This window comes from Oncorhynchus clarkii, chromosome 33 (genome assembly GCF_045791955.1).
Source record: "Oncorhynchus clarkii lewisi isolate Uvic-CL-2024 chromosome 33, UVic_Ocla_1.0, whole genome shotgun sequence".
NCBI classification, from domain to species: Eukaryota; Metazoa; Chordata; class Actinopteri; order Salmoniformes; family Salmonidae; genus Oncorhynchus; species Oncorhynchus clarkii.
Window position 1 is genome coordinate 21,589,457 of NC_092179.1, and position 72,089 is coordinate 21,661,545.

The following is a 72,089-nucleotide window of genomic DNA, read 5'->3' on the forward strand; positions in this document are numbered from 1 at the left end:
AAAGGGTTGTGGAAGAGATGACAGAGGTTTAGTGGAGGATTGTGATCACACATCAAAGATATATCCCCTTTAGATCTCACTCTGTGATGAAACACAAAACAAATGAGGCGCGGGCTGAGAGGTGAGGAGAAGATAGGCGGGACTGCAGCTATGGAAGTGTGTACTATCTGTGCCCAACTAAAAGGACTGAAGAGTGAATAAACAGAGCACACTCTGCTCCAAAACACTAATAGGCCAGAGATGCATGCATAGTGTACACACAGTGTATATCTAAAGTTAGAATCATTTCGATCTCTGACAGTATCCACAAGTGTTAGAACCTGTTTTTTGTGAGACCTTGGTTTGACCAAGTGTGGAATTGAACTCAAGTCTTTACAAAACATTACAGAAGCTAAAACCTCAGGGAGAGGTCAGAGAGGTCAGAGGGAGTTTTATGTAGTATTTATGGCATATAATGTGGCACATGCTACATCATTGTCCCTAGCCTTTCCAATAAGACTTCCTAGGGCCAAACCTTATTCCATTGCAGACATATTGCAGCACAAGCATATAGAAATGGAACGAGGGAGAAATGCAATAGGAGAGCACCATCTAGCCTTGTTAGTGAGGAGAACCTTTACCCTAGGGCAGAAAGCTTCTCTCAGCGAAGTTGCTGTGATGGCCAAGAAAAATACTTATTAACCAAGGAATGGAAAAACACACGGAGACACACACACACACACACACACACACACACACACACACACACCACACTCACGTAACACACTGAATGCGTTATGCTTTACTGCAGGAGGTCCTACATTAGAACTAACACATTTAGTAATCAATACATTACATATTAATAAAACACAACAATTCCTAAGTGCTTGTAAGTCAACAATTGGAGGTATGAACAAAACATACAGAACCCACCGACTGAAATGTTACCATAAAGTCTCTGACTTTAATTTGCTGCACAGAAAGATACACAGATAGATGAGACAGTCGCACAGTATGAGCATTATATAGACAGATAATGAGACAAACAGTTCAGGGGTTGCTTTTGAAGTTGCTCCCTGGGCACTAATGAATCAGTCATCTGGGGTCAGTTCAGTTGGTGTGTTTTTCATTACACTTTCAACAGGCGATAATGAGCCGTGAGGGCTTTGGACACTGGAGCGCTCTGATCCAACATCAGCCTTTGGAGTGATTCAAGAGGACCTGACCACATTCTCACTATATCAGAGGGCTAGCACTCAGCATCCTCTCTGTCTGTCTGTCTGTCTGTCTGTCTGTCTGTCTCTCTCTCTTTCTTTCTCTCTTTCTCTCTTTCTCTCTTTCTCTCTTTCTCTTTTTGTCTCTCTGTCTCTCGTTCTCTTTCTCTTTTTGTCTCTCTGTCTCTCATTCTGTCTCTTTCTGTCTCTCTGTCTCTCATTCAGTCTCTTTCTCACTCTCTCTCACACACACAAACACATACACATGCACACACAAACACACAAACACACACTCTTATTCTCTCTCTCTCCTGTCAGAAGACTCAGAACGCTGAGCGAGCCACCTGGACTCTTCCTCCATTACCATATAAATGAGGTGCTTCACGCTAACCTCTGTTCTCTCTGCTTCCTGCTCCTCGCGCAAACAATGGCGGTGGCCAAGAACCGGAGACAGCGATCGACAGAGAGAGAGAGAGAGAGAGAGAGAGAGAGTGCTACGGTATATCAATTCAATTACATTCTGGAGGGGTTTTCATGTTGATGGAAAGAGAAATTCTTTGGCTGCTCCAATTTAGCCCTCTGAGGAAACAACCATGCACCAGCTCACTGCTAAGATAAAAGCCCTGAGGATACAACCATGCTACAGTTATTCCAACTGAGCCTGAAGGGAAATAGATAGCCTTTAATGAGTCTTGCTGAGCCATCGCCTTTGGGAGACCTACTGCTATGGTCAGATCTGTGTGTAGGGTGTCTACTAAGTTAAATCCTCATGCAACACAAATGTACAGTAGCTACAGTGGGGAGAACAAGTATTTGATACACTGCTGATGTTGCAGGTTTTCCTATTTACAAAGCATGTAGAGGTCTGTAATTTTTATCATAGATACACTTCAACTGTGAGAGACAGAAAACAAAATCCAGAAAATCACATTGTATGATTTTTAAGTAATTAATTTGCATTTTATTGCATGACATAAGTATTTGATACATCAGAAAAGCAGAACTTAATATTTGGTACAGAAACCTTTGTTTGCAATTACAGAGATCATAGTTCTCCTGTAGTTCTTGACCAGGTTTGCACACACTGCAGCGGGGATTTTGGCCCACTCCTCCATACAGACCTTCTCCAGATCCTTCAGGTTTCGGGGCTGTCGCTGGGCACTACGGACTTTCAGCTCCCTCCAAAGATTTTCTATTGGGTTCAGGTCTGGAGACTGGCTAGGCCACTCCAGGACCTTGAGATGCTTCTTACGGAGCCACTCCTTAGTTGCCCTGGCTGTGTGTTTCAGGTCGTTGTCAGGCTGGCAGACCCAGCCACGACCCATCTTCAATGCTCTTACTGAGGGAAGGAGGTTGTTGGCCAAGATCTCGCGATACATGGCCCCATCCATCCTCCCCTCAATACGGTGCAGTCGTCCTGTCCCTAACAGGTCTGTGAGAGCCGGAATTCTTACTGATTGGTAGGTGATCAAATACTTATGTAATGCAATAAAATGCTAATTAATTACTTAAAAATCATACAAAGTGATTTTCTGGATTTTTGTTTTAGATTCCGTCTCTCACAGTTGAAGTGTACCTATGATAAAAATTATACCTCTACATGCTTTGTAAATAAGAAAACCTGCAAAATCGGCAGTGTATCAAATACTTGTTCTCCCCACTATATTTTTATTCCTGACAAACCCAAACTTTAGAGTATAGCTGTGTCTTTGACAATTTTACTTGAATGTTCAACTTGTCCTCAGGGCTATACACAAGGTTGTCCTAAACAACAGTTAACATTTGACTTTACTGTAATGAAAATTTATATTGTATGACATTGTACGACAATGTTTGTCACATCTCCCACATAAACCTGCTAGACGCTTTGGAACCGTGTCTAAACTCTATAGAAATGGTCTGGCTGTACCATAGCACTTCATTAAACTCTCCACCCCATTACTTCCCTGTTCTCATTAAACTGCACAGACCAATCAATAGACCCATGTCCCCTGACTGTAGGCTCGTCTCAGTCATTTTGTCTGCAACAGACCAGTGTTTGAAGGCTTTAATGTTTCAGAGGACCCTAGTCAACCTGTTTTCATTTATCTATCCCAACACCAGGGAATAGAGACTATCCCAACACCATGATTTAGAGACCATCCCAACACTAGGGATTAGAGACAATCCCAACACCAGGGATTAGAGACAATTCCAACACCAGGGTTTAGGGACCATCCCAACACCAGGGATTAGAGACAATCCCAACACCAGGGATTAGAGACAATCCCAACACCAGGAATTAGAGACTATCCCAACACCAGGGATTAGAGACTATCCCAACACCAGGGATTGGAGAATATGCCAACACCAGGGTTTAGAGACTATCCCAACACCAGGAGTTAGGGACCATCCCAACACCAGGAATTAGAGACTATCCCAACACCAGGGATTAGAGACTATCCCAACACCAGGGTTTAGGGACCATCCCAACACCAGGAATTAGTGACTATCCCAACACCAGGTATTAGAGACTATCCCAACACCAGGGTTTAGAGACTATCCCAACACCAGGAATTCGAGACTATCCCAACACCAGGGATTAGAGACTATCCCAACACCAGGGTTTAGGGACCATCCCAACACCAGGAATTGAAGACTATGAAAACACCAGGCATTAGAGAATATCCCAACACCAGGGGTTAGAGACAATCCCGACACCATGGATTAGAGACTATCCCAACACCATGGATTAGTGACCATCCCAACACCAGGGATTAGAGACTATCCCAACACCAGAGATAAAAGACAATTCCAACACCAGGGAATAGAGACAATCCCAACACCATGATTTAGAGACCATCCCAATACCAGGGATTAGAGACAATCCCAACACCATGATTTAGAGACCATCCCAATACCAGGGATTAGAGACAATCCCAACACCAGGTATTAGAGACTATCCCAGCACCAGGGTTTAGGGACCATCCCAACACCAGGGATTAGAGACTATCCCAACACCAGGTGTTAGAGACTATCCCAACACCAGAGTTTGGAGATGTGACAATGTGTTCCTGTTTGGGGACTATTAACTTCAGGTAGAGAAAGTCCACCTTGAAGTAAAAATTGTGGTACAGTATATGTGTATGGTGTTGGGATAGTAAATTGTGTGTGCCTATGCTGGGCCTGCCACCTAGAGGATGAACTAGGTAGGACCAGAAATCTGGATCTCATCCAGCTCCCTATGAGGCAATATTCTCACAAAATGGGTTGACTGGGTTTGTGGGGTATGATAGCATTCCTGTTGTACTGCAGAGTGCATGTTTGTATTCATGTCATCACTTAAACCATGTCTATTGACTCTAAATATACTAACTTGTCACAGTATGACAGTGCTCACTTCCCTTCCTAGAATAATGCCCAAATACCAATCCTGTATTGTTAAAACAAATAACATAAGATCTATTTTCTATTGGTATATTTTCACTTTCACTCTTTTTGTGTTAAGAAGTGTTGTCAGTTCTTCACTGTCACAGGATTCTTACTTAAAGCCGAAACTCATTTTGTGACTAAAACTCCCAGCCTATAGTGCCTAATGCTATTTCCAGCTATGCATGGTACTACTAAATGCACAGTATATCATCTCTCCAATCAAGTAGTGAGATGAAGATAACAGCCAGGCTGTTGTTCCACTCTGTTCCCCTGAGGTGTGCGGGATCATTAGATTGAGACCTCTATTGGAGAAGCAGTATACTCATTAGATGGAAAGGAAGACTGCCATCATATATAAATTCCCTATCTCTTTCACAAGCAATTACACATGCAGCTCACACACATATACATGCCCACACACACACACACACACGCACACACGCACGCACGCACGCACACACACACACACACACACACACACACACTTGCAAACTCAGTTTCTCTTTCACACAAAAAGCACATTCCCACCTAGACACGCAAGCACCAAATAATCCCATTCTAATGTAATGTGTTCACAGGTACAGTTCTGTCAATGTAAAAAATAAATAATAATATCTAAAACACACACAAACACTTTCTCACAAGCTCTCTCTCCCTCATACACACACCCACCCACCCACTCACAGAAATCTCATTATAACTTGGCAGGGGATTGGCTTGACGTCCGCATCTCCAGTTGATTAATTTGCCTATTATTAAAGATCCTTTAATAAAACACTCACTCTAAAGAAAGATGACCGGCAGCTCCTCCCCCACCCCCCAACTGTGGACAAAACTTCAAACACTTAGAAGGAAAACTTCCTCCAGTGTGAACAGTGTGCTACAAGGATAGTTAATATTTTATTCCCATTTATTCCCACACTTTTTCCAACTCTGGCCGTTTAGCCTATCCATCCAGATTTACAATGGCTTTGGAAGTTGTCAAGGCCACAGACAGTCCCTGAGCAAAGTGAAGAGTTCACTTGAGGAGATCTACTCAGCAGGCTTGAGGAAGAGGACTGTGTCAGGTTATCTGTAGTCCAGTGAGATGGACACCTTGGACCGCATTTTCTATTAGAAAGTCGTTTCACATCCAATTGTCACGCCGACGGCCATTCAACTCTCCTGAGGAAACAATTTCTTCGGCGAGAGGGTAGCCCTGTAACCATGGTTACCGGCGTGTCCCATTCAAAAGAACTGGGCAGGATCGATAACATTTTATTTAAGAGATCCCCTCAACTCCAGGGAACCAGACACTATTATCCTACCTGCCTCCTGTCCTCTGCAAATTGCAATCCGGGAAACATGATTTAACTTTGCGAACTGCAAACCGCCAAGATTTGAAAAAAAAAGATGCAGTGACAAGCTGTCAATTAGGACCTCTCTATCTCCATCTCCATCTCTCGCCCTCTTTCTGTTTTTCTATCCGTCCCTCTTCCCCTGTCTTTCTGTCTCTCTGTGTGATTCATCAGCAAGCAGTTTTCACTCTCAGAACAAATATAGAAACCTTTAATAACGGAATAGTTGACCAAAGCTCCACTCTGCTCCACAGTTGAATCCAAACAGGTGACCTATGGTATGGAGGAAGTGGTTGGGGGGTCAAAACATGGCAGACAGATTTTTAATTGATAGACCAAGATTTATTTTTTAACTCCCGACTTTCTTTATGGGGTTTCCAAGAAAATACAAATTAAGTAATAGTTTGAATTCATGGAGATCAAAATGTTTTATTGTGGGAAAGGCCTGCTGACTCAAACACGTCTGTGGAGGATAAAAATACATGTACTTTAGTAATCAGATTTAACCAGTAGCTGGATACCAGTTTTTATTGACTAAGGCCTTGACGTTGTCGTCACACCAAACTTTCTAATCGTTGATTAGAATATGCAGAGATACTGTATGGGTTATGGGCACTTCAATGAGCAGAGGAATACTTTGATATTCAAATGTCCAGATGTCTTGCCAGAGGCTGTCCTTCTTGGTGTTGACAACTCACACACCCTTTTCATAGAGTCTGAAATGTATTTCACTGTACTGAGTTCTGAGGCATGTTTTGAATAAAGCCCCAAAATATCAATACCCAAGAAAAATAACTTGAAATATATCAACTGCAGCGGGGAAGCTTGTAAAGCAGCAGTCAGAAGAGGACAATACCAACCATACTCATGTCTATATGTGTAAACACTGGCAGCTTTTGATCCTCAGTTCCGTCCAATAATGCATGTTTGATTGAATACTAGCCTTAGATTTCCATTAAGTTGTTAATACTTACAGTACGACATTTACATTAAGACAGAGTTAAGAGACAGAGTTAAGAGGTCTGCTGCGGTACCCTAAAAATGCTGGAGCTGTGGCCAAATCTAGCAGAGACTTTACCGGGGGATCAGTGTGATCCGTAGTTTTCCATCTATCTCCTGCAATTGTGTGTGTGTGTGTGTGTGTGTGTGTGTGTGGGGGGGGGGGGGGGGGGGGGGTTGGCTGGGGGCTCAGTTGATGAGTTTTTGGCTTCCCTGTAGGGACTTGATTAAAGTCACTGCCCTTTGAAAGGAAGGGGGTTGATTTCACTGAGATTCATTCTAAACCCAATTTTTTCATTAGATGATCAATATATCCTGACAGCAGATGGTGGTGGTAGCAGCTGCACTGGTCCTAAACTGCCAATCAGAGACCAGGCCAGCAGCAACCAGCTTCCCTTCTGCTAAACCCGATGACCACCTGGACATGGTTCCATAGGTCTGTCATAGCTCTCAGTCGAAAACTGTATTAGGCAGGTCAAAATGGAAAGATGGAGCCATTGATTTAGTAGGTTAAAGGAAAATAATAAGGAAAACCACAAGTTGCAGAGAGGAAAGACCTGGATGACTTACACAGGCTTGAGTTTGGATTGAACATGGTTTTGTTTGGTAGACCCTCCACACACATAAAATCTCTAATTCTCTCTCTCTCTCTCTCTCTCTCTCTCTCTCTCTCTCTCTCTCTCTCTCTCTCTCTCTCTCTCTCTCTCTCTTTCTCACACTCACACACACACGCATGCAAACGTGAACACATACACACACACGTGCACGCAAGCGCAAGTGCAAACACATACACACACACCCATCCCCTCCTCCTCTCTGAGACTCACAGGGTCCCTCCCCACTCCAACAGAAGAGGCTATAGGGATGGTGGGCTGCCAGTCCAGCTGTCTCCATCTGGCCAGCTCACTTGGCAGCATGTGACACCACACAACTCCTGCCAAACTGTGTCCCAGCAGCTGGAGGGCCACAGCAAAAACCAATCAACCAACGGAACAGCATCGGTCTCACTGTTGCTGGGCCAGCTCCTATACGCTCTGAGAAAATGTTCACTCTACAGTATACTGTAGGCCTATCCTACCAAAGCTAAAGTCCCTGTTCCATTCAATTATTTCCCTATCCACTACAGCGATGCTCCCAAGTAGCAGACATTGGCTGGGACATTATGTGCTATTTATCAGTGTTGATTACAGCACATACCTGGGCTTGGGTGTGCAGGGAAGAGCACATCTATGGTGGCTTGTTGCCTCAATAGAACCATTAGCGTGTATCATTCATTTAGATAATAATACATTGCTTGTATGCCTAGCTAGGTTATTGAATGTTTCCATTGTGGCAAGTTACAACATACTATTGCTCGGAAGTTGCATACCCACTCACTGTTCATTATTCATTTGCGTATCAGACTGCTGCATGATCATTCTCCATTTGCCAAGAGACTGCATATCTAAATGTCATTGAGAACATTAATCAGCTGCTGAAATATGAGGGACCCTGTTTTCTCTCGGCTTGAGGGTATAATAGGCAGATGTCGCCGCAGGTCAGACATTATCATCCCTATTAATTAATGTTGATGGTTGAGAGACAGCTCCCCTATTGTGTCCCCAAAAAACTGCAGATGACTTTGACCTCCGTCTGACAAGGTAAGCAGGTTGGACAAGCCTATAGCACAATGATGAGCGCTCTAACTGCAACGATTCTCGTCCTCGTCTGATGAGAAATATGACAGCTCGGACCAAAATGCAGCCTGGTACGTGTCCATGTTAACTTTATTCATCTGAACACAAAATAACAAAGGTGAAACAACGAAAAAACAAAACAGTCCTATCAGGTGACAAAACACAAAACAGGAAACAACTACCCACAAACACAGGTGGGAACAGACTACCTAAATATGGTTCTCAATCAGAGACAACGATAGACAGCTGCCTCTGATTGGGTACCATACCAGGCCAAACACAGAAATACAAAACATAGAACAAGAAAATAGAATGCCCACCCCAACTCACGCCCTGAACAAACCAAAAATAGAGACATAAAAAAGGAACTAAGGTCAGGATGTGACAGTACCCCCCCAAAGGTGCGGACTCCGGCTGCAAAACCTGAACCTGTAGGGGAGGGTCTGGGTGGGCATTTCACCACGGTGGCTGCTCTGGTGCGGGATGTAGACCCCACTCCACCTTAATCTTGGCCCACTTATGTGGCGCCTCTCCGCCCACCTCGGACTGAGGACCCTCACCGCGGGCCCCGAACAGGTGGGAGACTCTGGCAGCGCTGGACAGGCGGGATACTCTGGCGGCGCCGGACAGGCGGGAGACTTTGGTGGCTCTGGAGTGACTCTGGCGGCTCCGGACTGACTGGCGGCTCTGGCGGCTCTGAACTGACGGGCGGCTGGCTGGCTGGATGCCCACTCTCGCATGGCACTTGCGGGGGACTGGCCTATTGCGCTCCGGGCTATGAGCGCGCACTGGCAACACCGTGCGCTTCACCGCATAACACGGTGCCTGACCAGTACTACGCTTCTTCCGGTAAGCACGGGGAGTTGGCGCAGGTCTATCGCCTGACTCCGCCAATCTCCCCCTGCCCCCCCCCCCCCCCCCCCCCCCCCCCCCCAAAGAAATTGGCTGCCTCTCGTGCCTGTTGCGCTGCCTTACCTCATATCGCCACCGCTCAGCATTTGTTGCCTCCAGTTCTTCTTTGGTGCAGCGATATTCCCCCCAGCCTGTTCCCAGGGTCCCTTGCCGTCCAATATCTCCTCCCAAGTCCAGGAGTCCTAAGCTGCTTGGTCCGTTTGTGGTGGGTAGTTCTGTAACGATTCTCGTCCTCGTCTGATGAGGAATATGAAGGATCGGACCAAAATGCAGCGCGGTACGTGTCCATGTTAACTTTATTAATCTGAACACAAAATAACAAAGGTGAAACAACGAAAAAACGAAACAGGAAACAACTACCCACAAACACAGGTGGGAACAGGCTACCTAACCATACCAGGCCACAGAAATACAAAACATAAAACAAAAACCTGCCCACCCCAACTCACGCCCTGACCAAACCAAAAATAGAGACATAAAAAAGGAACTAAAGTCAGGACGTGACACTAACTTTCTTAGTAAGATGTCAGGATGAGAGTAATGGTACTTTTGTTGACATTTGAAATATTAACATTAATAATATTTAATTTGTTATAATTATTTTTGAACTACTGAAGTAGAGCTGTCCAACAGTTAGGAAATTACTACTTGTCTGTTACATTTCTTATGTCTGTAATGTGGCATTTTTTGTTGTGATTTTAGTGGGCAATATTATAAGACCTCAATTAAACTAAATTATATATTGTAATGACTAGATACAAAAAGATTCATATTTGAGGTTCGCATCTTTCTCTTTATTGTGAAGAAATTACTTTTTTCCTTTATCCGTAACGGAATTGACCTTTTTTGTATATTTATTTGACCCCCGTCCAATTGGTGGCTTCAATACAACATCAGTTGTGGTAGGCCATAAAAGCGTCTGACACATTTCAGTGTATCCTCACTTATTTCCACGTCAACCTCTGCAGTTACATGCTAGTTGTCATAGAGCTTACGATTTCCTCATCCAATAAACCACTACCATACCTTTCTGTCTCTAAGTGGTAGTATTCATTACCAATATCTTGGGTGTCTGAGATTTGATTGAGCTGCACCACTGACACTTCCTCATATGAACTCTTGGCTGCATCAGGATGAAAATTAGAACCATGCTCTTTATCCTCAAAAGTATGTCTGAGGGTCTTTGCTGAGCAGTTGATATTCCCTCGTTTAAACTCTCCCGAGGCCAGAGGTTTTGAACCTGAGCCTCATTTACATTCTCTGTTTATACCATTTTGTTTAATTTCACCTTGTTGTCACTAGCAATACAATGTATAAACGTGTCAGTCATACAGGTATGACACTCCATCGTTGTTGCAGTTGGCTTCTTAACTAATCATCTGCTAATAATTGGTATTTGGAAAATCCATTAGCACAAAGCAAGAGTGCATGAAAGTCGTGTATGGAATCATTTTATTTCACACCAGGGTAAGCAAAAACAAATTGTTGAGGTGTTTTGTTTTTCCAACTGATATTCAACACAATACCAGTGAATTCATGTCTTGCTTTGGAATTAATATAGCATGCAGCATTACATGTAGGCATTACAAGAAAGACTGAGAAATAACCAGCAGGCTGTTTGACCCCCCTGAAAAACGGAACATATTTGGTTAGTAGAAACCGGACTGAGAATTTTCCACCCCAGTTTATTTGACACCAGTAGTAACGTTTTTCCTTTACCAGTGTGTGGTCTTGCACTGACTAAAATATTAAATTATATTCATATGCTTTTGGGACACATTTTTGCCACATGTTTGGCGCTAGACTGACAATGACAACATAGCAGTCTAAAAGGGTAGCTATCCATGATGCTGATATGTGTATCACTACTCAAATATCAACATAAAGCTTCCTATGACCTAGCTTTTTGTTCAAACTCACCTGTTTTGTATTCTAGGGACTCTAGTGAGTAGACTGTACCCTGGTTGTACAGACACACAATAAATAATTTTTCCTGTACAGTGCTATATTTGTACAATATATATTGTCCAGGCAACCCACTTTAAGCTGTTTGACCAAAATAAAAGGCCAGCAACATATATTATTCAGAGCCTCATGAAATACACTATACACTATACTATACTATACTGAGTATTCCCCACAATACTTTTACTGAGGCACCCAGAATAGTTTTTGCTTTATAAGCCAATATGTATTCCATATATAGTGATTCACATTGTGGACATTTATTTGAACTTGGAATATGTTTTAAAACCCACATTTAATCCAAATGTCACTTAATTATGATTTTTTTAAAAATCATTGTTCATGTTTAGACAATTATTTTTCATATATCATTAATAATCACAGGTTATTGACGCATTTCTACTATTATGTAACGTGAGGGACTTTTCTTTGGACGATTTTCGAAATCCATGACCTGGAAGTACTTTTTTAGTGTTGCTGATGAGACGCTGGATCTAGCAACCTCTTTAAAAAACTGTTTTATTTAACTTAGCTGATTCGGGTATTGTTAGCTTGAATACATATATCAACCTTTTTAGTTAGGTTGCAAGCGCTTTAATATATTATGTGTATTCTAGGCTTGGTCGCACTATCTAACGTTAACATCGAAATCTGTAGCTATTTTGTTTCAGGTGTCTTTTTGCTTTGCAAACTAGCTATGGATTACATTATTGATCCAGCATCAGAACAAGGTTAGTTGGCTGTTTTGTCATGCATTGCTTATCACATAGCAGTAGCTAAATGTAGAAAAATTATATGGCATGACTCATTTTGTTTTTAAATGGATCATTCAAATATGTCCTATAGTTTACCTACACATAGCTTGTAATATTACTAACTAGCTGAGTTATGGGATTAGTCGATTTTGCATTTATTATTTGTTTATCTGTTTAATTGTTAATTGCTCTCTTCAGTTTGGTGACAGGTCTCCCTCTGTTCTCCTTGCGTCTCCTGGTTCCACCTCTACGCCTGATGTGGCTTTCATGTGGCAAGTGACACAACGGCGTAATGTGATGCAGTATGGGAAGCTGGAGGAGTTTGTGACTTTGGTGACAGAGATGGTTCCAGAGCTGCTGAGCTCCAGGCAGAGGACACAAATCATTCTGGGACTGAGAGCAAGGGAGAGAGAGGTGGAAATGTTGAGGGTTGGTATGGGAAGAGTCTTATGATGGAACAAACTATGGGCAGCTACTAGCTGCAATTACTGTACGTCTGTCCCTAGTCCAGATTTTCACATATCCACCTCTGTTCCAGATGGTTTTAGAGTTGTGTTGCAGTGCGGGCACAGCTGACCTCCTGACTATCCAGGCCCACTTGAACATAATCCACACTTTGACAGAAAAATCCTTACACAAAGAGGTAGGTTAAATAGACAACACTTTAAGAATGAGACACTGGAGAACATTATTTCCGAGGGATACACTCCTGTACCTTTGTCTGATGTTTTGTTTGCTTGCACCTAATGACAGAGTCATGGTGATTAATTGGAGGCTTCAGATTCTAACTGTGGAGCTTTTTTTTCTCCACCTTTATTTAACCAGGTAGGCTAGTTGAGAACAAGTTCTCATTTAGTCCAAATCCTGCTGGAAGCCCCATCTGAGAGGGAGCATTTCTTCCATGTCAGGAACTTTCTCTCTAGACTTCTTTATGATAATTTTGCTTGAATATATTTCTTAAATAGGCTACTAGTTGAAAATCATCTACGTAGATTTAAAGGTTATAAGTATCCTTCGTCTACATTCAGAATACCCTAAAGATCTTGTTAAAGTGGCACTCCAGTCTCCTTTTCACATAATTTATCACCAAATTTACTTAACAAAAGGCACATCTCAACAGGTGGTCCAGGTATAACATAGTACAAGTGGGTCAGGGCCTTTTTATTTGATGTTTTTGCTCCTCCATTGTTCCCACAAGCAAGGGAGGAGGTTGACGACATAACATCAGACCATCTCAACTGCTCGAATGGCCTCCATAAAGTTTGTAGTTGTCTAAAAAGCACTATTTTGCTCAAAAGGTGTTTTTTTTTACCCTTAAATGTGTATACATTACTGTACTTATACTTGGGATATTGTTTCTCAACAGGAGAAGTTCCAAAAAAGAGTTCATTTTTAATGGAAACATTTGGCACTAGATCCATTTCATACTAAATTGTCTATTTCACAGGAGGTGTTCCCAGTCCACTATGGCCCTCGGTATGACACAGCGCTGCAGACACTGGTGTGGGAGTTCCTCTCCAGACTGGAGGAGCTGCTGCCTGTACCAGGCCTCACGCAGGTACTGAGGAAAACATCTCCGTTCTAAAAGATTGACGGAACATGGCATAACGTGGCTCTACAGATGAATTTAATGGTGTATCTGGTCATTTCAAAATGTGTCTAAAACCTCAAGTGGCTGATACAATGTATTTGAACTCTTTATTATGCTGTATTCCCCTTGCCCTGCTCCTCTTAGACAACAGCATGGCTCAGTGCTGCCCCCTCTGTCCTGGAGGAATGTGGACAGACTGTCTTTGACCCTGAACAACTGAAGACAGTGCTGCAGCACCATCAGCGTAATGGAAACATGAACAAGAGTAAGTCTCCTTCCAGATAATGGCTATGAAGTAAATAGTCCAATTGGACACCTCTTGTATTTTTTACTTGGCAATATAGGTGAGTATAACTGATCTCTCCTACCCAGGTCATGTCTCTAAATACACTGCAGATACCATCCTGTCCACACTGTCCCTCCCTCCAAAAATGAGAGTTGTTATTAACTATGAGCCAGACAACTCTGACAATGGGAGGCAATACTCAGATGAATGCATAGATAATGGGGTCTGTGAAAATGAAGACCACAATGAAATCCTGGATGAAAGCACTGATAGATGTTGGGAGGATCTAGGACTGTCAACATCAGAGCAACAGGAGGGTCTGCCACCTGCAGAGACCTCAGTGTTGGTTACTCCAGTACTCTGTGATGGTAAGGAAAATAAAAAAGGTCAAACACTCATCCATTGTTTGACTAATATAGCATCTAAATTCGAATTTATATACTGGACAAAAATATTAACGCAACATGCAATAATTTCAACGATTTTACTGAGTTACAGTTCATATAAGGAAATCAGTCAATTGAAATAAATAAATTAGGCTAATCTATGGACTTCACATGACTGGGCATGGGCGCAACCATGCCTGGGAAGCGGTCCCATGGGAGCCAGGCCCAGCCATTCAGAATGAGTTTTTCCCCACAAACAGGATTCATTACAGACAGAAATACTCTTCAGTTTCATCAGCTGTCTGGGTGGCTGGTCTCAGACGACCCCGCAGGTGAAGAAGCCGGATGTGGAGGTTCTGGGCTGGCGTGGTTAGTTGGACATACTGGCAAATTCTCTAAAATGATGTTCGAGAGGCGGCTTATGGTAGAGAAATTAACATTAAATTCTCTGGCAATAGCTCTGGTGGACATTCCTGCAGTCAACATGCCAATTTCACGCTCCCTCAATATGAGACATCTTTGGCATTATGGTGTGTGACAAAACTGCACATTTTAGAGTGGCATTTTATTTTCCTCGGCATAAGGTGCACCTGTGTAATGATCATGCTGTTTAATCAGCTTCTTGATATGCCACACCTTTCAGGTGGATGGATGATCTTGGCAAAGGATAAATGCTCACTAACAGGGATGTAAACAAATGTGTGCACGAAATTTGAGAGGAATAAGCTTTTTGTGTATATGGAACATTTCTGGGATCTTTTATTTCAGCTCATGAAACATGGGACCAACACTTTACATGTTGTGTTTATATTTTTGTTAAGCATATATATACAGTGGGGAGAACAAGTATTTGATACACTGCCGATTTTGCAGGTTTTCCTACTTACAAAGCATGTAGAGGTCTGTAATTTTTTATCATAGGTACACTTCAACTGCGAGAGACGGAATCTAAAACAAAAATCCAGAAAATCACATTGTATGATTTTTAAGTAATTAATTTGCATTTTATTGCATGACATAAGTATTTGATCACCTACCAACCAGTAAGAATTCCGGCTCTCACAGACCTGTTAGTTTTTCTTTAAGAAGCCCTCCTGTTCTCCACTCATTACCTGTATTAACTGCACCTGCTTGAACTCGTTACCTGTATAAAAGATACCTGTCCACACACTCAATCAAACAGACTCCAACCTCTCTACAATGGCCAAGAACAGAGAGCTGTGTAAGGACATCAGGGTTAAATTGTAGACCTGCACAAGGCTGGGATGGGCTACAGGACAATAGGCAAGCAACTTGGTGAGAAGGCAACAACTGTTGGCAATTATTAGAAAATGGAAGTTCAAGATGACGGTCAATCACCCTCGGTCTGGGGCTCCATACAAGATCTCACCTCGTGGGGCATCAATGATCATGAGGAAGGTGAGGGATCAGCCCAGAACTACACGGCAGGACCTGGTCAATGACCTGAAGAGAGCTGGGACCACAGTCTAAAAGAAAACTATTCGTAACACACTACGCCGCCATGGATTAAAATCCTGCAGCTTGCGCAAGGTCCCCCTGCTCAAGCCCGCGCATGTCCAGGCCCGTCTGAAGTTTGCCAATGACCATCTGGATGATCCAGAGGAGGACTGGGAGAAGGTCATGTGGTCTGATGAGACAAAAATAGAGCTTTTTGGTCTGAACTCCACTCGCCGTGTTTGGAGGAAGAAGAAGGATGAGTACAACCCCAAGAACACCATCCCAACCGTGAAGCATGGAGGTGGAAACATCATTCTTTGGGGATGCTTTTCTGCAAAGGGGACAGGACGACTGCACCGTATTGAGGGGAGGATGGATGGGGCCATGTATCGCGAGATCTTGGCCAACAACCTCCTTCCCTCAGAAAGAGCATTGAAGATGGGTTGTGGCTGGGTCTTCCAGCATGACAATGACCCGAAACACACAGCCAGGGCAACTAAGAAGTGGCTCCGTAAGAAGCATCTCAAGGTCCTGGAGTGGCCTAGCCAGTCTCCAGACCTGAACCCAATAGAAAATCTTTGGAGGGAGCTGAAAGTCCGTATTTCCCAGCGACAGCCCCGAAACCTGAAGGATCTGGAGAAGGTCTGTATGGAGGAGTGGGCCAAAATCCCTGCTGCAGTGTGTGCAAACCTGGTCAAGAACTACAGGAAACGTATGATCTCTATAATTGCAGAAAAAGGTTTCTGTACCAAATATTAAGTTCTGCTTTTCTGATGTATCAAATACTTATGTCATGCAATAAAATGCAAATTAATTACTTAAATGTGATTTTCTGGATTTTTGTTTTAGATTCCGTCTCTCACAGTTGAAGTGTACCTATGATAAAAATTACAGACCTCTACATGCTTTGTAAGTTGGAAAACCTGCAAAATCGGCAGTGTATCAAATACTTGTTCTCCCCACTGTATGCACAGTCGTGAAGAGGGCATGGCAGCGCCTCTTCTCCTTCAGGAAGCTGGAAAGATGTGGCATAGGCCCTTGGATCCTCAAAAAGTTATACAGCTGCACCATCAAAGCATCTTGACTGGCTGCATCACCGCTTGGTATTGCAAATGCACCGCCCTTGACTGCAAAGTAATATAGAGGGTGGTCCGGACAACCCAGTACATCACTGGGGTCGAGCTCCCTGCCATCCAGGACCTCTATATCAGGCGAGGCCAGAGGAAGGCTGGAAAATTCCCAAAGACTCCAGGCCACCCAAGCCACAGACTGTTCAGTCCGACAAATGGTACCGGAGCATCGGCTTTCGGACCAACAGGCTCCGAAACAGCTTCTACCCCCTTGCGATAAGACTGTTAATTAGCCAGACTGCTAAATAGTCCATTAAGTGTACCCAAACTATCTGCACTAACTCTGTCTTGCACTGACTCTATGTACACTCACTAGACTATACAGTGCCTTCGGGAAGTATTCAGACCCCTTGACTTTTTCCACATTTTGTTACGTTACAGCCTTATTCTGAAATATTTTTTTTTATTTTAATTCTCAGCAATCTACACACAATAGCCCATAACGACAAAGTGAAAACAGGTTTAGACATTTTTGCAAATGTATGAAAAATAGAAAACAGATACCTTATTTACATAAGTATTCAGACCCTTTGCTACGAGACTTTAAATTGAACTCGGGTGCATCCTATTGTAAGGGATTTCCTCCTCTTCTTCCGAAGAGGAGAGGCAAGAAGGATCGGAGGACCAATATGCGGCGTGGTTATTTAAATAAGAAATACTACACATGAACACGACTGAAATACAAAAACAATAAACGTGGAACGAACGAAACCCAAAACAGTACCGTGTGGTGAAAAAACACAGACACGGAAACAAACACCCACAAACAAACAGTGAAACCCAGGCTACCTAAGTATGATTCTCAATCAGAGACAACTAATGACACCTGCCTCTGATTGAGAACCATACTAGGCCGAAACATAGAAATGCCCAAATCATAGAAAAACAAACATAGACTGCGCACCCCAACTCACACCCTGACCATACTAAATAAATACAAAACAAAGGAAATAAAGGTCAGAACGTGACACCTATTTCTATTAATCATTCTTGAGATATTTCTACAACTTGATTGGAGTCCACCTGTGGTAAATTCAATTGATTGGACATGATTTGGAAAGGCACACACCTGTCTATATCAGGTCCCACAGTTAGCGGTGCATGTCATAGCAAAAAACAAGCCATGAGCTTGAAGAAATTGTCCCTAGAGCTCCGAGAGAGGATTGTGTCAAGGCACATATCTGGTGAAGGGTACCAAATATGTCTGCAGCATTGAAGGTCCCCAAGAACACAATGGCCCCCAACATTCTTAAATGGAAACTGAAATGGTCCACTCACACAGACAGTGTGGTGAAGAAGGCGCAACAGCGCCTCTTCAACCTCAGGAGGCTGAAGAAATTTGGCTTGTCACCCAAAACCCTACCAAACTTTTACAGATGCACAATCGAGAGCATCCTGTCGGGCTGTATCACAGCCTGGTATGGCAACTGCACCGCCCTCAACCGCAAGGCTCTCCAGAGGGTGGTGCGGTCTGCATAACGCATCACCGGGAGCAAACTACCAGCCCTCCATGACACCTACAGCACCCAATGTCACAGGAAGCCAAAAAGATCATCAAGAACATCAACCACCCGAGCCACTGCCTGTTCACACCGCTACCATCCAGAAGGCGAGGTCAGTATAGATGCATCAAAGCTGGGACCGAGAGACTGAAAAACAGCTTCTATCTCATGGCCATCAGACTGCTAAACAGCAATCATTAACTCAGAGAGGCTGCTGCCTACATTGAGACCCAATCACTGGCCACTTTAATAAATGGATCACTAGTCACTTTACATTGCAATGCATTCTAAATAATGCCACATTAATAATGTTTACATATCTTACATTTCTCATATCACATGTATATTCCATATTTTATACCATCTATTGCACCTTGCCTTTGTGGCTTTTCTTATTTTTCTCACATGTACATATTCTCATTCACCCCTTTAGATTTGTGGGTATTAGGTAGTTGTTGGAGAATTGTTAGATTACTTGTTAGATATTACTGCACTGTCGGAAATGGAAGCACAAGCATTTCGCTACACTCGCATTAATATCTGCTAACCGGTGTAAGTGACAAATAAAAATTGATTTGATTTGAAGAAATTTGAAACCCCCAAGACTCTTCCCGGAGCTAGCCGCCCGGCCAGACTGCGCAATCCGGGGAGAATGGCCTTAGTTAGGGAGGTGACTAAGAACCCAATGGTCACTCTGGCAGAGCTATAGAGTTCCTCTGTGGATATGGGAGAACCTTCCAGAAGGACAACCATCTCTGCAGCACTCCACCAATCAGGCCTTTATGGTAGAGTGGCCAGACGGAAGCCACTCCTCAGTAAAAGGCACATGACAGCCCACTTGGAGTTTGCCAAAGGGCACCTAAAGACTCTCAGACCATGAGAAGCAACATTCTCTGGTCTGATGAAACTAAGATTGAACTCTTTGGCCTGAATGGCAAGCATGACGTTTGGAGGAAAACTGGCACCATCCCGACGGTGAAGCATCATGCTGTGGGGATGGTTTTTCAGCGGCAGGGACTGGGAGACTTGTCAGGATCGAAGGAAAGATGAACGAGCAAAGTACAGAGAGATCCTTGATGAAAACCTGCCCCAGAGCTCTCAGGACCTCAGACTGGGGAGAAGGTTCACCTTCCAACAGGACAACGACTTTAAGCACACAGCCAACAAAATGCAGGAGTGACTTCTGGACAAGTCTCTGAATGTCCTTGAGTGGCTAGCCAGAGCCCGGACTTGAATCTGATTGAATATCTTTAGAGAAACCTGAAAATAGCTGTGCAGCAACGCGCCCATCCAACGTGACAGAGCTTGAGAGGATCTGCAGAGAAGAATGGTAGAAACTCCCCAAATACAGATGTGCCAAGCTTGTAGCGTCATACCCAAGAAGACTCAAAGCTGTAATCGCTACCGAAGTTGCTTCAACAAAGTACTGAGTTAAGGGTCTGAATACTTACGTAAATGTGATATTTCCTTTATTTATTTTTTTATAAATTAGCAAAAATTTCTACAAACCTCTTTTTGCTTTGTCATTATGGGATGTGTGTAGATTGATGAGGGAAAAAAACTATTCAATAAATTTTTTGAATAAAGCTGTAACCTAACAAAATGTTGAAAAAGTCAAGGGGTCTGAATACTTTCCGAAGGCACTGTATGTACAAACCATATACACACTCACTCACACCACTGCATTGACACTCCCACATACATTCACATTCATTAAACATGCACACACACACACACACACACAGACCGACACAACGCAAACACACATACATACATACACATTGCACACACATGCACATTCACACACACTTTTACACTCATCATTTGCTGCTGCTCTGTTATTTATTTTACTCGTGTTATTATCTATCCTGATACCCAGTCCTTGTTTTCTTATCTTGTATTGGGTTATTGAGATACACGATGACTCAACAAATCTGCCAATGCTCAAGTGGCATAGTACAGTAGGATTGTTCAAGATACAAAATGATGTGTGGACAGACAAGATTGTAGCTTAATCTGATCCTGTCAGTTCATAATTTCTTTACATTAGGTAATATCATTAATTGAATGAGTCAGCTATGTCTTAATATTATTGCTGCAGGTCAACAAAATGACTTCTTGCAGTCCAAAAGTTCAAATATTGTCTTTTCAAATATTGTCTTTTCATATTTTATTTTTTTCTACAACAGAGACAAACACAAGAAAGGACAAACTTTCAACACTGGACTAAATGTATTAGTTAAGCATTTCATGTAATAACATCAGCTTATTACAATGATGCCATAGACATGGAAAAGCAATTTCTCTCAGATGTTTGTGGGGAAAATTAAGTAGATCATGTCATTCTCATTCACGACAGCTCCGTCCGACATAGAGAGCAACAGTAATGGTGCCTTTTTGTAGGCACTAACTCCGCCATGGTTCGTTGGACAAAGCCTATGGGGAAATTAGTGGAGTTTTTGGAGGGGTTTTGGATAAATGCCAAAAATGAGTTATGTGGTAAACACAGGCTTAGAAGATCTTATATGTTTTGTTCTATGAGATCATCTTCATCAGCTAACTTTACTTTTTGTGAATTTGGAAGTAATTATGTAATCAGAAAAAGCACTAAGCACATAAAGGCTTCATAACTCATAAAGGTCATGTTAATTGACTGATATTATCTCAAAGAACAAAACGTTCAAGATCTCCTAAGCCTGTGTTAACCTCTGACCTTATTTCTGGCATTTATTCCAAAACCCTATTTTTTCCCTATCCATTTTCCCCATGGGAATGGTTGAACATATGAGAGGTACAGTTGAAGTCGGAAGTTTACACACACCGTAGCCAAATACATTTAAACTCGGTTTTTCACAATTCCTGACATTTAATCCATGTAAAAATTCCCTGTTTTGGGTCATTGAGGATCACCACTTTATTTTACAAATGTGAAATGTCAGAATAATAGTAGAGATAATTATTTATTTCAGCTTTTATTTCTTTCATCACATTCCCAGTGGGTCAAAAGTTTATATACCCTCAATTAGTATTTGGTAGCATTGCCTTTAAATTGTTTAACTTGGGTCAAACGTTTCGGGTAGCCTTCTACAAGCTTCCCACAATAAGTTGGGTGAATTTTGTCCCATTCCTCCTGACAGAGCTGGTGTAACTGAGTCGGGTTTGTAGGTCTCCTTGATGGCACACACTTTTTCAGTTCTGCCCACAAATTTTCTATAGGATTGAGATCAGGGCTTTGTGATGGCCACTCCAATACCTTGACTTTGTTGTCCTTAAGCCATTTTGCCACAACTTTGGAAGTATGCTTGGGATCATTGTCCATTTGGAAGACCCATTTGCGACCAAGCTTTAACTTCCTGACTGATGTCTTGAGATGTTGCTTCAATATATCCACATAGTTTTCCTGCCTCATGATGCCATCTATTTTGTGAAGTGCACCACTCCCTCCTGCAGTAAAGCACCCCCACAACATGATGCTGCCACCCCCGTGCCTCATGGTTGGGATGGTATTCTTCGGCTTGCAAGTCTCCCCCCTTTTTCATCCTAACATAATGATGGTCATTATAGCCAAACATATCTATTTTTGTTTCATCAGACCAGAGGAAATTTCTTTGCAAACCGTAGTCTGGCCTTTTTATGGCGGTTTTGGAACAGTGGCGTCTTCCTGGCTGAGAGGGCTTTTAGGTTATGTCGTTATAGGACTTGTTTTACTGTGGATATAGATACTTTTGTACCTGTTTCCTCCAGCATCTTCCCAGGTTCCTTTGCTGTTGTTCTGGGATTGATTTGCACTTTTCACACCAAAGTACATTCATCTCTAGGACACAGAATGCGTCTCCTTCCTGAGCAGTATGACAGCTACGTGGTCCCATGGTGTTTATACTTGCGTACTATTGTTTGTACAGATGAACATGGTACCTTCAGGTGTTTGTAAATTGCTCTCAAGGATGAACCAGACTTGTGGAGGTCTACAATTTGTTTTCTGAGGTCATGGCTGATTTATTTTGATTTTCCCATGATGTCAAGCAAAGAGGCACTGAGTTGGAAGGTAGGCCTTGAAATACATCCACGGGTACACCTCCAATTGACTCAAATGATGTCAATTAGCCTATCATAAGCTTCTAAAGCCATGACATAATTTTCTGGAATTTTACAAGCTATTTAAAGGCACAGTCAACTTAGTGTATGTAAACTTCTGACCCACTGGAATTGCGATACCGTGAATTATAAGTGAAATAATCTGTCTGCAAACGTTTGTTGGAAAAAATGACTTGTGTCATGTACAAAGTAGATGTCCTAACCGACTTGCCAAAACTATTGTTTGTTAACAAGAAATGTGTGGAGTGGTTGAAAAACAAGTTTTAATGACTCCAACCTAAGTGTATGTAAACTTTCATCTTGAACTGTAACGAATTTCCGTCTTTTAGGACTACAAGCTGGCGAGCTCTATTATCATCCATATTAATTAATGTTGATGGATAAGAGGCAGTTCCCCAGAAAACTGCAGATGACTTTGACATCTGTCTGACAAGGTAAGCAAGCTGGACAAGCCTTTTCCACAATGATGAGCTGTCTAATTTTCTTGGTAAGACGGCAGGAGGACAGTAACAGTAATTTGGTTGACATTTGAAACAAAAATATATACCATTAATAATATTTCGTTATAATACATTTTAATTACGGAAGTGGAGCTGTCTCTCAGTCAGGGTTTGGACTAGGTGGTATACAGTAACAGTTTTGTAGCAGGTTGGGAGAACTTACGCAGCAGGTTAGGAGAATTAGGCTATTTTAGTGGGCAATATTATAAACCCTCAATTAAACTAAATTATATATTGCAATGACTAAATACAAAGATAATAATATTTGTGGTATGCATCTTTCTTTTTTAAATGAGGACCTTTATTCTGAAGGATTGTTTTTAAACATCACCCGGAAGTACAGTACTTCGTCGTTGTCAATTATTTGTTTGTTGTCAGTAAAATCACCGATAGATGAGTAGAATATCTTTGGTAAAAGTAATTGCATGTGCAAATGTTGGCTATCTATAGAAAACGGGTTTAGTTTGCTAGCTAACTAGTATAGTAGCTAGCTTGCATGCAGATATCAACCTTTTTAGCCACGTTGTAAGCGCTTAGTGTATATTCTAGGCTTGGTCACTATCTAACCTTAGCATCAAACTCTTTAGCTAGCTAACAGTAGCTTGTTCCAGTGGCTATTTTTCTTTGCAAACTAGCTATGGATAACATTATTGATCCAGCATCAGAACAAGGTTAGTTTGTGTTAAATGTAGCCAAGTAGCTAAATGTAGAAAAATGATGTCATGACTCATTACATTTTTGTTTTGTTTTTACATGGACCATTCATATATGTCCTATAGCCTACACATCGCTTGTAATATTAACTAGCTGAGTTATGGAATTTATTTGTTTATCTGTTAATTGCTCTTCTCTTCGGTGACAGATCTCCCTTCTTTCTCCTTGCGTCTCCTGGTTCCACCTCTACGCCTGATGTCTGCTTTCATGTGGCAAGTGGCTCAACAACGTAATGTGATGCAATATGGAAAGCTGGAGGAGTTTGTGACTTTTGTGACAGAGATGGTTCCAGAGCTGCTGAGCTCCAGGCAGAGGACCCAACTCATTCTAGGACTGAGAGCAAGGGTGAGAGAGGTGGAAATGTTGAGGGTTGGGATGGGAAGAGTCTTATGATGGAACAAACTATGGGCAGCTACTAGCTGCAATTACTGTACGTCTGCCCTGCTCTGATTAATCAGGCTGTAATACACAATTCATTGATACATACACCCTGCAACGAATGCCTGCAAAATCATGCAAATGTTCATTACAAGCCAGAATGTTGAATAAAATTCTCTGGGGAATTGTCCTTCTGCTATTGCACCAAACATTTCCACAGGAAATCATTGTTTACCCAACCTTTTAGAGATATGGTTCAGCACCTTGGTAAAATTTGTTTTACATTGGATATTTGTCATTCTCTCGTCAATAGCTATAGAACCAACCGTTCCATGACAATGGGAAAATGTATATTCTGAATCAGGGGAGGATGGAGAACAATCCACACCTTTTTGTGTGAATATTTTCATTATTTCTTTCCCCTACAATTCCACACAAAACAAATTCTCCATCCTCCTGATTCAGAATATACAATTTTCATTATCATTGCAAGATTGGAGAGAGAAAAAATCCAATGTACAGTTAACTTTACTTAGTAAGGCCCTAGACAATACTTCCCTGTGGATATTTTATCTAAAATTTCAAGCATCTGAAGGACAAACAACACAGACAACTGGTAGAGTAAGTTTACATTTAACTTTATTTAACATTCTGGCTTGTAAGGAACACTTACAAAATTTTGCAGGCATTCATTTCAGGCTGTATGTACCAATAAATGGTGTATTACAGCCTGATTAATCAGACTACCCTGGCCCTAGTCCTGCTTTTCACATATCCACCTCTGTTCCAGATGGTTTTAGAGTTGTGTTGCAGTGCGGGCACAGCTGACCTCCTGACTATCCAGGCCCACTTGAACATAATCCACACTTTGACAGAAAAATCCTTACACAAAGAGGTAGGTTAAATAGACAACACTTTATGAATGAGACACTGGAGAACATTATTTCTGAGGGATACACTCCTGTACCTTTGTCAGATGTTTTGTTTGCTTGCACCTAATGACAGAGTCATGGTGATGAATTGGAGGCTTCAGATTCTAACTTTGTGGAGCTAGTCCAAACCCTGCTGGGAGACCCTTCTGAGAGGGAGCATTTCTTCCAGGTGAGGAACTTTCTCTCTAGACTTCTTTATGATCCTTTTGCTTGAATATATTTCTGAAGTAGGCTACCAGTTGAACATCTACTTAGATCAACTGCTCCTCCATTGTTCCCACAATTAAGGGAGGAGGCTGATGACATCAGACCAACTCCTTGAATGGCCTACGCTTGAAGTTTGCACTATTGTGCTTAATGTTTTGAATGTACACACCCTTACATGTGTGTACATTACTCTACTTATACTTGGGATATTGTTTCTCAACAGGTATGCAAGTTCCCAAATAGCTGGAGTGCATCTTTAATGGACCCATTTCATGCTAAATTGTCTATTTTACAGGAGGTGTTCCCAGTCCACTATGGCCCTCGGTATGACACAGCGCTGCAGACACTGGTGTGGGAGTTCCTCTCCAGACTGGAGGAGCTGCTGCCTGTACCAGGCCTCACGCAGGTACTGAGGAAAACATCTCTGTTCTAAAAGATTGACGGAACATGGCATAATGTGGCTCTACAGATGAATTTAATGGTGTATCTGGTCATTTCAAAATGTGTCTAAAACCTCAAGTGGCTGGTACAATGTATTTGAACTTTTTATTATGCTGTATTCCCCTTGCCCTGCTCCTCTTAGACAACAGCATGGCTCAGTGCTGCCCCCTCTGTCCTGGAGGAATGTGGACAGACTGTCTTTGACCCTGAACAACTGAAGACAGTGCTGCAGCACCATCAGCGTCATGGAAACATGAACAAGAGTAAGTCTCCTTCCAGATAATGGCTATGAAGTAAATAGTCCAATTGGACACCTCTTGTATTTTTTACTTGGCAATATAGGTGAGTATAACTGATCTCTCCTACCCAGGTCATGTCTCTAAATACACTGCAGATACCATCCTGTCCACACTGTCCCTCCCTCCAAAAATGAGAGTTGTTATTAACTATGAGCCAGACAACTCTGACAATGGGAGGCAATACTCAGATGAATGCATAGATAATGGGGTCTGTGAAAATGAAGCCCACAATGAAATCCTGGATGAAAGCACTGATAGATGTTTGGAGGATCTAGGACTGTCAACATCAGAGCAACAGGAGGGTCTGCCACCTGCAGAGACCTCAGTGTTGGTTACTCCAGTACCCTGTGATGGTAAGGAAAATAAAAAAAGTCACTCATCCATTGTTTGACTTGTAAAGTATATGAATTACAATGTAACTGCCAAAATAATATAAACACTTCAGTAAATAAGGGATACGAAGTATATTGAAAGCAGGTGCTTCCACACAGGTGTGGTTATTGATTTAATTAAACAATTAAAGTCACATCATGCTTAGGGTCATGTATAAAAATGCTGGGCAGGCCATTATGGCTATTATGGCCTTCCATGGCTATGCTCCCATCCACAATGCACGAATGGTAACTGAATGGTTTGAGCATGAAAACGATGTTAACTGTGCCATGGCCGTCGGTCACAGATCTCAACCCAATTGAACACTTATGGAAGATTATGGAGAGGTGCCATAGACAGCATTTTCCACCACCATCAACAAAGGACAAAACTATGAAATCTCTTGTGGAAGAATGGTGTCGCATCCCTCCAATAGAGTTCCAGATACTTGTAGAATCTATGCCAAGGTGCCCAACTCGTGGTGGCCCAAAGCCCTTTGAAAACATTTTATATTGGTGTTTCCTTTAGTTTGTCAGTTACCTGTGTAAAGTAAATATTTATATATATATATATATATATATATATAGTGGTTATGTAATCTTATCTCCTGTATTTTCTCCTTACAGAATTGAACTTGGATCATTCTCTCAACGTAATGGTGAATGCTGACGAGCCATGCCAGGTTCTTAACTGCACTCTACCTCCATTCAATCACAGTGAAATGGCCAACCTCTGCAAGGACAATACCGACCAAGTAGAAAAGGACAGCAAGCAGGTTGACAAGAAAGAAGAAGTGGTCAGAAAGGGGGACAAAAATAATGAGATCAAACAGGTTGACAAGAAAGAAGAAGTGGTCAGAAAGGGGGACAAAAAGAATGAGATCAAACAGGTTGACAAGAAAGAAGAAGTGGTCAGAAAGGGGGACAAAAAGAATGAGATCAAACAGGTTGACAAGAAAGAAGAAGTGGTCAGAAAGGGGGACAAAAATAATGAGATCAAACAGGTTGACAAGAAAGGAGAAGTGGTCAGAAAGGGGGACAAAAAGAATGAGATCAAACAGGTTGACAAGAAAACAAAGGTGGTCAGAAAGGGGGACAAAAAGGTTGACAAGAAAAAAGAGGGATCCCCTGTACCCCAAAACAGGACTCATACATGTGAGTGTGGGAAGGTTTTCAAAAAACCATCACTGCTGACGCTACATATGGGAGTTCACACGATGCCATATCATTGTGACCAGTGTCCCAAACGATATGCTACTCCTGGGGCTCTGAAAAAACACCAGTTACTTCACACAGAAGAAAGACCATTTGCATGTGAACACTGTGACCGGAGGTACAGGAGTGCATATGATCTCAAAGTGCACGTACGCATTCACTCTGGGGAGCGCCGTCACATGTGTACCATCTGTGGTAAGAGGTTTACCCAGCAGTGTGCACTAGTGAGACACATGCGAATGCATGCTGGGGAGAAGAATTATTTATGTAGCATATGTGGTAAGGCATTCCTTACCTTAGGAGAACTGCGTCTGCATACACGAACGCACACAGGAGAAAACCCCCACACCTGTAAACATTGTGGAAAGGGTTTCAAAGCATCTTGCCATCTTATGGTTCATCTGCGATCTCATACAGGCGAGCGTCCTTACACCTGCACCCAATGCCCCAAGTCTTTCACTACTTCAGACGCTCTTAGAAAGCACGTATATACTCACACTGGGGAGAAACCTCACCAGTGCTCAGAGTGTGGGAAAACATTTTCTCAAAGGGGTAATATGGTAAATCATATGAGAAGAGTTCATAAACCGGTTAAGATTCTCCAAAAGCAGTCCAACAGAAAGACAGACAAAGTCTCATAAAAAGATCGAAGAGATCGAAAGGAACCATGTAGGAGTTCATTCCAATGTAAATACTAGTACTATACACATGATTTTACAGCTCTTTTGTATATCAGATTATCATACCAAAACATGTTTTTCAATACATTTCTTCAGATTTGTCATGTCTACACATGATATTCGAGACTACAAATAATGATAATGATTTTAGAAGCGGGATTATGATTGACCCAATTTAAACGGTTTAAAAACTTCTTAGGGCTGAGATCCTGTTAATGGGATCGATATGACAACAGCCAGTGAAAGTGCAGGGCGCCAAATTCAAACAGAAATCTCATAATTTAAATTCCTCAAACATACAAGTATCTTATACCATTTTAAAGGTAATCTTCTTGTTAATCCCACCACAGTGTCCGATTTCAAATAGGCTTTACAGCGAAAGCACCACAAACGATTATGTTAGGTCAGAATCAAGTCACAGAAAAACAGCCATTTTTCCAGCCAAAGAGTGGAGTCACAAAAATCAGAAAGAGAGAATTAATCACTAACCTTTGATGATCTTCATCAGATGACACTCATAGGACTTCATGTTACACAATACATGTATGTTTTGTTTGATAAAGTTCATATTTATATTAAAAAAATCTCAGTATACATTGGTATACTCAGTAGTTCCAAAAACATCCAATGATTTTGCAGAGAGCCACATCAATTTACAGAAATACTCATTATAAATGTTGATGAAAATACAAGTGTTATACATGGAACTTTAGATAAACTTCTCCTTAATGCAACCACTGTGTCAGATTTCAAAAAAGCTTTACAGTTTTAGAAACTTCAGAGTGTTTTCTATCCAAATATACTAATAATATGCATATATTAGCAACTGGGACTGAGTAGCAGGCACTTTACTCTGGACATCTTATTCATCCAAGCTACTCAATACTGCACCCAGCCATAAGAAGTTAAACCTCCAGATTCCTTTACACTTGTAAAATATGGAGAAACAATGCATCCCCAACTACCTCCAGAGGTTTTCAGGAAGATTTGATCGCATTCGGTTCATGATGTCTTTTTAATTGCCTACACTTCAAAAAATGTGGGCACAATCAGATTGTTGAAGATCAGAACGTATGTTAGAGCAAGGTATAAACGGGCTTGATTCAATCTGTATTGCAGAATGATCACAGAAGATTCGCATTATAGCTCGATTAAAATTTAAAGGCAAAGTTCCTGTGTTTGCGGAGACTGCTTTCACGGAAAATGCTGCATATGTCGACTCAATCGGAAATAACCTTTAAATTTGAGCACAGATCTTCTGTGATACAGATTGAATCCAGCCAGTCTATACATTTCTCTCCCAGATTTGCAAAACCAGTGGTGCAAAGTTTGAGGTCCAGGGTTCAAATCCATCTTTTCTTGTTTGTTGGGTTATTGAGATATACAATATGACTCAACAAATCTACCAATCCAAGTGGTGCATTAGGATTGTTCCAAGACACAAAATCATGTTTGGACAGACAAAAATTGTAGCTTCTAATCCTCTGTTCCTTATTTCTTTACATTAGGTAATATCATTCATTGAATGAGTCAGCTGTGCCATAATATTAGTGCTGCAGGACAACAAAACAATTTCTTGCAGTCAAAGTTCAAATATTGTCTTTTCATTTGAGTTGAAATCCGCTACAACAGAAAACAACACAAGGACAAACTTTCAACACTGGTTTAAATGTATTAAGCATTTCATATTACAATGACGTCATTTCTCTCAGATGTTTGTGGGGAAAAGTAGAACATGACATTCTCATACATGACAGCTCCGTCTGACATGTTGGCAAAGTTTCCTCCCAATCATTTACTCTTTGGGCTGGTTTCCCGGACTCTTCGTCAGCCTAGTCCTAGACTAAAAACTGTGTTCACGGGAGATTCTCCATTGAACGTTCTTCTCAATCCAAAACTAGGTTTAAGGCTGGATTTAATCCGTATCGCTGAAGAGCTGCGCCACAGTTTCTAAACCCAGAGACGTCCGGGAAAGCTTGTGAAACAGACCATGCAAACCAGGCTGGGGTTTGAGAAGTCAATGAGAGAAGTGAAATTATGAATTAGTTGTTCTCCATTTAAAGGCACAACATAGCTTCGAGACAATATCTTAAGTAGTTGAACATGTTATTACTCCAACATCGTGAAAGTGACAAACTAACACGTTTACATTTTTGTGCCTTTGATTTGAGGCCTGCACATGCGCAGTACGGTGCGAGACGACCGTTAGACCTGATGACGTGTTTCTGCAATGAGCATAGCTAGCCAATGTCGCCATGACATCGCCAACAAGTATAGTCAGGGATTTCTTTTGGAGAAGCAGTTTGCACCTACGTTACTGTCTTTGGCTGCACAATAGAGATGTAAAGGCAATGTTCCCGCGTTTGTGGAGACCGCATTCATGGTAAACGCTGCATATGTCGGCCCAATCAGAAATGATAAACATTTAAACCGCACTAGAGCGCTACAGATTGAATCCAGCCCTTAATCTGCGTCTGAAAAACCGTTGATTTTAGACATGTTTACAAAGATGGGCCCTTAAAAGACTTCTAAGAAAACCATACGCTGTTGGTGCAACATTTAAGACCTGTCCTAATAGATGCGTAGATTAGATTTATTTTTACCCCAAGAGATTTCAGTGCAGAGTCATTCTAGCGAGCAATGACACCCACCATCGCAGATTGTTCAGAAATAGTTTTTTTAGAAACAGTTAAGATTGGCATTCCTGAAACATTATTTTGTTGAAATGTAATTTTATCTCTGAAAAATTAAGCTAATTGATTACACCCAAATTGGCCATTTAAATGTATAGGATTCCGATAAAATTCAATAAACAAAGTACCCAACATCCAATTTGGACCAAAAATATTAATTGGTAGGAAGAAGTTTGGTCCAGACGTTGGGTACTTTGTTTATTGAATATTATCTGAATCTTATGAATTAAAATGGACAATTGGAGTAATTATCTTAATTTCTCAGATTAAATAATGTTTCAGGAATGCTAATCGTATCAGTTACTCACTACTGAAACGATTTCAGAAAAATCTGGAGATTGGTGTCAATCCTCTTGCGCTTTTTGATGTGGAACGACCCTGCATCTTTGGGCATTTAGTGGTAAGTTGTGTCTAATAACCACCAAAAGATGGGGCACTTTTTAGGGTTTAAAAACCCTATTTGTTTACGGTTTGCATTTCGATGTCCTCTGACCTATTCTGACATATGTGTGAATGCACTGGTCTGGGACCAAGACATGCCAGTGTAGAAGACAGAGCCATGCAGTCAGTAACATACACTGTGATAAACATTATACTTCCAGACTTATAACTCCACTATCATCGTAAGCCTCTGGTCATTTCAACAATACAAAAACATCAATGAAACCAAGCCATCAGTGCATGCACCAAGCTGTCCACAGAGTAGCAGGATAAAACCAAAGTTAATTCATTTTACGTACAACTATTGTCTTTGTCAGCATTATGCATTCTTTTAAATATTGTAAAAATATTCCAATACTATGTAGTGATTATTTACAATTCAGTAAGGCATGCTAATCTCCGCTGTGTAAGTTAAGAGCCATTGTTCTTGTGTTAGTGGTTTACATTTCGGTGACACAACTCAACCCTTCTTCATGATCCAAACTAGGACATCAATAATACTGAATGGAACGAGCTTTAGGTCAGCCTGTTGACCTTGACGTGCGTCCCCCGGCTTTGCTGTTGGTGGGTTTCCCTGGTATCAACTAGTCCACAACCAAATAACAACCTTTTATCTCACACAGTCCTCTCTCCACAAGGCTGAAGAGCCACAGAGTGGAGTTCGATCTATTGACAGATACAGTCCAATAACAATTCTCACCATTACAAATGCATCACTTTTAAAGTGGAGGCAGATACAGTGGCCCCTGTAAAGGTATTTACAGAGCATGTTCTGTTTTAACAAATTAAGTACATTCAGGTTGACCACTACCAATCACATTGTCTAACTTGCTTTGGTTCATCATTTTCTTTTTAACTTCATAAAAATGATTAGCCATGTAAGACAATCGACAAACCCACAATTCTTCAAGAGGTTACAAATGAGAAAAGAAAACCACTCAACACAAACAAGACATTATCTATAAAAACTGTAAGTGGTAAGTACAAATTCTACAGGCCCTTCCAAAGTAAAAGTGCAACGGTAAACGTACAGCATACTAAAATACACCAATGATGAAAGTGAGTAACCACATAAATTGCATAATGTAACATTTTTGCATGTATAATCAATATGAAATGACCAACATTAAGACCCTAGCTAAATGTTTTGTGAGATGTATTCTGCCACCCAGTGGCAGACCAGATTCTACAGCTATTGACATCAGTCACACAAAAAACATAATCACAAAACTGATCAACAATTAGTCACTAGACTGCTGTGTTGACCATAAATGGTGCATCAGATCTCTGGAGCATAGCTGCCATGTCTATAAGTCTGTTATAACAGCCTTTACTGTTCTTAAAGTCTTTAAAACAGAAAAATAGTTCTAATAAGGCAGTCAGATATGGCTCTGCTACACACCACAGGTCTCACACAAGGTGGCCTATCTGTGTAAAATGTGGTTTTCTGACCCATCTGTTTCTGTAACAAATGGCCATTAGACTTTTGAGACCTCTGTCTTTGTAAATCATGGTTGTCTGAATATATTTTAATTTCCTCTATATCGCCTGATCTCCAAGGGACTTTCTTCAGTCTCAACCCCTACAAACATCTGGATTTCCTCATGGTTGTCCAGGGGCAGCAGTTGACTCTTTAGTTAAGTCATCACATGACTGTGATCGTGCACTTTGACACATGACTGTGATTGTGCACCATTAGCTTGCTATATGATGGTAACAGGGTGCTAGGTGGTATTAATACCATATTTCTCACATCTACTCAGTCGTGGTACTCAATCTTCGAGAGGAGATGGAGAAGTGCACAGACGTGAGGCTAAAACGTTCTGTTTGAAATTGGGCCTTCTGTACCTCAAAAGATGCTATGCTTTTCAAACAGTCATGCAAGGACATGGTCGAGCTTTCCACCAGTGGCAGAACAGCCAAAACGAGGCAAACATTCTAAATCCTGTAGTCTTGACAAAACTGTTGGGGGTCTCTTTTCTTGTGGAAGATGGAGAAAACTCAGCAGAGAGAAGGAAGGATGGCATTGTGGGAGGACAGGGTGGAGATCAGAGGAGGCTAGTGGGATGAGCTGCCGGCGCAAGTGCTCATTGTAATGGTTGGTACCATTCCATTCCAGCCATTACATTGAGCCCGTCCTCCTATAGCTCCTCCCACCAGCCTCCTCTGGTGGAGCTCCAATGGAGATAAGAGATGGATCCTCCAGGGGAGAAGCTGACTCAACTCCAGCAGAGGGTCACTGATAGTAGCCAGCAGAAGGTAAAGGTCAGGGGTCAGACGTAGATGCCTTCAGGGTTGAGGCCTGAAGACACTGGACTCTGTAAAGTCCGGAGGTCACTGGGGAGGAGGCGGGAGGAGCCCAGCCGTTTCAGCGAGCCTGATTGGAGGTCTGGAGAGAGGCGAGGAGGAAGTCATCAAAGTCTACTTTAAGTAGTATTTTTTATTTTAAATTATACTTCTTTACTTTCAGGTTGAGCAGTTAAGTGTGTAGATTGGACTGTGGCGTGACAAAACGTAACATTACTAGCCAAATAAAGAGCTTTACAAAAACCTGACATGGTGTACTAACTTCCACTAGGGGGTAGTGTTGGATAATACAATAATGTTTGAAATGTCTGAGCCAAGATTGGGCAAAAACATTCTGACTAGGATGCTTTGTAATGCTTGTGTGTACCGGTCTTATTCTTCTGGTCATTGGGCTGGGCTGGTAGAACGGTGACCTTGGTGCCCGTCTGATGGATGAACTGCTGAAGGTTCACCTGTCTCAGCTCCCTGGTCAACTGCTCCAACTCATGCTCCTTCTCCTGCAACAAACAACCACTCAACTAGTCATTTACTTGCCCTGCAGTTTCTAATGTCAGTTCCACTTCCCTGTATACTTGGTTTGGCCACTGATGGGGGCCCGCCTGGCCACTCACGCCTAACAAGCAACTTTATAGATTCATACGATGTTTAAAATATTATATTTTTCTCTTGTGGAATGTTATTCCTTTACATTTAAGGCTATTTGCAGGTGGAACTGTTGCATTGAGAAGAACATTTAAAATCAGACAGTTTACCGTTACATACGTGTTGCAGGTTGTTAAACCCACTAATAAAGGAGCAGTTTTCTAGGGCCCAGAAAGGAAGAGTTGGTTCAAGGGAAAGAGTCATGTAAGTCTGGTGGAGTAGATCTGCAGTTCTTTTCAGGCCTCAACATCACCAGTTGTATATAAAACTCACCACCCGATTCTTCAAAAAAACATTTTTTACCTCACGCCCACACTATGGTTGCATTTAGACAGGCAGCCAATTCTGAGATTTTTTCAGGGTGGAGTACACCATATAGGCTGCGTTTAGACAGGCAGCCAATACTGATCTTATTTTCACTAATTGGTCTTTTGACCAATCAGATCAGCCATGATAAAGAGCTGATGTGAAAAGATCAGTTTTAATTGGTCAAAAGACCAATAAGTGAAAATAAGATCAGTATTGGCTGCCTGTCAAAACACAGCCTATATGGTGTACTCCACCCTGTAAGTAAACATTACATCATGAGGACTAATAAGAGGCCTCCAAAATTTTCCTACTAAAAACACAGGGCCCTTTTCAATCAAACACAGTAACTTCAAAAACATTTGTCCCAAGCAGTGAGAAACGATGCTTGAATTAATAAAACAGTTCTGTTTCATTGTAAACATGGTTTTGTCAAGTCGGAAGTTTACATACACTTGGGTTGGAGTCATTATATCTCGTTTTTCAACCACTCCACAAATTTCTTGTTAAGAAACTATAGTTTTGGCAAATTGGTTAGGACATCTACTTTGTGCATGACAGAAGTAATTTTTCCAACAGTTGATTACAGACAGATTATTTCACTATCACAATTCCAGTGGGTCAGAAGTTTACATACACTAAGTTGACTGTGCCTTTAAACAGCTTGGAAAATTCCAGAAAATGTCATGGCTTTAGAAGCTTCTGTTAGGCTAATTGACATCATTTGAGTCAATTGGAGGTGTACCTGTGGATGTATTTCAAGGCCTACCTTCAAACTCAGTGCCTCTGCTTGACATCATGGGAAAATCAAAAGAAATCAGCCAAGACCTCAGACGGAGACCTCCACAAGTCTGGTTCATCCTTGGGAGCAATTTCCAAACGCCTGAAGGTACCATGTTCATCTGTACAAACAATAGTACGCAAGTATAAACACCATGGGACCACACAGCCATCATACCACTCAGGAAGGAGACGCGTTCTGTCTCCTAGAGACAAATGTACTTTGGTACACTGCAAATCAATCCCAGAACAACAGCAAAGGACCTTGTGAAGATGCTGGAGGAAACAGGTACAAAAGTATCTATATCCACAGTAAAATGAGTCCTATAAATCGACATAACCTGAAAGGCCGCTCAGCGTGGAAGAAGCCGCTGCTCAAAAACCACTATAAAAAAGCCAGACTACGGTTTGCAGCTGTACATGGGGACAAAGATCGTACTTTTGGAGAAATGTCCTCTGGTCTGATGAAACAAAAATAGAACTGTTTGGCCATAATGATCATCATTATGTTTGGAGGAAAAAGGGGGAGGCTTGCAAGCCGAAGAACACCATCCCAACCGTGAAGCAAGGGGGTGGCAGCATCATGTTGTGGGGGTGCTTTGCTGCAGGAGGGAGTGGTGCACTTCACAAAATAGATGGCATCATGAGGCAGGAAAATTATGTGGATATATTGAAGCAACATCTCAAGACATAAGTCAGGAAATTAAAGCTTGGTCACAATTGGGTCTTCCAAATGGACAATGACCCCAAGCATACTTCCAAAGTTGTGGCAAAATGGCTTAAGGACAACAAAGTCAAGGTATTGGAGTGGCCAACACAAGGCCCTGACCTCAATCCCATAGAAAATGTGTGGGCAGAACTGAAAAGGAGTGTGCGAGCAAGGAGGCCAACAAACCTGACTCAGTTACACCAGCTCTGTCAGGAGGAATGGTCCAAAATTCACCCAACTTATTTTGGGAAGCTTGTGGAAGGCTACCTGAAACGTTTGACCAAAGTTAAACAATTTAAAGGCAAAGCTACCAAATACTAATTGAGTGTATGTAAACTTCTGACCCACTGGGAACGTGATGAAATAAATAAAATCTGAAATAAATCATTCTCTCTACTATTATTCTGACATTTCACATCCTTAAAATAAAGTGGCGATCCTAACTGGCCAGGAATTGTTAAACTGAGTATAAATGTATTTGGCTAAGGTGTATGAAAACGCGTGACTTCAACTGTGTGTACACTGCTCAAAAAAATAAAGGGAACACTTAAACAACACATGTAACTCCAAGTCAATCACACTTCTGTGAAATCAAACTGTCCACTTAGGAAGCAACACTGACTGACAATAAATTGCACATGCTGTTGTGCAAATGGAATAGACAACAGGTGGAAATTATAGGCAATTAGCAAGACACCCCCAATAAAGGAGTGGTTCTGCAGGTGGGGACCACAGACCACTTCTCAGTTCCTATGCTTCCTGGCTGATGTTTTGGTCACTTTTGAATGCTGGCGGTGCTTTCACTCTAGTGGTAGCATGAGACGGAGTCTACAACCCACACAAGTGGCTCAGGTAGTGCAGCTCATCCAGGATGACACATTAATGCGAGCTGTGGCAAGAAGGTTTGCTGTGTCTGTCAGCGTAGTGTCCAGAGCATGGAGGCGCTACCAGGAGACAGGCCAGTACATCAGGAGACGTGGAGGAGGCCGGAAGAGGGCAACAACCCAGCAGCAGGACCGCTACCTCCGCCTTTTTCATTTGCCAGAGAACACCAAGATTGGCAAATTCGCCACTGGCGCCCTGTGCTCTTCACAGATGAAAGCATGTTCACACTGAGCACATGTGACAGACGTGACAGTCTGGAGAAGCCGTGGAGAACGTTCTGCTGCCTGCAACATCCTCCAGCATGACCGGTTTGGCGGTGGGTCAGTCATGGTGTGGGGTGGCATTTCTTTGGGGGGCTGCACAGCCCTCCATGTGCTCGCCAGAGGTAGCCTGACTGCCATTAGGTACCGAGATGAGATCCTCAGACCCCTTGTGAGACCATATGCTGGTGCGGTTGGCCCTGGGTTCCTCCTAATGCAAGACAATGCTAGACTTCATGTGGCTGGAGTGTGTCAGCAGTTCCTGCAAGAGGAAGGCATTGATGCTATGGACTGGCCCGCCCATTCCCCAGACCTGAATCCAATTGAGCACATCTGGGACATCATGTCTCGCTCCATCCACCAACGCCACGTTTTACCACAGACTGTCCAGGAGTTGGCGGATGCTTTAGTCCAGGTCTGGGAGGAGATCCCTCAGGAGACCATCCGCCACCTCATCAGGAGCATGCCCAGGCGTTGTAGGGAGGTCATACAGGCACGTGGAGGCCACACACACTACTGAGCCTCATTTTGACTTGTTTTAAGGACATTACATCAAAGTTGGATCAGCCTGTAGTGTGGTTTTCCACTTTAATTTTGAGTGTGACTCCAAATCCAGACCTCCATGGGTTGATGAATTTGATTTCCATTGATCATTTTTGGGTGATTTTGTTGTCAGCACATTCAACTATGTAAAGAAAAAAGTATTTAATAAGAATATTTCATTCATTCAGATCTAGGATGTGTTATTTTAGTGTTCCCTTTATTTTTTTGAGCAGTGTATATATAGTACCAGTCAAAAGTTTGGAACACCAACTCATTCCTGGGTATTTCTTTATTTTTACTATTTTCTACATTGTAGAATAATAGTGAAGACATCAAAACTATGACATAACACATATGGAATCATGTAGTAACCAAAAAAGTGTTTAATACATTTATATTTGAGATTCTTCAAAGTAGCCACCCTTCGCCTTGATAACAGCTTTGCACACTCTGGTACTGTATATGTTCCAGATGGTCTTACTTCATTATAATTTTTTTCTGCAAAAGGTATCATCACAGTATAATCCCCATCATCCATTTTACATAAGGTGTTTGTGTGTCTTCCAATCAATGATAAATGTTGTTTTCAACCCCATTTTGAGAAATGTTGTTTTCAACCCTATTTTGCAGAATTTGTGGTGTATGTACAATCACTGTTTTCCTATACATTTTTCCTTCTACCAAAGCTCACCTGTAGTTTCTTGCTGGACTGTCCCAGTGAGCGGTCCACAGCCCTGCAGCTGCTCTCTAGCTGCACACTGTGTTGAACCTGCTGCTCCAGCTCCGCCCTGACCTTCCCCAGCTGGGCCCGGGCCTCGTCCTCGTCCACCTGCCTGCTCTGCTCAGTCTCCTGTTCCAGGCCAGCCTCCATGCCCTGGATACGGGTCAGGTACTCCCCCAGCCGGGCTTCACACTCCCGCACCCGTCCAATCAGCTCCTGGAGCTGCTCCCTCAGCTGCCGCTCGCTCTCCTGCTCGATCTGCAGCTCGTTCTGCCAGAACTCCTCCTCGGACATCTCCACCTCGTTCCTCCGCAGCTGCTGCTCCAGATGCGCCAGCTCCTCCTCCAGCACGCCGACACCTTCCTGACCCTCGACGCACATACCACCATCACCGCTTTCCCAGCCGTGTAGCTCCGCCTCACAGCCCTGCAACCGGCTCTCCAGTAGTTGGAGCTTGTCTTTCTGCAGCTGGACCAGGCGCACCAGCTCCCGGGCTGGACTGAGCGGCACAGACACCACCCCCCTGCCCTGGTTCAGTGCGCTCTGCTGCTGCTTGGCCTCGGCATCTCTGCCCTTCCCAAAAATATCCCTCAAGCCCTTGGCCCCAGCCGTGAAGGTGAGGGACTTACGTTTGGGATCCCGACGCTTGAGTGAGCGGTCATTGGCCAACGGGCGCAGCTTGGCCAGAGGAGGCAGGCTCTGGCGGTAGAGGCCGCGCTCGGGCACACGGGATGTGCCGTCGGAGTTGGGACGTTCACTGAGGGAGGGGCCGGTGCGCTGGAGGACCAGCTGCACGTCGCTGGCATACTGGCCCCACATGTTGAGGGACACCACAGGGTTCTCATGAGGAGCCAAGTGGCGTTCCGTCTCCCGCCATCTCTCGATCAACGTGTACCTGCCAGTGCGCCCTGCAAAAGAGTGAAATAATGATTTGATCAGATTAATTAATTGGAGCTTTACTAAGTAACTGGGCTTAGATGACCAATGTACAGTAGTCAAACGGCAACGTTGTTTGCTATTTCTTGCCACATACCAGCCGGTGACCAGTTACATACAGACCAGTAGCTAGACTACACTCTGCAGTAGCAGCAGATTAGAGATCATCTACCATTGACTGTGTCATTGTTATCCCCTCCTGCATTCAGAAACACAGCCACAACCCTAATCTGAACTCATTACCTCCACTAAGAACAGGGAAACTCTATGGAAGAACCATTCACAATTACCCCACTTGCTTTCAGACACAGTTTAGTGGGTGCACTGTGCAGAGTTTTCAGAGTAATGGGTTGTTTTTTCTAGGAAGAACAGGGATTTCTCTATTCAAATATAGGAGCAGTTGTTCAGTTCCCATTCATGCTAGGGTTGGAGTAAGGTTCAATAAAAATTCCTCCAGACCCAAATCTGTGTGTGTGTGTGTGTGTGTGTGTGTGTGTGTGTGTGTGTGTGTGTTCTGCGGCAGATAAGAGCACAAGCCACAGTCTTTTCCCGTCTCAACAGCAGAACCCCAATGAAAGGAACATAGTTGTCACTACAGCTGAATCTGGCTGAATGCCTTTCACATGAAAGTACCCTGGGCCAGACAAAAGACTGAACACATACAAAAGAGGCCCTGGACCATAACTCCTGTACTGTTGATGAAGACACAGCATTTAGCTGTTAGTCCTACAATTATGTATCTGTGCATGGATCACAATGGAATAGAATGTACAAATCTAATGGATTCATTTAACATGCTACCTCTAGGACCTCCAAGTATTTTCTCTAAGAGCAAATTACCTATGTAAACCATTACATCTCCACATCATTTTGGTTCTAAGCAGCACAAAGTGCAAGTGCAAAACTGTGCCAGTATGAACTGAAAACAGTATGAAATGACAACAGCATTTAAAAAAAAATGTAATCTTTATTTAACCAGGTAGACCAGTTGAGAACAAGTTCTCATTTACAACTGCGACCTGGCCAAGACAAAGCAAAGCAGTGTGACACAAACAACAGAGTTACACATGGGATAAACAAACGTACAGTCAATAACACAATATAAAAACATCTATATACAGTGTGTGCAAATGTAGTAAGATTAGGGAGGTAAGGCAATAATTAGGCCATAGTGGCGAAATAATTACAATTAGGCAATTAAGCACTGGAGTGATGAATGTGCAAGTAGAGATACTGTAGTCCAAAGGAGAAAAAAATGACAATATGGGGATGAGGTAGTTGGTTGGGATATTTATAGATGGGCTGTGTACAGATGCAATGATTGGTAAACTGCTCTGACAGCTGATGCTTAAAGTTAGTGAGGGAGATAAGACTCCAGCTTCAGTGATTTTTGCAATTTGTTCCAGTCATTGGCAGCAGAGAACTGGAAGGAAAGGCGGCCAACATAGGAGTTGGCCTTAGGGATGACCAGTGAAATATACCTGCTGAGGCGCATGCTATGGGTGGGTGCTGCTATGGTGACCAATGAGCTGAGAGAAGGCGAGGCTTTACCTAGCAAGGACTTATAGATGACCTGGAGCCAGCGGGTTTGACAACGAATATGAAGCGAGAGCCAGCCAACGAGAGCATACAGGTCGCAGTGGTGGGTAGTATATGGGGCTTTGGTGACAAAACGAATGGCACTGTGATAGACTACATCCAATTTGCTGAGGAGAGTGTTGGAGGCTATTTTGTAAATGACATCACCGAAGTCAAGGATCGGTAGGATAGTCAGTTTTACGAGGGTATGTTTGACAGCATGAGTGAAGGATGCTTTGTTGCGAAATAGGAAGCCGATTCTAGATTTAATTTTGGATTGGAGATGCGAGTCTGGAAGGAGAGTTTACAGTCTAACCAGATACCTAGGTATCTGTAGTTGTCCACTTATTCTAAGTCAGAACCATCCAGAGAAGTGATGCTAGACAGGCGGGCGGGTGCAGGCAGCGATCGGTTGAAGAGCATGCATTTAGTTTTATTTGCATTTAAGAGCAGTTGGAGGCCACGGAAGGAGTGTTGTATGGCATTAAATCTCATCTGGAGGTTTAACACAGTGTCCAAAGAAGGGCCAGAAGTATACAGAATGGTGTCGTCTGCATAGAGGTGGATCAGAGAATCACCAGCAGCAAGAGCGACATCATTGATGTATACAGAGAAAAGAGTCGGCCCGATAATTGAACCCTGTGGCACGCCCATAGAGACTGCCAGAGGTCCGGACAACAGGCCCTCCAATTTGACACACTGAACTCTATCTGATAAGTAGTTGCTGAACCAGGCGAGGCAGTCATTTGAGAAACCAAGGCTGTTGAGTCTGCTGAATGCGGTGATTGACAGAGTCGAAAGCCTTTGCCAGGTCGATGAAGACGGCTGCACAGTATTGTCTTTTATCGATGGCGGTTATGATATCGTTTAGGACCTTGAGCGTGGCTGAGGTGCACCCATGACCAGCTCGGAAACCAAATTGCATAGCGGAGAAGATACGGTGGGATTCGAAATGGTCGGTGATCTGTTTGTTAATTTAGCTTTCGAAGACCTTAGAAAGGCAGGTAGGATAGGTAGGATAGATATAGGTCTGTAGCAGTTTGTGTCTAGAGTGTCTCCCCCTTTGAAGAGGGGGATGGCCGCGGCAGCTTTCCAATCTTCCGGGATCTCAGACGATACGAAAGACAGGTTGAACAGGCTAGTAATAGGGGTTGCAATAATTGCGGCGGATAATTTTAGAAAGAGAGGGTCCAGATTGTCTAGCCCAGCTGATTTGTAGGGGTCCAGATTTTGCAGCTCTTGAAATGAAATGACAGCAGTATGAAATGAAAACAGTATGAACTGAAAGCAGGGTATTGTCGGGCTGAGCCATACTCACACAGACAGTTCAATACATCTCCATAATGCAAAAGAGGTGAACCTTTAAATGTGGCTCCATGCTGGTTCTACAGCTATTTCTCCCTAGAAGCGGTGGGAACAGACAGCTTCTTTCAATCTTATTTTGTTGCCTCTACATGTGGGCTGGGGTAATAGCTTCTCATACATAAATGCGGTATCATTATGGGAATACAATACAGTCATCATGTAGTTCTCTCTTCTCCTCAGCGAGCATCTCAATCACATCTACGAATCATCCCAACACAGTTCATCTTGATTCTCACAATCTCTGTTCACTCCCAGTCAACTCTAATCTTGATTCTCACATTCTCGTGATCAACTCCCAGTCATCTCGCATCTTGATTCTCACAATCTCCGTTCACTCCCAGTCAACTCTCATCTTGATTCTCACAATCGCCGTTCACTCCCAGTCAACTCTAATCTTGGTGCTCTCCACCATCTTTAGCATCTCTCAGAGACGGACTGTCAAATATGCTGCATGCTCTGTGGATGTGTGTCCTGCAAAAGGATTCATTCTCACACGAAGTGTGGTAAGGCTTAATTAAAAGGGGTACAGTAGTTCACTATAGTTTAATCTTATTTTCAATTTATCCTTTGAATTTATCCCTTGAGTTTTGGACAATATTGCAGGATGGATTGACTCACCAATGGCCTGGGCCAGGGCGATGACCACCTCCTGGCACGTGGTGAGCTCTGTGACGCCACATACGATCCGCTGCACTCCATCCACCCACACTTTCAGCTCCATGGCTCTCATCGAAGGGGCGTCGTCATTCCTCATCCACACAAGGGGGCGCTACACAGGATCTCTCCAGCATTCTATAGAACAGAGAGACTGTCAAATGCTGGGTTTGCTACAGTGGGGCAAAAAAGTATTTAGTCAGCCACCAATTGTGCAAGTTCTCCCACTTAAAAAGATGAGAGGCCTGTAATTGTCATCATAGGTACACTTCAACTATGACAGACAAAATGAGAAAAAAAATCCAGAAAATCACAAGGTAAGATTTTTAATGAATTTATTTGCAAATTATGGTGGAAAATAAGTATTTGGTCACCTACAAACAAGCAAGATTTCTGGCTCTCACAGACCTGTAACTTATTCTTTAAGAGGCTCCTCTGTCCTCTACTCATTACCTGTATTAATGGCACCTGTTTGAACTTGTTAATAGTATAAAAGACACCTGTCCACAACCTCAAACAGTCACACTCCAAACTCCACTATGGGCAAGACCAAAGAGCTGTCAAAGGACACCAGAAACAAAATTGTAGACCTGCACCAGGCTGGGAAGACTGAATCTGCAATAGGTAAGCAGCTTGGTTTGAAGAAAAATCAACTGTGGGAGCAATTATTAGGAAATGGAAGACATACAAGACCACTGATAATCTCCTTCGATCTGGGGCTCCACGCAAGATCTCACCCCGTGGGGTCAAAATGATCACAAGAACGGTGAGCAAAAATCCCAGAACCACACGGGGGGGACCTAGTGAATGACCTGCAGAGAGTTGGGACCAAAGTAACAAAGCCTACCATCAGTAACACACTACGCCGCCAGGGACTCAAACCCTGCAGTGCCAGACGTGTCCCCCTGCTTAAGCCAGTACATGTCCAGGCCCGTCTGAAGTTTGCTAGAGAGCATTTGGATGATCCAGAAGAAGACTGGGAGAATGTCATATGGTCAGATGAAACCAAAATATAACTTTTTGGTAAAAACCCGACTTGTCGTGTTTGGAGGACAAAGAATGCTGAGTTGCATCCAAAGAACACCATACCTACTGTGAAGCATGGGGGTGGAAACATCATGCTTTGGGGCTGTTTTTCTGCAAAGGGACCAGGACGACTGATCCGTGTAAAGGAAAGAATGAATGGGGCCATGTATCGTAAGATTTAGAGTGAAAACCTCCTTCCATCAGCAAGGGCATTGAAGATGAAACATGGCTGGGTCTTTCAGCATGACAATGATCCCAAACACACCGCCCGGGCAACGAAGGAGTGGCTTCGTAAGAAGCATTGCAAGGTCCTGGAGTGGCCTAGCCAGTCTCCAGATCTCAACCCCATAGAACATCTTTGGAGGGAGTTGAAAGTCTGTGTTGCCCAGCAACAGCCCCAAAACATCACTGCTCTAGAGGAGATCTGCATGGAGGAATAGGCCAAAATACCAACAACCGTGTGTGAAAACCTTGTGAAGACTTACAGAAAACGTTTGACCTCTGTCATTGCCAACAAAGGGTATATAACAAAGTATTGAGATAAACTTTTGTTATTGACCAAATACTTATTTTCTACCATAATTTGCAAATAAATTCATTAAAATCCTATAATGTGATTTTCTGGAATTTTTTTCTCATTTTGTCTGTCATAGTTGAAGTGTACCTATTATGAAAATTACAGGCCTCTCTCATCTTTTTAAGTGGGAGAACTTGCACAATTGGTGGCTGACTAAATACTTTTTTGCCACACTGTATATAGCTCTGTGAGTTCACTGTATTCCAAAATGCACACACACAAACACTGAAATACAGACACTCACAAACAATGCTAAATTATCCATCTTGCTCAGTAAGCTTAAAAATGTACAAATCAGAGGTTCTGGGAAATTGCAACTTTCTTGATGACTACAACTGAGATGAGACAGCAAAGAAGATGCCAGTTCATTGATATGAATTAAACCACTCAACATCGCTTCGTATCTTTGACCACATTGCAGCTGTGCCAATAATCACAATAACACACCTACTCTGGTGCAGGGTTTCCTAAACTTGGTCCTGGGGCCCCCTCCACCTGGGTGCACATTTTAATTTTTACACTTGCACTTCACAGCTGATTCCAATAATCAAAGCTTGATGATGAGTTGTTATTGAATCAGCTGGGTAGTGCTGGGGAAAAAAGCAAAACGTGCACCCAGGGTTGGGCCCCAGGACCAAGTTTGAGAAACCCTGCTCTAGTGTCTTATTTACTTGTCATATTCCTCTCCCATTACTGCTACAGTCAATATTGGCAGCCAGCCAATCCCATAGAATCAGAGCATTGAATTTCCAAACTGATGGGGGTTACATGGATAGAAAAAAGCTTAGAAATCAAAACCGCACTCTCAACAATTAGGAATCTGTTGCTGCACTATATGCACTTTTAAACTAGTTCAGGAGTCCCTCTGTAGCTACTACCAAGGACGAAGAAGAAACTTCAGCAGAAGTTCAGTTGCAGTTTCTGGTTTCGAGGTACACATTTAATCATTGGAATAATGGGTTTAATGCAGTGTCTGTCGGTCTGTCTCGAAGGCCCTATCTGAAGATGGCGGTTATATTTGGTAATGCCTACGGGAAAGCTTTCTCTGGTCGCTTGCATGAGGAACCCTTTAAACTGCTGACACAATCACCTTAGCTGAAAGGCACTCATTACAGACCTGGCAAGGCATCAGGCAGATGCAACAGTGCAGCTCTGAACCACCAGCCTCCCGGGCCTGGGAAAACACAGATGCCCGGAGTTTAAGCGTCATTTTTTATCCCTCTCTCGGAACGGCCATACGTTTTCCCGTTTCGTCCCATTATCTACTTTCTGATCCTTAACTCCCTAATGACACGTGAGGCGGCAACAGCTCCCTTGCCTCTTTAAGCATCTTCATCACATCACAGCCTCACAACAATTCCCTGTCACGTTCCCTCTGATTCGACACCATCTTGCCGCGGGTATCCCTCCGAGACGCCTCTGGTTATTGAGGCCTTCCCTGATTTAGCTAGCCATTCAGGGGCACCACGCTACGTATACAGGCCTTTGGACTCCCTGTAGACAGTTACTGCAGAATCTCCAGGCCAGAGCCGCCTGGTAACTGGCTGTTAATAGGGCCATTCCCATGCTGCACACAGCCCAAGGGTAGGAGAGTGAGGTGCAGACTACCAGGTAGTAAACGTTCACATGGAAATTATATTTTGGGTGGCAGAGGTGTAAATATATGGGATTATATGATACAATGTAGAGGTTTGGTGGTTTTACAATCTAATAAATTCCATTCCTCAAACATTTGATAAGATCATAAAAAAAATACCCTTTGTGGAATACTGAGAAATATGGATTGGGGTATAGAATCTTGACCACAGGACCTCTGAAGGCAGGGGCTGGGTGTCAGACTGAGGAGCTCCCTGTGAGATTCTCTCTCCATCCTCTATTCAACATCTGTCACGTGTTAAGTTGAACTGAAACCACCCTTCTTCAACTGAGAGCCTTGATGGAAAAAGAAGTTTGACTACTAAGGATGAAGGATGTCATCACTTCACAAGGGAGCGAAATTGTGGTGTACATATTGGTGGGGAGGGGGTGGGGGGGTTGGACATGTTGGGGGACATTTTTAAAACCCAAAACAAAGAGCAAATGTATCCAACAAATGTGTAGAGTCACAAGTTTGATGCAGTCATTGTGTGCTATGAATATGGGAACAAATACTTAACTTTCTACTACTTTAATACACATAAGTGAATTTGTCACAATACTTTTGCTCCCCTAAAATGGGACTATGTACAAAAAGTGCTGTCATTTCTAAACTGTTCACCCAATATGGATTCAAATGCTCTCAAATTAAAGCTGACAGTCTGCACATATGGAATTCCATATGTGTTATTTCACAGTTTTGATGTCTTCACTATTATTCTACAATGTAGAAAATAGTACAAATAAAGAAAAACCCTTGAATGAGTAGGTGTCCAAACTTTTGACTGGTGCTGTATATATATTTGTTGTATATGCTCTGATTCTATGGAATTGGCTGACTGCCAATATTGACTGTAGCAGTAATAGGAGAGGATTTTTCAAACTCGGTCCTGGGGCCCCCTCTGGGTGCAAATGTTGGTCCCCTTTGGTAATTTTGCCTGTTACTTCATCCTGTAAGGCTCACACTCACATCAGCACCCATACACAGTGTGAGGGCCCTGCATTTTTCTGAACCGTCTCAGTGCTTCTCCTTCCAATAGGGCGCTTCCCCTTCAATCCCCAATTAAATAGTGCTTCTCCTTCCAATAGGGCGTTTTCCCTGTAATTCCCAATTAAATAGCCAGCATCAGCTGCGCAAAAGTGGGGTTGTGATGGAGACGTGAATGAGGATGTGTTCAACCCTCAGTTCCGAAGCTTCTCTATTCCGTTTGTTTTGTAGCCTAATAGAGTTTTACCCAGGATCGGATCCACTCTTTGCGTCCGTGGACTACACCTCTGTTCTTCGTGGCCTTTCTCCGCTGGAGATCTGTTAGCGGATTGGATTGTCTGACTGACTACAATCTTTTTGTATACGGTATTTCATTTGTTTTGATGTGATATATACTGTGATGATTTATGTAGTTAGTTGTAGTTGAGGACTTAGTAAGAGTTGATATGCTTTAAAGTTCTGTGGTAAAATAATTGTTATATTGATTGTATGATTTAATACTGGATTTACGCTACATTTGAATGAACGGACAAACATTGCGTGACAAAGGTCACTTGAGTTCCCTGAACTCCTTTACCGGGCTGGACTCTTTAGGCCCGAGGTACAGGACATTTCTGGAGGAACCAGAACTCATTGTGTTATATTATATGTGTGTGTAATCATTTATGTTGGTAATACAACCCACGCAAAATAATATAGTTGTTTTTGAAGTTCTTTCCAATGTTTTAAGGGTTTATGAAAAGTTTATTTCCATCCTGACTTTTACATAAGTCCTTTATATTGGTGTAGACTTGACGGGCCAGGTGGGACTCATTCCCTCCCAAACCAAAAGGAGAAACCAATGTTTTCTCTGGTAGGCACAACCTACCTGGCACCCCTATAAATAATAACCTCAAGTCAAAACCGTTACAACAGGGACTACAAAATGTATGAATTTGCACTTAGATCAAAGTTATTTCTTCAATGCCAAAGTATTTGCTTGGGATGAATATCAACAGTCATGGTTCTTTGGTGGATCATGTATAAATGTCATCTGACTCAGAACTCTTGAAATTGGCTTTGCAGAAAACATCTGTCTTTCATCAAAATATTGATGTAAATTTGGATGCCTAGTGCCTTAATAGATGTTATGAAACAATGAAATACATAATCAATTATCATCAATGTGGAAAATACGCTGTAATGGATGACACAACATTGCTAATCAAACACAGTACTACTGTTTCTGTCTTAATGCCAATTGACACTCCATCATAGTTTTGACCAGAGTTGAACTAACAAAGACCACATACACACAATATTGTGTGTTTCTATTTACCAACAGGACATGGTATGGACACATCTATGAGAATATTTGTGCTGAAGTCATTCGCCCTTCCATCGTAAGATTATCACTTAGTGCATAAGGCATTAGGCAACCAGATGCAAGCACAGCCTCAGAATAGGCAGTGGAGAAACTTGAGCCCTTGAGCGTCATTTAGCCTACTTGCAGTGTTTGAATGCTTCACAGACAAATTAGTATACGTACATGCATAAAACATTTGATAGTGTGTTTTCCTTAATACCTCAATTCTGGTGGTACCAAATTCACTTTCAGTCAGGAGTGGGGAAATCTGGACTTTTCTTCTGTACAGACCTACCTTGACTATAACTAAATCATGGAGCCAGTTTAGGCAAGAGATTGTGAAGCACGATGACCAAAAGATGGCAGGTCTCCTTGGTCTTTGGTGGATCCCTGCTCAGGGTCTGAGCACATGGCTGAAGCCTGCTTTCCCTGACAGCTGAGGGGCTACAGTATCTACAGTTTACCCAAGAAGGGTGGCCGTCTGGCCTGGCCTCCACTGAAAACCTGGAGCTAAACATAGGGTTCCCTTTAGCCTGGCCCTCTATTCAACCTGCATTCTCTCCATGCCCCAAAGGCAGGGGGAGGGGAAGGACTCTACTGCACAGTAAGCTCACAGAAGAGTAAAAGGTTGGCTGTTTTGCAAAGCTTCGCAGGAGAGAAAATGTGAGAATAGAAGTTGGTGTGGTTGAGCCACATAATAAATTGCTCTTTAGCATGATGTTGCCTGTTATTAAGTTGAGTTATTTCTTTAGTAAATAGGAAATCCAAATACTAATCCATTGAAAGAACAGTTGATAAAATACAGATATAGTTCCAGATTTTCCACTGGTAAAACCAAAGACGAACCTGAGTAATAGACCAATGCACTACGGAGAGAACTTTAAAGGGTCCAAGGATTTGTTCACAGAGGAGGGGGGTTGTTCTAACAAGTGGTACACAAACAAAGAAGCATGCTGACGAGGGGACCGCCCACATGGGCAGTGCTGGCATGACTAGATGAAAACAATATCCCGCCATGGCAACTGGCCCCTAGATTTGTAAGGCCCCAACAACGCTGACCGGATTGGTTGGCTCAGCCCTGGGAAAGAACAAACATTCACTGGCAATTAGGAAATAATCCATGTTTTTCTGTCACTTCACATTTTTTCTACAATATGGTCAGAGTGGAGTGGACTAGACTGTGGATAAGCATAAACTCTATCAAAGCTCGAGGTAAGAGAGTTCCTCAGTGCAGGTTTTGTCTGGGTAATATATATTTTTTTTAACAATACAGGAGAGGAAAAGTGGTGCAGTGGATGACATTGAACACAATGACATCATTCAGCATTTTTACCCCACGTCAGCAATTGATGACCGTCACAGTTACATACTCATCACACACACTGACTCTGGCCTACATCACAGACACATTTGCATAATCACAGACAAAAACACAGCCACAGCAACAGACAATAAAAACAGAAGCCATGTTAATGATGCCTGGGCTGGCTTGGTGGGGTCTTGGTGTGAGTATTTTTTTTAAGGGGGCCAAACAGAGCCCTCTTAAAGCTGGAATTCGCAGTTGAAACAAAGTGACACACCGCCTCGGTTTTGGTAAAAAGCTGAGGGATGGGCCTGGACAAATGTAACCACTCTCAAATTCATAGAGTTAAGGATGCAAGGACTGACCACCTGTCCTTAACAATTACAAGCAACCCATAACATGATGCAGTCACCACTATGCTTGAAAATATGGAGAATGGTACTCAGTAATGTGTTGTATTGGATTTGCCCCAAACATTACACTTTGAATTCAGGACATATAGTTAATTGCAGTATAAATGTACTGCCTTTTTTTCCAAACAGGATGCATGTTTTGAAATATTTCCTTATTTTCAATGTCAATTAAGTTAGTATTGTGGACAGTGGCATGTATTCATGGATGCCAAGGGAAGTCAGGATTCCCCCAAAAATGTACCTAGAAAAGAACATAAAATAATGTATATTTTGTCTCTCTATATTGTCTCTCTATATATACAGAGGGTGGAAAAGGGTTCTATGTGAAAGAGTATCACATCGAGATAAATTCGTCATTGACAGAAACAACTTTAATTGTTGCATCTTGCGTTATTTTCCTAAATTAGCCATGGATGGAGGTAGGAATTTGGACTTGTGGTTTTACTTAATTCTCCATACTGGCCAATGATTATAATGGCGATTCTGAGCCAACCATAAATGTATACATTGTGCCCCTGGACTGAGAGGATGGAAGTTCAATATGAAACTAGATGTAGAAGGCTAATGTTAACAAGCTAACATTGCCCATAAAAGGAAGTTAGTCTAGCAAGCAAGCATTTTAGCAAGGTAGCCTAGGACAACCAAAAAATAAAAGCATGTACTGTATGACAGAGAGGAGGATGGTACTGGTGTTTCTCTACAAGTAGGGTGAGTCAACATGTTTTTTCTACTTGCATGCTTGCACACACAAAAAAAATCTGAACCATGGACAACCACATCATATTTATCTTATGTTGATTGGATTAAATAGTTTTTAGTATCTTTTAGTTGTCACTGTATTAGACTAAGCAGAGGTGATTTGATGATGTTGAAGTTGAAATGGTGCTGGAATAGTGGAGGCAGCTCCTGTTTTCTTTGTAACTTGCGGTAACTCTCCATGGTTCTAAATCAATAGTTGTTAAGTAGTCTGAAAATTTCGGAAACAACTTGCTTGACCATGCAACTGTTTTTTACATGCAATATGCTTTGTGGACTTCACCAGACAGAGGTTGCTCCCCGGTTTTATGATGAAACGAAGGTGAGGTTTAATTTATTCTACCTGTGTCTTCTTATTGTCTGGGCCTTAGTTCATATGCCTTGCGACCGTGATATAGGCCGAACAGATTTAAAAGCAAACACAATTATTGGCTTCCCCAGTGATTTGGGGTGGCAGGTAGCCTAGTGGTTAGAGCGTTGGACTAGTAACCGAAAGGTTGCAAGATCGTATCACCGAGCTGACAAGGTAAAAATATGTTGTTCTTCCCCTGAACAGGCAGTTAACCCAGTGTTCCTAGGCCATCATTGAAAATAAGAATGTGTTCTTAACTGACTTGCCTAGTTAAATAAAAGGTTAAAAAAAATGTTTACCCACACACCACTACTGACTGCGGAGTAACTACAATGTTTTGATCCATCCTCAGTTTTTTCTGATCACACTCATTAAACTCTGTAGCTGTATTAAAGAAACCATTGCCCTCATGGTGAAATCGCTGAGCGGTTTCCTTCCTCTCCAGCAACTGAGTTAGAAAGGACACCTGTATCTTTGTCGTGACTGGGTGTATTTATGCACCATCCAAAGTGTAATTAATAACTTCACCATTATATGTAGGCCAGTGACACAAAATCTAAATGGAATAAATGTTAAATTCAGGCTGTAACACAACAATGTGGAAAAAGTCAAAGGGTGTGAATACTTTCTGAAGGCACTGTATATCTTTCATTTAGAAGTCCAAAAATGGCTGTAGCAACTAAGGATTCTAGATTTACAAGCTCTCCATTGCAGAGAGTTTATCAGCCTAATTGTGCTGACATTTTTTGCCTGTATTTGGTATGTTGGTATGGTGACGATGCCTTCATGCTTCAGAAACCAAGCCAGGGGAACTCTGTCCTTTTGAAACAGCTAATAGAAATGTCAAAGTGGGCGGCTAGTCGTTCAAGTGTGAAAAACTGGAAATGTCAAGATTTTACCTCAACATATCCCTTGGATAAAGTGATATTTCATTTTGAAGCAAAGATGGTTTGGAATTGAAACGTGTAAAATGCCTGACTCATTCCACCATAGCGAGAAGAAGGCCTAAACAGACAATTGATGTTAGGGTGCTGTACTGGAAATAAAATGGATAGTATTGCTGATTGGCAGTCGGCATCATCAGTTATTTGTACAATATCTCCATCCCCAACCATTGCATTCTTCACAAGACATGCCATATTCAACAGGTGAGATTTGCACAGGTAAGCCCCTCAGCACAAGGACCACAGACTTGTCCCACTCTGCAGAGGAGTTCCTAGGATGGTCTTGCCTGGAATTATATCACAAAGATTTCCCAAAATGTCTCAAACTGGGTGTTTTCAACACTTGTTACAACACGTGACTGACATTTCTTACTCACAATACCTGAAACTTGAGCCTAGACTTACCTTTCCAGCAGTGAATTTTGTTTTTACTTCTATAAACAGGGAGCTTCAGCTTAGTCAGTCACCAAACAGACAGTTTTGGTCTCTCTGGTGCCCTTTAAGACCGATGGAGGAAGGGAGAAAGGAATTCAGCTCCTTTGGACCGAATCAGCCAGTCTGATCAGTATTTCCAAATGCCTCACTGTCATCAGAGTTTAGAGGTTCAGTTTATAATGAAGGCAGGCAAGAATTCATAGTGAGAGGAGAAAAAAAAGGAAACAATATGCACTTTGCCATACAGAGAGATGTCAGTTTTGTTAGAATCAGGGGATATTATTATTACTAGTAGATTGGTAGCCTTACACTCAGTTCAGAGAAGTTCATTTAAATTCACAGAGAGGTTAATGAGGCAATAATTTACTGCGCCGTTGTGGTGACTCACTGAGCACAGCGAGAATCTATTTTCTTGATCTCATTCAGTGCTGGAAATGACTGAGCTAATGCTGCTCCTAGAAAAATTCTAGCACTTGGCTGTTAATCTATAGTTGGACAAGATTAACTTTCAAATCAATTCCATTATATAGGCTTTAAGAGTTCCAAAAATAAATGACCTTTCCTAGTAGGCCTTTTCTTGAAAGATCACAGGATGCGTGAATGAGCTCACTCAAGTGTTGCATAGTTGGACTGACAGGGTGGTGGTACTGGCTAGTCTTGCTTGGCCAGATTTACTAGATGACTTTACCTGAATAATGGAAGATTTGCCTCAAATTATAACCAAAGCACATGCTTAGAACCTTGTGTTTTGGAAGGGTTCAGTACATGCTTAGAATCTTGTGTTTTGGAAGGGTTCAGTACATGCTTAGAACCTTGTTTTGGAAGGGTTCAGTACATGCTTAGAACCTTGTGTTTTGGAAGGGTTCAGTACATGCTTAGAACCTTGTTTTGGAAGGGTTCAGTACATGCTTAGAACCTTGTTTTGGAAGGGTTCAGTACATGCTTAGAACCTTGTGTTTTGGAAGGGTTCACTACATGCTTAGAACCTTGTTTTGGAAGGGTTCACTACATGCTTAGAACCTTGTGTTTTGGAAGGGTTCACTACATGCTTAGAACCTTGTTTTGGAAGGGTTCAGTACATGCTTAGAACCTTGTTTTGGAAGGGTTCAGTACATGCTTAGAACCTTGTGTTTTGGAAGGGTTCAGTACAAAAGAAGAGACACATGGTAGAGTCCCACATGACCAAGTGTGGCTGTCAAGATCTAACTTAGTCTGCTCTGAAGGGGGGGGTTGCAGGATTAGTGCCTCATGGAGTAATTGAAGGGAAAGACTGCAGCTTCGAATGAATCTCAAATTTCAGGAGGCCAGGGGTAGTTCAACAGGACACGATATGAAGAATCTTCAAATTAAAACACAAAATGTGCCTTCAACTGATGCTGCGACTTCTACAACAGTCTGGTGGTCTACTGTAGTCGGCAGACATTATCAAACCCATATCTTCCACTACTGATGACAATACCAGCGTAAAAACAAAATAGATGTTTGAATCTGCATGTTTGGTTCATAACATTTTTTTTTATAAATGCACAGCCGCCTTTTCCAGTTCTAAGGCCAACCTTAACGAATAGTGAACTAAGACACATGGCTAAATCTGCTCACTCTGTTGGTCACATGCTTAAACTCCCATCACTCAGGATGGCGCACCTAATCATCTTCCACTGCATCGCTCCTAGTGAGAAAATGTGGAGACTCAAAAGGTTGAACGTAAGCAGCTTGGGGAGAGCAATACGCTGATAACATAAGCTCCTCTTACAGGGTTAACAACAGGGGCGGAGAAAGCCAAGTAGTAGTAAACAAGCCACAGCGTGCAATCTGTCATGTGTTTTCACAAGTTCATCTGGGTTCTCAATAGTCCTGGTAACTGGTATAACAAGGCGCTCAATAGTTAATGGAATGTACGAAACATTAGGAACACCTGCTCTTTCCATTACATAGACTGACCAGGTGAATACAGGTGAAAGCTATGATCCCTTATTGATGTCACTTGTTAAATCTACTTAAATCTACCTTTAAAAAAATTTGTTTCATCCAAAAACCATGAGCCCTAAACATGTGCAACCTTCCAAAACCCCCCCAACTATGCTCGACAGAGTAGAGTTTTAGCCCATGTGCAATTTTCACTTTAAAATGTATGCCAAACAAAAACCAATGATTGCAAAGTTAAACAAAACATACAATTCTATGCACAAGGATTACTTTTAACAATTTCACAGAACATTTTACAAAAACACATTTACTTGAAGAACAGTGCCGATGCCATGTTTGGTAACAGAATGACGGCACAGACAGACAGCACAAACAGTCATTCTGTTACCAAACTTTGCATCTGCACTGTACTTCAAGTAAATGTGTTTTTGTCACATTTTCCATGTATGTGGTTAAAAAGTAGTCCTCATTCCTTTGGTTTATTTCAAGGATGAACTTTAATTCCAACTGTGGGTCCTGGTAGGCCACCTGTAATTACAGCCCAGTGTATATACTCTAGCAATGAAATAAGATCCACGACTCTGGAGAAACATGCTCAGTCTCCCCACAGGGGTAAGAGGAGGCCTACAGTGCAGGGGAGTAAATACTGGTCTCTCTTGATGTCTGAAGCTGCCTGAAAACAACCGTTTCTGCCCCACCCACTGTACAACCCTAGTAATCCCTCAAAGATGCTTGACCCTCTGATAATTAAAATTTGTGTTAGCTAAAAGACAGTATAAAAAGTACTTCATCCCCAAAGCTGGTCTGCTCTTTTAGGTTTAGTAAAGGACGTTTTCTAGTGTTGTTTCATTCCAGCGGTACTGTATGCCTCTGTTCACCTCTTCCCAGTATTTTAATGGCAAACTGGAATATTTAATCACTGCTGATAACATTCAGCAAATCCACCTGTATAACAAGAACAATGCCTCATTTCCTGTGATGCCACTCATCAGGTGTCACCATTAACAGGGATTCCATAAAACCTGTGTTTGTGTTGTTCACCGGCTGTGCTACAAGCAGTTTCACAGTCCTTTACCTCACAGATTAGCATCAATCCTAAAAGAGCCTTGGAACATTACACAATGTAAATTCACGACTAACACAGCCCCATACACAGACAGTGTATTGATGTGAGGAGAAAAGTGCATGGAAGTTTGTCAGTGACAGTACAAACACGTGTTGGTACTTACAGTAGTCTGCTTGAGTTCAGTGGATTGTCTGTGTTTGATTGCACATTGTCATACCATGTAAATCATCCAGTAGCTGGTTGTTCACTTGAAGGGCAAAATAACCAAACCAAAATATATTGGAGTATTTTATGACATTTTTTGATTGATTTATTTGATTAACTTTTACTCATTTTTCTCCTCAATTTCGTGATATCCAATTGATAGTTACAGTCTTGTCTCATCACTGCAACTCCCATATGGACTCGGGAGAGGCAAAGGTCGAGAGCCGTGCATCCTCTGGAACACAACCCAACCAAGCCTCACTGCTTCTTGACACAATGCCCACATAACCCGGAAGCCAGCCGCACCAATGTGTCGGAGGAAACACCGTGCATCTGGTGACCGTGTCAGCGTGCACTGCGCCTGGCCCGCCACAGGAGTCGCTAGTGCGCGATGGGACAAGGACATCCCTGCCGGGCAAACCCTCCTCTAATCTGAATGACCCTGGGCCAATTGTGCGCATGGGTCTCCCGGTCGCGGCCGGCTGCGACAGAGCCTGGACTCAAACCCAGAATATCTTGTGGCACAGCTAGCAGTGTGATGCAGTGCCTTAGATCACTGCGCCACTCAGGAGGCCCTCTGGACTGTTTTAAATCGTAAGAGCAAACAGCAACAATTTGAAAAGATGTGTTTGCTTTTTCTGAAACTTCTGCTGTCCCTTTTACAACTTGTAGTTCTATTTTCAGTGGCTCTTTATTTTACGATACGCCTATTATTTCCACTGCTTTAATATGGAAATTACCGGTATGTATATATGTAGTAACAATGTGTACTTTTTGGTAAATAACTGGTAACAACATGGCATGGTATCTAATGGTGCCTAGTGTTACCTGTTCAAATGAATTCCAAAGAAACAAACAATTCATTGGTTATTGCATTGGGTGATTACCATGGTACCCTGTAACTTTTCAGTAAATACCTGGTAACTTATGTACCATGTAATAAAGTGCTACTCTAAATGTCCTTGGCAAGAAGCTCAATAGGGACAGACTCCAACTTGTTAGACAAACAGTCAGCAGAAAACATAACTGCCACCTCAAACAAATAAATGAGACGGAAGGTTCAATTCAAACAAGCACTTATGCTTGTGTTTTTTCACCACTGTCACATAAAATAGGTGCCTTCAGAAGTATTCATACCAATTGACTTATTCCACACTTTGATGTGATACAGCCTGAATTCAAAATGGATTAAATAGATTTTTCCCCCTCACCTTCTTCTACACTATTATGTTTGCAAATTCATTGAAAATTAAATACAGGAATATCTCATTTACATAAGTATTCACACCCCTGAGTCAATTGGCCCAGCGTCATCTGGGGTAGGCCGTCATTGTAAATAAGAATTGAAAGAAATCAATAGATCTATAAAATAGGTTCAGAATATTAGGGGTCAAAGACAGAAAGGCTACAGTGCCTCCAGAAAGTATTCACACCCCTTGACTTATTCCACATTTTGTTGTGTTACAAACTGAGTTCAGAATTGATCAAATTGTTGTTTTTTCACCCATCTACACACAATACCCCATAATGCATGTTTTTAGACATTTTTGCAAATGTATTGAAAATGAAATAAAACATTTATGTAAGTATTCACAGCAGAGTCAATACTTTGTGGAGTCACCTTTGGCAGCGATTACAATTTAGTCTTTCTCTAAGAGCTTTGCAAACCTCAATTGTACAATATTCTTCAAGTTCTGTCAAGTTGGTTGTTGATCATTGCTAGACAGCAATTTTCAAGTCTTCCCATAGAATTTCAAGACGATTTATGTCAAATCTGTAACTAGGCCCCGCAGGAACATTCAATGTCATCTTAGTAAACAACCAGTGTATATTTGGCGTTGTGTTTTAGGTTATTGTCCTGCTGATACATGAATTTGTCCCACAGTGTCTGGTGGAAAGCAGACTTAGGCAAAATCCTAGAGGAAAACCTGGTTGAGCTTAGCTCTATTCCGTTATTTATTTTTATATCCTAAAAAACTCCCTATTCCTTGCCGATGACAAGCATACCCATAACATGATGCAGCCAACACCATGCTTGAAAATATGAAGAGTGGTACTTCCTGATGTGTTGGATTTGCCCAAAACATAACACTTTCTATTCAGGACATAAAGTTCAGTTATTTTCCACATTTTTTGCAGTTTTACTTTAGTACTTTATTGCAAACAGGATGCATGTTTTTGAATATTTGTATTCTGTAGAGGCTTCCTTTTTTCCACTCTGTCATTTAGGTTAATATTGTGGAGTAATGTTTGAACCATCCTCAGTTTTCTATCACAGGCCTCATGGTTTCCTTCCTCTCCGGCAGCTGAGTTAGGAAGGACACATGCATCTTTGTAGTGACTGGGTGTATTGATACACCATCCAAAAAGTTTAAATAAAAACTTCACCATGATCAAAGGGATATTTAATGTTTGCTTTTTTATTATTACCCCTCTACCATTACGTGCTCTTTGTGAGGCATTGGGAACACCTCCCTGTTCTTTGTGGTTGAATCTGTGTTTGAAATTCACTTCTCAACTGAGGGTCCTTACAGATAATTGTATGTGTGGGGTACAGAGAGGTGAGGTAATCATTCAAAAATCATGATAACCACTATTATCACACACAGAGTGAGTCCATGCAACACATTTTTACTGCTGACTCAAGACATTTCAGCTTTGCATTTTTTTATTTCTAAAAACATAATTCCCCTGACATTATGGGGTATTGCGCATTGGCCAGTGACACACAATCTCAAATTAATCAATTTTAAATTCAGGCTGTCACAACAAAATGTGGACCAGTCAAGGGGGTGTGAATACTTTGTGAAGGCACTGTAGATTATTTTCAACACAGATGCTTCAAGTTATGGTACAGTACAGTCATTGAAAAAGCCTATTGCATGAACATGATGACAGGTTTGATTGAATCCAGCCCCTTGTGTCACACACAACTTTCACATGGGATGGAGCATTACACAATATTTCTAGTTGTTGGATACACATTTATTAAGAAATTGCTCACCAATGTTTAATATATTTGTAGTTATTTTCAGTTCCTGTTGACAAGCGAGTTACAGTAGTGACAACACACACACACACGCACTTTTTCTTATTAATCCAAATTCTATTGACATTCAAAGTGGCAAGGTATTCTCTCTGCAACCAGTCCAGATAGTCCAGTGATTTGTTTAGGTCACATAGCCTACTCAAGGGGGCCCTACATCCATAGGCTATTAAATTAGGGGAAATGTCCCTAATCCCATCTGGCAGTATTTTTTTTATATGATCACTCTTTTTTTGGAACCCAAACTTAATATTTGAGGCTAAACAAAATGTATCTGGGTGTATTTCTCTTGGTAGAAATAACATAGATTAATTAATTTAGTGAGAATGAAAATGCATTGGCTGTACCACAGATCATTTTACATTTCCAGCTATAAGCACCATCATACTTGAGTTATGGTGGGCTCTTTTTTTGCTCTTAACGCTGTACTGCGAAGTAGCCTTCGCAGGAGCTGGAATCACGAGCGGTCTTCGCAGTACAGTGTTAAGCATTGGCTGCGCCTATAGCAAAATCCATTTACCTCTTTCCAGCCGCAGTCCTCCGGCTAAAAGTGTATGAGAAGCTCCCCTCTTTCTCTGGTCCCACTCTGAATTCCCTCAGACATTCAATCCGGTGACATATAATTGTTCTCGGCAGTTTATTTTATTGCATAATCCAAAGGTTTATATATTGTGCAAATAGGCTACCTAATTAAAGTTTGCGCTCTGCATATCCACGCGTGTTTACTGTGCAATCCGTTGTAGGACATCTGATTCCAGCTCCTTTTTGTGTAATGTTGGCAACTGTAAGGGGACCGCGGAGTATGTATCCCTTCCGGGTAAATTCCTTCAGCCTTCACAATAAAGGTCCCTCGTATAATTAAAAAAATACATTATAAAAGGGAAAGGGGGATACCTTGTCAGTTGTTCAACTGAAATGTGTCTTCTGCATTTAGCCCAACCCCTCTGAATCAGAGAGGTGGGTGGGGCTGCATTAATTGACATCCACGTCTTAGGCGCCCTGGGAACAGTGGGTGACCACCTTGCTCAGGGGCAGAACGACAGATTTTCAGCTCAGGGATTCGATCCAGCAACCTTTCGTTACTGGCCCAACGCTCTAATACAATATTAAGCTATATTTAGTCAACTATAAGTGAGGTTTGTAAGTTTTGTTTTAATCAAGCACATTATGCCTACAACATGTGTTATGCACATGTTGAACTTTATTTTATTTTTTATATTTTATTTAACCAGGTAGGCTAGTTGAGAACAAGTTCTCATTTACAACTGCAACCTGGCCAAGATAAAGCAAAGCAGTGCGACACAAACAACAACACAGAGTTACACATGGAATAAACAAACATACAGTCAATAACACAATAGAAAAAGTATATATACAGTGTTTGCAAATGAGGTGAGATAAGGGAGGTAAGGAAATAAATAGGCCATAGCGGCGAAATAATTACAATTTAGAAGTTAAACACTGGAGTGATAGATGTGCAGAAGATGAATGTGCAAATAGAGATATTGGGGTGCAAAGGAGAAAAAAAAGGGAAAAAAATAACAGTATGGGGATGAGGTAGTTGGATAGGCTATTTACAGCTGGGCTATGTACAGGTGCAGTGATCTGTGAGCTGCTCTAACAGCTGGTGCTTAAAGCTAGTGAGGGAGATGAGTCTCCAGCTTCAGTGATTTTTGCAATTCGTTCCAGTCATTGGCAGAAGAGAACTGGAAGGAAAGGCAGCCAAAGTAGGAATTGGCTTTGGGGGTGACCAGTGATATATACCTACTGGAGCCCGTGCTACGGGTGGGTGCTGCTATGGTGACCAGTAAGCTGAGATAAGGCGGTGCTTTACCTAGCAAAGCCCTATAGATGACCTGGAGCCAGTGGGTTTGGCAACGAATATGAAGCGAGAGCCAGCCAACGAGAGCATACAGGTCGCAGTGGTGGGTAGTATATGGGGCTTTGGTGACAAAACGGATGGCACTGTGATAGACTGCATCCAATTTGTTGAGTAGAGTGTTGGAGGCTATTTTGTCAATGGCATCATCGAAGTCAAGGATCGGCAGGATAGTCAGTTTTACGAGGGTATGTTTGGCAGCATGAGTGAAGGATGCTTTGTTGCGAAATAGGAAGCTGATTCTAGATTTAATTTTGGATTGGAGATGCTTAATGTGAGTCTGGAAGGAGAGTTTACAGTCTAACCAGACACCTAGATATTTGTAATTGTCCACATATTCTAAGTCAGAACCGTCAGGGTGCGACAGCGATCGGTTGAAGAGCATGCGTTTAGTTTTACTTGCTCTTTCAGAACATCAGCTATCTGGATTTGGTTGAAGGAGAAATGGGGGAGGCTTGGGCAAGGTGCTGTGGGGGGTGCAGGGCTGTTGACCAGGGTAGGGGTGGCCAGGTAGAAAGCATGGCCAGTCATAGAAAAATGCTTCTTGAAATTCTCAATTATCGTGGATTTATCGGTGGTGACAGTTTCCTAGCCACAGTGCAGTGGGCAGCTGGGAGGCGGTGCTCTTATTCTCCATGGACTTTACAGTGTCCCAAAACTTTTTGGAGTTTGTGCTACAGGGTGCAAATTTCTGTTTGAAAAAGCTAGCCTTCGCTTTCCTAACTGCCTGTGTATGTATATTGGTTCCTAGCTTCCCTGAAAAGTTGCTATTCGATGCTAATACAATACGCCATAGGATGTTTTTGTGCTGGTCAAGGGCAGTCAGGTCTGGAGTGAACCAAGGGCTATACCTCTTCCTGGTTCTACATTTTTTGAATGGGGCATGCTTATTTAAGATGGTGAGGAAAGCACGTTTAAAGAATAATCAGGAGGCATCCTCTACTGACGGAATTAGGTCAATATCCTTCCAGGATACACGGGCCAGGTCGATTAGAAAGGCCTGCTTGCTGAAGAGTTTTAGGAAGCATTTGACAGTGATGAGGGGTGGTCGTTTGACCACAGACCCATTACGGATGCAGGCAATGAGGCAGTGATTGCTGAGATCCTGGTTGAAGACAGCAAAGGTGTATTTGGAGGGCAGGTTGGTTATGATGATGTCTATGAGGGTGCCCGAGTTTACGGATTTGGGGTTGTACCTGGTAGGTTCAATTATAATTTGTGTGAGATTGAGGGCATCAAGCCTAGATTGTTGGATGGCCGGGGTGTTAAGCATGTCCCAGTTAAGGTCACCTAACAGCACGAGCTCTGAAGATAGATGGGGGGGAATAAATTCACATATGGTGTCCAGGGCACAGCTGGTGGCAGAAGGCGGTCTATAGCAAGCGGCAACGGTGAGAGACTTGTTTCTGGAATGGTGGATTTTTAAAAGTAGAAGCTCAAATTGTTTGGGCACAGACCTGGATAGTAAAACAGAACTCTGCAGGCTAACTCCGCCCCCTTTGGCAGATCTATCTTGTTGGAAAATGTTATAGTTAGGGATGAACATTTCAGGGTTTTTGGTGGTCTTCCTAAGCTAGGATTCAGACAAGGCTAGGACATCTGGGTTGGCAGAGTGTGCTAAAGCAGTGAATACAACAAACTTAGGGAGGAGGATTCTAATGTTAGCATGCATGTAACCAAGGCTTTTACGGTTACAGAAGTCAACAAATGAGAGCACCTGGGGAATGGGAGTGGAGCTAGGCACTGCAGGGCCTGGATTAACCTCTACATCACCAGAGGAACAGAGGCGGAATAGGATAAGGGTACGGCCAAAGGCTATAAGAACTGGTCGTCTAGTACGTTCGGAGCAGAGAGTAAAAGGAGCCGGTTTCTGGGCACGGTAGAATAGATTCAAGGCATAATGTACAGACAAAGGTATAGTAGGATGTGAATACAGTGGAGGTAAACCTAGGCATTGAGTGACGATGAGAGAGGTATTGTCTCTAGACACCATTTAAACCAGGTGAGGTCACCGCATGTGTGGGAGGTGAAACAAAAGGGTTAGCTAAGGCATATTGAGCAGGGCTCTACAGTGAAATAAGACAATCACTAACCAAAACAGCAATGGACAAGGCATATTGACATTAGGGAGAGGCATGAGTAGCCGAGTGATCATAGGGTCCAGTGAGTAGCTAGGCGAGCTGGAGGTACTGCGATTCAGACAGCTAGCGGGCCGGGGCTAGCTGAAGGGCCTTAGAGAGACGTCGCAACGAAATAAGTCTGTTGTAGCCCTCTCATATGGTTACGTTGGCAGACCAGTCGTGATGGATCAGCAGGGCTCCGTGTAGTAAAAGGGTCCAGGCCAATTGGCAAAATAGGTATAGTGGCCAAAGAAATTGGCTGATGGACCTCTTCAGCTAACCGTCCGATATGCTCTAGACAGCTAGCGGGCCGCGGCTGGCAGGCTAGCAGATGGACATTCAGGGGACGTCGCAATGGAGAGGCCTGTTGAAAAAAAACCTCCGGCAGATTACGTCGGTAGTCCAGTCGTGATGAATCGGCTGGGCTCTGTATTGGCAGTAAAAGGGGTCCAGGCCAATTGGCAAAATAGGTATTGTAGCCCAAGGAGTGGCTGATGGACCCCTTCAGCTTGCCTTGAGATGGGCCTAGCATGGGCTAGCTCCAGGCTAATTTATGCTTTATTTCGGGACAGAGACGTTAGCCAGTAGTAGCAACTCGGATTGCAGCTAGTTAGCTGCAATGATCCAGGTGAAAAGGTTCAGAGCTTGCAGTAGGAATCCGGAGATATGGAGAAGAAGTCCGATGGGTTGAATCTCGCTGTGCAGACTGGCACAGAGTTGTCCGGGCTAAAGGTTAGCTGATGACCGCTAGCAGTGGTTAGCTGACTACAAGCTAGTGGCTAGTTAGCTGGCTAGCTTCTTTGGGGGTTCCGGTTCTAAAGTAAAGAAAATAGCAGATCCATACCACATTGGGTGAGGCGGGTTGCAGGAGAGAGTATGTTGAAGTTGAGGTTAGTTGAGGTTAATAATATATGCGAAGAAAAAAGTTCTAAAAAGACACGTGGGACACGACAAGACGAAAACAAAGAGGCCTGACTGCTACACCAGCGGAACAGAAAACACATATTGATTGTGTTTCTGGGTAGATCCCTACTTTCATGGAAGCACAATTAATTTGTCGTACAGTCCAATATGTTTTTGCAATACAACAAAATAAAAATTACATTTTAATAATATAACGTAGCAATTAAACTGAGATTGAACTGCGGGCTGGACTCAAACTCAGGTCCCAGTCTAGTTCTAAGGGTAGGTAGCCTACAGTGGTGGCTAGCGGCACTTAAAATGGGGAGGACGGCTAATAGTAATGGCTAGAACAGAATAAATGGAATGGTCTCAAACACATCAAACACCTGGTTTCTATGTGTTCTATGTGTCCGTTCACTAGATTCATTATTATAAGCCGTCCTCCCCTCACCAGCCTTCTCTGGTAGCCTACCCTTAGAACTAGAGGGACCTGAGTTTGAGTCCAGGGCGCAGGCTAGGTTCGTTACAATACAATACCCCACTCCTTTGGGATGTGCACAGTATGTATCAACGTGAGCCTTTATTAAAAACATGGATTTCCTATCGTTTACTAAGCAATTTCACTGGGGACTTTTATTTTGATGGCAGCTATCGGAATAAGAAGTTATATTATTACCAGTTGTTGGTTATTGTTGCCAGGATTACAGATCTCTCACTGCTCACTGCTCACGCTTGTAAATTGCATGGTAATGTAGCTGGGACACTGCAAGGCTTTGTGGACAGGTTTAAAGCCACACATACCAATTGGAACCGCAGATCCACTTTTCCTCAGGTTCTGAGCACTTAACAGTCAGGAATGTGCAGGAATGTGCTGTTAATCAGTAAACTCATTAACTGTCCCATCTGCATCATCCTAAAATTGTTTTCTAACCCAACATAAACGATGGATGTGTGGTGAACTTTTGGTTGACGATGTAAAAATGATCTACAACACTACCAATGTTATGCTTTTGAGGACACCCGCCTTTAACTAAAAGGCCTTTGTGATTCTCTGCATATTCAACAATTTTTGTTAAAATGAAAAGCTAGCAGGAGGTGTTTATGGTGGGGGGGTGGGGGGGGGTTGAAAGCCTAAAACTAAACAAATTATATACATAAAACAATTTGGAGGTACCTAGAAGGCACAGCCATATCTGCCTTTTTTTTATAAGAACAACATTTGTCTCTTTCTTTCTGTAAACAGACCAGCCTCCAATCTCCAATCTACCATCACTGCTCAGGATGGAAGCACTATAGTTGCTCCAGTAATCAACAACTCACTGTAGGAGATTCTTTTAACATTAACTCTCTCTCTCTGTCTCTCGCTCTCTCACCGTCTCTCGCTCTCTCACTGTCTCTCGCTCTCTCACCGTCTCTCGCTCTCTCACCGTCTCTCGCTCTCTCACCGTCTCTCGCTCTCTCTCTGTCTCTCTTTGTCTCTCTATGCAGTGAGTTGTGTGAATTGGTCCATTTTACTTACCCCCAGTGTGCAGAGAGACCCAGAACCCATATTGTGCTGCATCCAGTACCACTGCAAAATGAAGATAAATATAAAGACAAACCAAACTAAGACAAATAACATATTTCATTATAAGTGCATATGCATTAGGCATTATAATGCATGGGTGCGCTAATAGCTTATATTGTATTGTGCATTATATTGCATTTTGCATATGCATGCGCTTATCGTGCATTATTATAAAGAGAGCACTGATAGATAGGAGGTGCTACCATACATACAGTATAAGTAAATGTGGCTAAATGGTTTTGATTTTGTTGCAGAGGATGACACTACTGATATATAAAGTCCATTAAACCACATAGCACTACATTATACCTTATAGTGGCTGAGTAGTTTCATCCATACGGGTGACGAAAGGACGATTCTGATACGTTTGTATCTTGTGTTGTATTCTCCCTCCTTACAGACGTCATACAGAGAGTTAAAGATCAATATGAAGCCCAGCTGAAGGAGAAGTCTGAATTTGTGTTTGAAGGCATGTCAGTGGATTAAATGTCCCTCAACTGCATTTACACAGAGCTATACATCACACCGGGAGAGAGTGAAGGGGTTAATAAAGAGCATGAGATTCTGCAAATTGAAGATATATAGAGAAGAAAAACATAATCAGACACTTCACTCAACTGCAAAGACATCTTCAAACTCAAACCTGGTCAAAGACAAGAGAATAAGAAACCCATCAGAGCTGTAATGACGAAGGGCATTGCTGGTATCAGAAAAACAGTATATATTCAGAAGTTCATTCTTGACTGGGTAAAAGATCAAGCCAATCAGGAAGTTGATTTCATCTTTGTGCTAGCAGGAAGTTGATTTCATCTTTGTGCTTGCTTTCAGAGAGTTGAATTTGATTAAAGATGACCAGTAGTCTTCAAGAGCTAAACAATGCACCTGTCACGTCCTGACCATAGTTCCTTTTTTATGTCTCTATTTTGGTTTGGTCAGGGCGTGAGTTGGGGTGGGCATTTGATGTTTTTCATTCTATGTTTTGTTCTGTGTGCTGTATTTCTATGTGTTTGGCCTGGTATGGTTCCCAATCAGAGGCAGCTGTCTATCGTTGTCTCTGATTGAGAACCATACTTAGGTAGCCTGTTCCCACCTGTGTTTGTGGGTAGTTGTTTCCTGTTTTGTGTTTTTTCACCTTACAGGACTGTTTCGTGTCATTCACTCTCATTCACGCTCGTTGTTGTTTTTGTCATTCAGTGTTCAGTTTATTTAATTACATTTACAATGAACACTTACCACGCTGCACCTTCGTCCTCACCTTCTTCAACTCACGACAGCCGTTACAGCACCGAAATTCCATGACTATAATATAATGTTCATCTTTGATGGTTTGGGTGAAAGCGGACTTCCTTTACATTTTCATCAGAACAAGAATTTTAGTGATTTATTAACTGAGAAATCATCAGTGGCTGTGTTGCTAACAAACCTCCTCAAGGGGAATCTGCTTCCCAAAACTGTCATCTGGATAACCTCACGGCCAGCAGCAACCAATCAGATCCCCCGCCAGTATATCAACAAGGTGACGGAAGTACGAGAGTTCGCTGACAAACAGAAAGAAGAATACTTAAGGAAAATAACCTCCACATCATGTGTCACATGCCAGTCCTATTTATTCCATGGTTCTAGAGCAAATGTTGGACATGAGAGTAGAGAGATTATAACTCTGACTGAGATGTACATCACCTCCTGCTCATTCAGACAAACCTGAAAATCAATACGTAAATGAGCTAGACATAAAAACAAACAAAGAACCAAACAAAGAAATAACTGTTTAACTGGCCCAGATGGCATTTGAACAGCTGGTGAATGGCAATATCCTGTTCTATAAGAAAGACCTGGAAGAATAGGGCATGATGTCAATGATGCTTCAGGATACTCTGGGTTTTGCACAGAACTCTTCAAGACTACTTTTTGTTTCATCAGAGGAAGGTGTACTGCTATGTTCATCTGAGCTTTCAGGAGTTCATTGCTTCTCTATATGTGTCCTGTGTGAGATGAACACTAGGGTGCTTAAGTTTTTCCTCAAGCACCCTTGAGGAAAATGTGTCTACAGAGCTCTGTTTGTTCATGAGTTGCTGAAGATGATAGTGGATATAACCTTGAAAAGTGATAATGGATATCTGGACCTGTTCCTCTGCTTCCTTCTTGGCATCTCACTGGAATCCAACCACAAACGGTTGCAGTGGTGTGTATTATTGGATGCCAAGGGAAGCCAGGCTTCCCCAAAACATTTACCAAGAAAAAAATGTATATATTGTATGTATATATTTTTTTCTCTTTCGTCTCTTTTGTCTCTCTGTTTCATCATTTTCCTACAATTCGCAAGAGGCTGAATGTATCTCATGAGAGAAAGCATCAGAGCGAGCGACACAGCGCCCCTTTGTCTCTGTATGTGTCGGCATTCTATCTTATGCTGTCTGGTCAGAAAGAGTATGACATTGTTTCCGCCCATAGCCTTTTCCGCCAGCGAGCGCACGGCCTCCCTTGATAGAAAAAAAAACCGAATAGCCAATCAGTGTTGAGCTAAACTGTTAATGATCCTGGACCACCAAAAAAAGTGTCAAGGGAAGCCAGTTTTGATTTGGCTTCACTCCTATCACATCACATCGAGAGAAATATGTAATTGACAGAAACAACTTGAATTGTTGCACTTCGTTGTGTTGTTGTCCTTCGGTGGCTAGCTAGCTAACTAAATTTGGCCCTTTTCTAAATTAGCCATGGATGGAGATAGGGATTTGGACTTGTGGTTTTACTGGCCAATGATTATAACAGTGATTCTGATCCAACCATTAATTCATACATTGTGTCCCTGGACTGAGAGGATGGAAGTTCAATATGTAGCTAGATGTAGAAGGCCAATGTTAACTAGCTAACATTGCCCATGAAAGGAAGTTAGGCTAGCGGGCAAGCAAGAAAATAGCTTTCAGGTACACACTGCTCAGCACTGCCCAATGCTATGCTGATGTCAAAGGGCATGCTGGATGAGTTTGACATGAGAAAATATAACATATCTGGTTGGGGGAGTGAGAGACTGATCCCTGCTGTGAGGAAACGCAGAAAGGCAATGTAAGCACAATAATAACAAAATGCCAAACTCACACATACCACATAACTATAAATAATCATACAATTTTAGACCTTAGGGGCTTTGGTGTGTTATTTTTTTTGATTCACTTTGACACTTTCATACATCAATACGGTACGAGACACAACAGCATTGGGGACAAATATGTGACACTGTAGGAATTATATTTTCTTTGCTTCTATAGATTGTTTAGACTTAGTCTTTCAGTTGAGAGCTGTGAATCACTGGCCTTCATACTCCAATCAGCAGACTCACTTCTAAAAGAGCTGGACCTGAGGAGAGTTATGGTGAGGGCAGACTGTGTTCTCTTAGCTGGACTGAAACAATCACACCGTAAACTAGAGACCTTGAGGTCAGTACTTTTGGAATTTGGAGTGGTCTTGCAATTATGACTCAGTGGCCTTGTGGTTAGAGCATCTGCCCTCAGATTGGAAGGTTGTGAGTGATGCCTGGCTGAGTCATACCAAAGACAAAAAATGGGACCTGATGTGTCTCTGCTTGGTATTAAGGAGATAGATTCATGGTAAGGCCCTGCGATTGACTAGTGTCCTGTCCAGGGGGTGTGCTTCTACATAAAGCTGCCTCATGATATAGAAACAGGAGATAGGCTCCTGCCATATGAGCTGGTCTGGCTCGCATAAGGCTACTTACTTCACATTATGATAGCCTTTAGATCTCTTAATTTTTGGACAGTTTGTTGGGGTCAAAATGTTTCCTGTTTTGTTCTAATAATTATTTTTATTGGTACTCACACACCTACAGTCACATGCATACAATGAGTATACAAACATTAGGAACACTTGCTCTTTCCATGACATAGACTGACCAGGTGAATTCAGGTGAAAGTTATGATCCCTTATTGATGTAACTTGTTAAATCCACTTCAATCAGTGTAGATGAAGTGGAGGAGACAGGTTCAAGAAGGATGTTTAAGCCTTGAGACATGGATTGTGTATGTCTGCCATTCAAAAGTTGTTAAGTGTCTTTGAACAGGGTATGGTAGTAGGTGCCAGGCACAGAGGTTTGTGTCAAGAACTGCAACGCTGCTGGGTTTTTCATGCTCAAAAATTTCCCGTGTGTATCAAGAATGGTCCACCACCCAAAGGACATCCAGCCAACTTGATACAACTGTGGGAAGCATTGGAGTCAACATGGGCCAGCATCCCTGTAGAACGCTTTCAGCACCTTGTAGAGTCCATGCCCCCATGAATTGAGGCTGTTCTGAGGGCAAAAGGGGGGAGGGGTGCAACTCAATATTAGGAAGGTGTTCTTAATGTTTTGTACACTCAGTGTATGACTACAACAGATGACCCAAGACATGGACTTATCTCAACAGAGGACCACTTTCGAGGTCTGAATAGATTTCATGAAATGAATGTGATTTTGGGATGTAATGTCCCTTTAATTGTTTTATCTCGAATAATAGACACATCAACACTGGATTTCACTCATTGTATTAAATGTAACATTTAGGTTTCATCCATAGGATCAGATGGTTGACTATCACAAGATGGCAGGTAAAATATGTCACCAATGGCAGTAGGGGTGTGGGTCAGCATACAGTATGTAGGCTGCTGTAAATCATATCTTAAACCCTCTATTGTTGCCTGGTCTTATGGACTTCAAGCTGCCCCATGGCAACGACAAACAAGCCCTTGACAAAGAAACTCCTGCAGCATGGAAACAGAGAGAGAGGTCCAGAAAACAAGGCGCACATTAACGTTACATTACAAAGTGCCTGAAAATATGTCACACATGCTGGTGAGTTTGACATTTTCAATCGCCTTACAGAAACTTGACTCTTTTTGTCGAGCCTTTCTAAGAGAGAGAAAGGTTAGGTTCAGTCACACTGTTCATATAAAGGGAGATGGACATGTATGCACAAAAACATAAACAGTTTTGAAAATGTAATCTCTGAATTACTGTGGACCGAAATTATGTTCTTTATATAGACTTCAATGTTTACATGGTGGATCATTTTGGTCTATTTTCAGTATTAATTTCAGTTTGATTAGGAGCAATCTGTAGCATGACCAGTGAAATGTGGTGTATCAGGGGAGGAGGAAAATATCCATCTATCTTGTCCTCCACTCCAGAGTGGTTATTAGAGTCTTGGTCAGAGCAGGAGGGCTCTTCTACTCATTACGTTATACAGTACATTTGCTCTTAAGGTAGGGTCAGGGTGATACCAAAACATGACTTTATGCTGTGTACTGTAGTATTGTGTTTAGTGTTCTGTTTAGAGGCTAAGTTAGCCTGATCCACCTGCCTGACCACTGCGCTGAACTTTCCTTTCTCTTCATGTACGTTTGCGAGAGGCTAACCCTACTGTAAGTAGACACTAAACATTGTTGTAACATTGTCATAAGAATGACAATATACCTGACAGTACATGAAATGACAAGCAATGACACTGAAGTGATTTCCTCTGAAGCATCATGGCAGTTTCTTAAGAGTGTTCGTAAGGAACACTAGGAAACAGCTGGATTGCATCCGCAAAGAGGGACCTTTTGGCTTGCACATTAGGAATCCATCAATCCAGCAACCACAGTTGTAGCTATAGCAATGTGCCCTTAACTTGCACATTAGGAATCCATCAATCCAGCAACCACAGTTGTAGCTATAGCAATGTGCCCTTAACTGACCCTGTAGAGTGGTTGTTTTATTACTGGGATATATATTTAATCCTGGCTATATCACTGATCCTAAAGCCTGTTAAAAGATGATCAGCACAACATGGCAGTATTAGATTTGAAAGTGAGTGTATTTCCACTGTAAACTCTGAGACTGGTAACTAGATTGAGGGATGTAGAAAGCAATTCTCATTCTAGAGTAGTATGAGCATTAATCATGAGCACTGCGTGTGGTGCTGATCAGGCAGAATCCTTAATCACTTCTCTCGCTACCCTCATTTCCGCTTATCCAGCCCACTCCCTATACATGCGTAAGCAGAAAAAGAGAGGGTGTGGGAGTATGATGTGGTGATTAAGAGCACTTGGAGGGAATCAATATATTACACAGGACGATACATACATATATATATATATATATAATATAAAAAATTGGGGGAATAATATTTACTATTTTTTTTACATCTACATAAAACATTTTTTTATGAACAACAACTTACAGACACACACAAACAATGACTACATCTCATCTGCCCAAACCCTGTCACGACTTCCGCCGAAGTCGGCTCCCCTCCTTGTTCGGGCGGCGTTCGGCGGTCGACGTCACCGGCATTCTAGCCATCGCCGCTCCATTTTTCA

At 42.2% G+C, this 72,089-nt stretch overlaps 2 protein-coding genes across 4 annotated transcripts; one reads left to right on the top strand and one right to left on the bottom strand.

The window, feature by feature from the left end:
* The first annotated feature begins 23,518 nt into the window (after positions 1–23,518).
* Positions 23,519–29,167, top strand: LOC139392755 (zinc finger protein 345-like). Of its 3 annotated transcripts, XM_071140999.1 has the most exons (9): positions 23,526–23,867; positions 24,059–24,255; positions 25,079–25,183; positions 25,294–25,389; positions 25,723–25,833; positions 26,011–26,131; positions 26,239–26,520; positions 27,166–27,314; positions 27,486–29,167. In XM_071140999.1, exons 1-9 carry the CDS (start codon positions 23,834–23,836, stop codon positions 28,392–28,394), a joined length of 2,004 nt encoding a protein of 667 aa, XP_070997100.1. In that variant the 5' UTR covers positions 23,526–23,833; the 3' UTR covers positions 28,395–29,167. The 3 variants fall into 3 exon arrangements, with proteins under 3 accessions (XP_070997099.1, XP_070997100.1, XP_070997101.1); XM_071140998.1 differs by having other exon boundaries at positions 23,519–23,867; positions 27,166–29,167; XM_071141000.1 differs by lacking the exon at positions 26,239–26,520 and having other exon boundaries at positions 23,570–23,867; positions 27,166–29,167.
* Positions 29,168–31,627: 2,460 nt separating this feature from the next.
* On the bottom strand, positions 31,628–60,019 carry LOC139393199 (ras association domain-containing protein 8-like). Its single transcript, XM_071141634.1, has 5 exons — positions 59,790–60,019; positions 43,218–43,391; positions 38,691–39,628; positions 34,242–34,371; positions 31,628–33,956 (listed from the first exon to the last, which is right to left on the bottom strand). The coding sequence occupies exons 2-5, from the start codon at positions 43,351–43,353 to the stop codon at positions 33,841–33,843; spliced, it is 1,320 nt and encodes a 439-aa protein (XP_070997735.1). The 5' UTR covers positions 43,354–43,391; positions 59,790–60,019; the 3' UTR covers positions 31,628–33,840.
* Between the last annotated feature and the right edge of the window lie 12,070 nt (positions 60,020–72,089).

Excerpts from the sequence above, each read along its gene's own strand:
- LOC139392755 (XM_071140998.1), top strand. The coding sequence starts at position 23,834 with ATGGATAACATTATTGATCCAGCATCAGAACAAG. Across the intron at positions 23,868-24,058 it reads TGATCCAGCATCAGAACAAG|ATCTCCCTTCTTTCTCCTTG; the intron begins GTTAGTTTGTGT and ends CTTCGGTGACAG. Across the intron at positions 26,132-26,238 it reads TCATGGAAACATGAACAAGA|GTCATGTCTCTAAATACACT; the intron begins GTAAGTCTCCTT and ends TCTCCTACCCAG.
- LOC139393199 (XM_071141634.1), bottom strand. The coding sequence starts at position 43,353 with ATGAGGAATGACGACGCCCCTTCGATGAGAGCCATGGAGCTGAAAGTG. Across the intron at positions 34,372-38,690 it reads AGTCCAGCAAGAAACTACAG|GAGAAGGAGCATGAGTTGGA; the intron begins GTGAGCTTTGGT and ends TGTTTGTTGCAG. Across the intron at positions 33,957-34,241 it reads TGACCAGAAGAATAAGACCG|ACCTCCAATCAGGCTCGCTG; the intron begins GTACACACAAGC and ends GCCTCTCTCCAG.